The sequence below is a fragment of the Cannabis sativa genome, chromosome 2 (assembly GCF_029168945.1).
Source record: "Cannabis sativa cultivar Pink pepper isolate KNU-18-1 chromosome 2, ASM2916894v1, whole genome shotgun sequence".
Lineage (NCBI taxonomy): Eukaryota > Viridiplantae > Streptophyta > Magnoliopsida > Rosales > Cannabaceae > Cannabis > Cannabis sativa.
This window is the reverse complement of record NC_083602.1, coordinates 21164159-21225106: the sequence shown is the minus strand read 5'-3', so window position 1 is coordinate 21225106 and position 60948 is coordinate 21164159. Positions and strand designations below refer to the sequence as shown.

General features: G+C 32.7%; 5 protein-coding genes across 6 annotated transcripts; 2 read left to right on the top strand and 3 right to left on the bottom strand.

The window, feature by feature from the left end:
* Positions 1-15224: 15224 nt before the first annotated feature.
* On the bottom strand, positions 15225-18180 carry LOC133034836 (uncharacterized). Its single transcript, XM_061110271.1, has 5 exons — positions 17665-18180; positions 16798-17549; positions 16561-16676; positions 16389-16445; positions 15225-15623 (listed from the first exon to the last, which is right to left on the bottom strand). Exons 2-5 carry the CDS (start codon positions 17546-17548, stop codon positions 15405-15407), a joined length of 1143 nt encoding a protein of 380 aa, XP_060966254.1. The 5' UTR covers position 17549; positions 17665-18180; the 3' UTR covers positions 15225-15404.
* A 5216-nt stretch (positions 18181-23396) lies between these two features.
* Positions 23397-24500, bottom strand: LOC115714865 (oxysterol-binding protein-related protein 2A-like). The gene is made up of 3 exons (XM_030643629.2): positions 24189-24500; positions 23950-24063; positions 23397-23798 (listed from the first exon to the last, which is right to left on the bottom strand). Exons 1-3 carry the CDS (start codon positions 24498-24500, stop codon positions 23532-23534), a joined length of 693 nt encoding a protein of 230 aa, XP_030499489.2. The 3' UTR covers positions 23397-23531.
* A 1134-nt stretch (positions 24501-25634) lies between these two features.
* LOC133029071 (protein PELOTA 1-like) lies at positions 25635-30058 on the top strand. 2 transcript variants are annotated; one of them, XM_061110266.1, is made up of 16 exons: positions 25635-25798; positions 25885-25967; positions 26544-26622; positions 26863-26937; positions 27025-27081; positions 27263-27308; positions 27515-27590; positions 27761-27836; positions 27942-27974; positions 28075-28143; positions 28301-28407; positions 28644-28716; positions 28910-28948; positions 29231-29325; positions 29499-29605; positions 29707-30058. In XM_061110266.1, the coding sequence occupies exons 1-16, from the start codon at positions 25748-25750 to the stop codon at positions 29778-29780; spliced, it is 1140 nt and encodes a 379-aa protein (XP_060966249.1). In that variant the 5' UTR covers positions 25635-25747; the 3' UTR covers positions 29781-30058. The 2 variants fall into 2 exon arrangements, with proteins under 2 accessions (XP_060966249.1, XP_060966248.1); XM_061110265.1 differs by having other exon boundaries at positions 27191-27308.
* An 18058-nt stretch (positions 30059-48116) lies between these two features.
* LOC133034195 (uncharacterized) lies at positions 48117-49373 on the bottom strand. The gene is made up of 2 exons (XM_061109235.1): positions 49295-49373; positions 48117-48808 (listed from the first exon to the last, which is right to left on the bottom strand). Exons 1-2 carry the CDS (start codon positions 49371-49373, stop codon positions 48117-48119), a joined length of 771 nt encoding a protein of 256 aa, XP_060965218.1.
* Positions 49374-52569: 3196 nt separating this feature from the next.
* Positions 52570-55009, top strand: LOC115718856 (sugar transport protein 10-like). Its single transcript, XM_030647665.2, has 4 exons — positions 52570-52879; positions 52980-53305; positions 53526-54155; positions 54344-55009. The coding sequence occupies exons 1-4, from the start codon at positions 52744-52746 to the stop codon at positions 54845-54847; spliced, it is 1596 nt and encodes a 531-aa protein (XP_030503525.2). The 5' UTR covers positions 52570-52743; the 3' UTR covers positions 54848-55009.
* Positions 55010-60948: the final 5939 nt, after the last annotated feature.

Genomic DNA, 60948 nt, shown 5'->3' with positions numbered 1-60948 from the left:
AATGGTTACTGTTTTTATTCTGTAATTATTTTTTTTTTTTGATAGTTTGGAAAATTCTAAGCAATTTACCTTTTTACAGAACTCGATTTCGATTTAATTTGAATTAGTTATGAATTTTTGAAAATTGGAAAAATCGGGGTGACAAGCAACATGATCACGCGCGCGGAAGGGCTGCTTGCAGCCTCCCTGCGCCGTGATCTCTCGGTCATGCACCCAGATCCGCGCGCGGATGGCCATGCACAGCATGCCATCCGTACAGTTCATCCAATTTTCCAATTTTTTCGATTTTTCATGCTATTTCATGGAATTAAATTCTGATTTTTTGTGTAGTTTTGTATGTTGATTTTTGTTTTTCAAATTTCAAATCTAATTATCAGAAATAAATTAATTTTATTTTTTAAAATTAATTTTAGATATTAGTGTAATTTGATTTTGAAAATAGGAAAAAATCAAGTTTTGCTTACCTTTTTCTTATTTCCTTTAAAATTTGATTATTTTATTTTTTTAAGGTCAGATATTAATTTTTTTTGGTAACTTGACCTTAATTATAATAAGATCACAATAATCATGATAATTTTAAAAGAGGAAATAAGGTAATTTTGTTAACTTTTAAATTTTGTTATTTTTTAATTAAATTAAATTGTAAAACAAGAAAAGGGTATGTATTTACTTTTTTTTCTATTTTATTATTTAATTTATTAAATAACATGAAATTTAAAAGGAAAGTTAGCAATTTATTTTGAAATGACATTTAGGTTACCCAAAACCTAATTTTTCAAAATGGTAGGTTTAATTTTATTTTTATTTTTCGAAATAAATGATTAAAATTAAATAAATCCTACATCCAACTATCCAAATCTAACCTTGTTGCAGGAGTATGTGTTTTAGATTGTTTGTAAGTTTTCTAAAACCTATTATTGCTTGATCTAAATTGCCTTGGTTAACTTGATAATAGATCAGATGATCTAGTTTTAACCAAAGGTTCAATTGACGATAGATCAAGTAAATAATTTGTAACAGGTAATTTTTACAAACTTCTTTCATCTGTGTATGACTTAGCAACATGATAGGATCCATCCAAATGTGTATGCCTGTGTGAGCCTATATGTTTAATTTCTATTATAGATACATATAGGTGGTTGTTGCTAAATAAAATATCATAACTGATAGATTTTATTTAGGCTCATTTAGTTGTGAGCCTATTCAATTAATAACAGTTATTCATTGTAAGGTTAAATTCCTCTCTTTTGGGCCTTGTGTGAGAGTTGGGAGCCTTAGAAGTGGGTGCGACATACTGGACCCAGCTCCCCCTCACATGAACAACCCCAATTGTGAAGGCCCATTTGCCTGATTTGGATAACTGTGATAGGTTAATTATATTAGTTTGACCTAATAAAAGATTGATTAGCAACATAATTAATTTCATTGTTCCTTGAAATTAATTTAAGAAAAACATAGTTTGAATAGTCATATTCTGGAAAGCTATATGTATTTTTCTTGTTTTAATTAAATATGGAATTATAACCATATAAATTCTTTCTGAATCTTAATTTTATAATTTCATTAAATATTCCTATTTAAGTTGAGATTTAGTTAAATCTATCAAATCAACTTAGATTTGAATATTTTTGAATTTCCTATTATAAATTAAGTTGAGGAATTTCGGAAATTGGTTATTAAGATTCTTTAGATATTTTTTAAGTTGATATTTTCTAAATATGGGAACTTAAAATGGAATATCTTCTAAATTAAGTGGTTACTACTTAATTGGTAATATTTAATTAAGTCATTGTTTGAGGAATATTTTTAAGTTGGGTATTTAGATTTTCTAAACAACTTAAATAAGATATTTTTCAAAATTATTCCATTTTTTAAATTTAATTAAAGTTTTTACTTTAATTTGTAATATTTCATTATTGAGATATGGAATATAAATGATTAGACAAAATACATGTTTAAATAATGAGCTTTAATCAAAGAGAAATTCGATCTCCATTGTTGGTTTTACATAGCTATTGTTTTAGTGAGTAATCCTCCCTAATGGAGGAACGTTCATTAGCAAGTTAGCGCCGTTTAATCTCGAAAGATAAGTATTCTTATAGGTTTATTTATATGGTTCATGACCACCCTAATGGTGGCGACTATGTAAGACTTATAAGAATGCGAAACAATGGTAGAAGCTCATAAGATAGAATTGCCTTGACTCTCGCCTAAACGGGACAACGCTGAATTCCAATCTTGATCGAATAAAAGGTTGCTAGAATGTTTGACATTTTAGATGAATTGACAACTCTATTCAATGGATGATGCTTTGACTCTCGCCTAAACGGGACACTGTATCAGTTCGTTGGAAACCTTGGAAAATAAACTATGTTAGATTTAGTATTTTTATAACATAAGTGATTGTTTGTTTTCTGAACCTGTGTATGAATTTATAGAACCGAAACCTTACTTCTGTTTATTGATATGTTGTAGTGCCAATATGAATAACCCTCATCCCGATCCACTCCTAGTTAGTATCTTTGCAAAAGAACTCAATAGTGTGAAAATGCATCCTGGTAGTTGCATTAACTCGCACCTATTGTTGATGAATCTGAAATTCCAAAAGGCAAATCTACTAGGAATTGATTTATCAAAGGAACAATGGGTGAAACTCATACTTTATAGTCTTCCTCAGGAGTATAATAGTTTTGTTCTATATTACTTATTGAACAATCCTAACTCCTCCGACATGGACAAACTCGAGTCTGAGTTGAGGGCCCATGAGCGGGATCTGATTGCAATGAGACCTGCTAGCATTGCAAGTTTTAATCAGAGGAAGAAGATTAAGCATGAGGGCTCCAACAAAGCTGCTTCTTCAAGTACAAATGTCAGACATCATGTTCTATGTGTGAATTATAATGGAAAGGGACATAAAGAAGAACAATGTCCCAGGCTTCTAGACAATTCAAACGAAGGTGATGCTTTTGTATTTGAATCATGTGTTTTAGAGAACGACAAATCCTCGTGGATTGTTGATTCTGGATCTACTAACCATGTATGTTCTTCATTACAGCTGCTTGAAACTTGGGATAATCTTCACCCAGATGAGTTAAAGCTTAAAGTTGGAAATGGCGAGTTGGTATCAGTTAAAGCAAGAGGAACAGCCCGAATCAAGTTTAATTCTAAGAAGTTTTTACTTTTAGAGAATGTTTTATATATTCCTAATTTTAGTAGAAACTTGATTAGTGTTTCAACACAGGATTGGCCGCCAAGTGTGTAGCGCTAGCATTATAACAGTGCTTGTTTACAGACACAATTTTATATATTGAATTTTTCGAGTTCAAATTGTTCAATTTCTCGTAATGGATTTCATATATGTGTTGCAAACATGGAACGAGGGCTTTATGTTTTAAGACCTGATACTCAAATCTCACTAAATACTGAACTTTTCAATGTAGCTAGACCTAGAAGCCTTAAGAGAAAAGAGATTGATAATGATGATCAAACTTATCTATGGCATTTACGTTTAGGTCATATAGGCTTTGATAGACTCAATAGGCTAACCAAAGACGGTCCATTGAAAAATGTCGTCTTAGGAGAGCCGCCATCTGCCGAGTCTTGCCTAGAAGGAAAAATGACCAAACGTTCTTTCTCCGCAAAGGGAGAGCGTGCCAAAGAACCCCTAGGGTTAGTACATTCAGATGTTTGCGGACCACTGAATGTAAAAGCCAGAGGAGGTTATGAGTATTTCGTCACTTTCATTGACGATTTCTCTAGATATAGTTTTCTTTACCTAATGCAAAAGAAATCTGAAACGTTTGAAAAGTTTCAGGAATTTCATGCTTTGGCTCAAAACCAATTAGGTAAAATATTAAAGATCTTGCGAACTGATAGGGGTGGAGAATATATGGATATGCAGTTCAAAGATCATTTAATTGAACTTAGAATTGAATCCCAATATACTGCCCCTAGCACTCCACAGCAGAATGGAGTTGCAGAAAGAAGAAATCGCACTCTCTTAGAAATGGTTAGGTCTATGCTGAGTTACTGAACTCTGTCTACGTCCTTCTGGGGATATGCTATTCAAATGGCAAACGACATTTTAAATGTTGTTCCATCTAAAGCAGTCCCTAAGACACCCATCGAACTATGGAATGGTCGCACACCTAGTTTGCGCCATTATAGGATTTGGGGGTGCCCTGCTCACGTCTTAAGAAAGAAAGAAAGCAAACTGGAATCGCGAACTGAGGTTTGCATGTTTGTCGGAAATTCTAAAGAGACTAGGGGTGGACTATTCTATAGTCACAAGGATAACAAAGTCTTTGTTTCTACAAATGCTACTTTCCTTGAAGACAACTATATGAAAGACAACAAACCGAAAAGTGAAATTGTATTAGAGGAAATGCTCACAGATATTGTTCCTTCAAATGTACCATCTTCTTCTACTCAAGAAGAGGAACATCCCACTCCCTCGCCAGAGCAACCGAGAAAACTACTACTAAAGCTCCTGTTCAGAAAGTCACCGCTCCTCGTCGTAGTGGGAGGGTTTCAACGAAACCATCTCGTTATGGCTTGGATGGTGAAATCAATATGGTCGTTGGTGACGGTATTGATGACGACCCATTGACCTATAAACAGGCAATGGCAAGTCCGCAACGGAAGCGATGGTCGGCGGTATGGATTCGTAAATGGATTCCATGAAGAAGAACAAAGTCTGGGAATATGTAGAACCACCTGAAGATTTACGTCCAATTGGATGTAAATGGGTCTACAAGAAGAAAAGAGGTCTTGGAGGCGAAGTCGAAACTTTCAAAGCTAGACTGGTCGCCAAGGGTTATACCCAAAGAGAAGGTGTGGACTATGAGGAAACTTTTAGTCCTGTTGCCATGCTCAAATCCATCAGAATTCTTCTCTCCATAGCTGCCGCTTTAGATTATGAAATCTGGCAAATGGATGTCAAGACAGCCTTTCTTAATGGGCTTCTTGAAGAAACCATCTATATGGAGCAACCAGAAGGTTATGTTCTTCCTGGGCAGGAGAATAAAGTTTGCAAATTAAATAGGTCCATATATGGGCTTAAGCAAGCTTCTCGCTCATGGAACAAAGGTTTGATGAGATCATCAAGACCTACGGCTTTCATCAGAATGAAGATGAACCTTGTGTTTACCAACTCAAGGAAAACCAAGTAGTAGTATTCCTGGTCCTTTATGTTGATGACATTTTGATCATTGGAAACAATGTCAAGAAAATGACTCACATCAAGGAATGGCTTGACACTCAATTCGACATGAAAGACTTGGGTGAGGCAGCCTATGTTCTTGGTATTCAGATTGTCGTAAACCGAAGAACGGATCCCTTGCTCTCTCTCAAAACGGCTTACATTGACAAAGTTCTTGAGAGATTTTCCATGACCAATACCAAAGGGGCAAACATGCCCTCTAGACATGGTATCCGTATATCTAAGGAACAGTGTCCTACTGATCCTCAAGAGATAGAAGACATGGCAAAAATTCCTTATGCTTCTGCAGTTGGGAGTCTGATGTATGCTATGCTATGTACTAGACCTGACATCTGCTATGCAGTTGGAATCGTGAGCAGGTATCAGTCAAATCCAGGAAGGGTACATTGGAACGCGGTTAAGTATATTTTGAAATACTTAAAGAGTACAAGAGATTATGTATTAGTCTACAAGGGTGGTGCTTTGAATCCCTTAGGCTATACAGACTCAGATTTCCAGGGATGTCAATCTACATCTGGGATGGTGTTTACTCTTGGGGGTGGAGCAGTGGTTTGGAGAAGTGCTAAACAAACCGCGATTTCGGATTCTACCATGGAGGCAGAATACATAGCTGCGGCTGAAGCAGCTAAAGAGGTTGTCTGGCTTGGGAAGTTCTTCACCAGTCTTGGTGTAGTTCCTGGAATGGAAAGGCCTCTAGTCCTGCTTTGTGATAACACTGGAGCTATAGCCAACAGTAAGGAACCTCGGAGCCACAAGAGAAGTAAGCACATAGAAAGAAAGTATCATATTATCAGAGAATATGTGGCAAGAGGGGATGTACTGGTGGAGAAAGTGGATACGCAGGATAACTTGGCTGATCCATTCACCAAAGTCTTGGCAGTAACTTCATTCGAAAAGCACCGTCAGAATTTAGGATTAATTGAAATGTACTGATTTGTTTTATATTAGTGCAAGTGGGAGTTTGTTGGGTTTTATGCCCTAAATAAAACTCTGTTTCAATGTAATCCAGATTATTCTATATCAATAAAGTAACAGAAGTAATTTTTCATTCACTTGTGTATGTTTTTGTTCACTTAATCAATTGCTTGTCTATTTGATTTATAAATTCATCCAAACCCCTTTCACATACTTGAACATGTTTATTGTGTTGTCAACACAGTGGAAAATAAACATGACTATGTGAATAAAGTATTCCTAGATTTATCAGAACACTGGGTTTCACTGATATGACAATCTACAACAGAGTTTACTTACATTTGGAGAAATGTTATGTTCTTTCCAGAACATAGGTTAAAGTAAAGCTCAGGTTGGATGCATGGAGTATGCATTGGAATGGACCGATATTGAACTTTGAATTAGATTTTGAAACTTACCGTAAACATCTATTCAATTCAATATCAGAAGTTGATCCTAGATCACATGATCTAAATCATGATATGGTTAGGCTTAATTTCAAGAGTGTTATTCGTGTTCTTTGATTTGTTAGTTAAGCCTAAAACTTTAGTCTGGGCAATACATACATTTTGGGAACACGGTAGTGCGATTGAGTGGGAGCGCTAACATAAATATGGAGTCTATAGCTTCTATCTGGCGAATAGTAAGCAAAGGGTGATTTCCTTCGAGCTTAACCAAACTAGATAAATGATTGAGTACTCATTTCACTTAGTTGAAATATCATTTATACAGGGTTAAGTGTTTTAAGGATAAAATACATTGTAGGGTGTTACGGTAATCTAAGTCCCTTTACAGTGTAGATCATCCATATAGAGGATCATTGATCACATTAGGATTATAACAATGGATAACTAATAATGTGTCTATATGGTGGAACATATAGAGCATTCTATATACTGAGAGTGCAATTCTGAGTTCTATGTGTGGATTCAACGAAGAATTAATAAGTCAGTGAATTTAAGTGGTAAATTCAAGATCTGCTTATTGGAAGCTCGGATATATAGACCCATGGTCCCCTCACTAGTTGAGATGATATTACTTGTAGGACTCATTTAATTGATTTTAATTAATCAATTAAAAATTCTCAAGATAGACTTGTCAGTTTGAGAATTTAGCACTCATTAAGGGCAAAACAGTAAATAGAGATTTTGAAGGGCATATTTATTAATTAGGAAACTTTAATTAGTTTCATTATTAATAAAATAAATGATAATATATTATTTGATAATTATTTTTAATTATTAAGTAATTAGATTTATCATTAATATGGTTGAACAATGGAATTGGCAATATTTCACAAAAAGGGAAACTATCAAGTGTAGGAAAAGGAAAGTTGGAAAAGAGGCAAGCCTTGTTTCCACATTGCCTAGGCCGGCCCCTTTACCTTCCTTTTCCCCTTGATTTTCTCAGTTCAAAATGTCAATCATAGCCCTTGGTGGTCTTCTATAAATAGAAGGCAAAGGCTTCAGATTTTAACATCTCTGTACAAGCTTTTCACAGCATTATTCTGAAAGAATTTTCTCTCAGAAAATTCTCTCTGAGCCGCCACCCTCTCTCTCTCTATACCTTCACTGTTTCGAAATGTATGAGTGCTAGAGTAGTGCCCACACACATCAAGTAATACCTCAATCATAGTGAGGAAGGCTGTGTAGATTTCAGAGACAACAAAGAAGGACTTTCGGGCTCAGATCTTGATTATACTCTGCTACAGAAAGGAATCAAGGGTTAGAGATCTGAGTGGGAGGAGACATATATATTCCGCTGCAATCACTGTAAGATTTCTGATACTCTTATGTGTTTAATTTCATATCGTTTTAGAAGTTCATATTTAGGTTGTTAAATCAACATACTTGTGAGTAGATCTAAGTTCCTGGTAAAATAACTTCCAACAGGCCATGATGGTGGTCTGCCTTGGGGTAGTTCCAGCTGTGAGGGATAGTTTGATCTTACCAAATGGAGCTATGCATGCTCTGCTGAAGCCATACATTAGTTGTTCGCATGTCTCTAAGTCTTTAGGTGACAAACCCATCCATATCAAGGTTTGCTTGAATAAGATGTTTGAGGTTGCTCTATCATCAATCATCACTCTTGCCACCATCATGTTGGCTATTTTCACCTCAACAACTAAGGGATCGTTGTGAGGGTAGTTGACATGATATGAGTGAGAGTCTCCAAATGTGATTGGATCACACTCGTAGTACTGAGATTTCAGAGGATGTTCTACAACTTCCAATACTTTTGCTTTATTTTGGATCATGTTGTAAAGACCTTTCATATCTTTCTAAGTCCTTTCTTGAATTCCTAACTAGGTGTGGACCTCTAATCACAATCTCAAGCCTGCCTACAACAAGAGTAGGCTGGAAAGGTGCATTACCCCCAGCTGGAGCTTCGGGTCGTACATACCGCTGAAGAGCAGCATGCTTTTGTCTGATTAGGAATTATGTCTCGTCTCACAACTGATTACACTCATTTTTTTTCATGACCGTAATTGTTGTGATAACGACATAATTTATTCATATCTCTCTTCTCTGACTCTTTGAAGGGAAGATATTTGTAGCACGACACCGTTGACTTGGTGGCCATATGTTGGAATTTTATGTCCTAAATAAAATTCATTTTAATATAATTAAATTTACTAATTAATAAAAGATCAAAGATCATTTTATGTTTCATGTGAAGCTTCCATGATTATATGTTTAATGTATAAATTCTATTAAATTTAGAACATATAGTTATTAATGATTATAATGTTGTAAACACAGTAGAATATAATCATGATTATATGTTTCAAAGTTTATGTCCCATGATTTGTCAGTACACTAAATTTACACTGACATGACAATCAATGATAAAATTTACTTACACCTTGGATAAGTGTTATGTCCTTTCTAGGGTATTAGTAAAGTATGCTAGGATCGGATGTATGGAGTATACATCGAACTGGACCTATATTTACATTTGATAAGATATCATAAACTTACTGTTATATCTATCTAAGTCAATATCACTTAGTTGATCTTAGGTCAATAGATCTTAATTTTGAAATGGTTAGGTTATTGCTTAAATGTGTTATTTGTGTTCTTTGAGTTTTTTGCTAAAGCTAACCAATTGGATCAGCACAATACTTACATCTTAAGAACATGGTAGTACAATTGAATGGGAGTGTTAATCATAAATATAGAATCTATAGCTTTTATAAATTTTAGAAGTGAAACGGCGATTTCCTTTGAGCTTGGCTTAACGCGATAAATGATTGAGACCTCATTTCAGTAAAATACATTTACACTTAGTTAAGTATTTTAAGAATAAAATACATTGAAGGGTAGAACAATAAATTTGTCCCTACTTGATGTAGATCATCTATAGAGGATTATTGTTTATTTAGTTATAACAATGGATAATTAATAACATATTTATATCTTGAAACATATAGAGTATTCTATATAATTAAGAGTGCAATTCCGAATATATAGTGGAGTCAGAAAGAATTAATAAGTTAGAGAATTTACTTGGTAAATTCTTGATCTACTTATTGGAAACTTGATTATATAAGTCATGGTCCCCACACTAGTTGAGATAATACTGCTTCTAGACTCAGTTGATTGGTTTTAATTAATCAATTATAACTTTAAATTAGACTATGTCTAAATTATGAATTTTTACTAAGCAAGAGCTTAATTGTGAAAAAAGAGGTTTTAGAATTTATTTGTTAATTAAGAGACTTTATAAGGTCTAATTAATAAATAAGTTAAATGACAATTTTATTTGATAATTAATTATAATTATTAAATAAATAGTTGACATTTATATGATTGAAATTGAAAAATATGGCATTAGTGAAAGAAAAGATAAATTGTTGAATAAAATGGCAAAATTGTAACTAGTGAGGCCCACTATGTATGGTCGGCCACTTAAGTTATTTTAAGCCATTATTTTATCTTTTTATTCCATATAATTTAAATCATAAACCCTAGTTGAAATACTATAAAAAGAATAAGATGACTCTCATTCTCATTTAACTCTAATAACCTAATTTTTATTTTTTGTCAGACAACTAAAAATTGAGAGCCTCCTTCTATAGCAATTTTGAATTCCCCTCTTCTTCTTCTTCATCAATTTCGAGCCATTAGTGATAGAGTACATGCCAACTCATATTAAGTCAAGTACTTAATCATAATGTGGAAGATTGTGAAGGATCCAACACCTGAAGGAGAGAAAATCCAGGTTCAGATCTTGTTATTACTCTACGGCAGAAAGGAATAAGGGTTAAAGATCTAAATGAAAGGAGCCATAACATTCCACTGCCATCAATGTAAGGATTTCTTAATCTCTTATGTGTTTATTTCATTGTATTATGAAATTCATATTTAGGGTGTTAGATTATAGAATTATAATCAACATACATGTTAGTAAATCTAGATCCTAGTCAAATAACTTCGAAAGCTGTACATATCTCTTCACTCAAGGCCAAGAGAGTAGAATGTGTGGCGAAACGAGGTTTGTACTCCCGCATGGGCTTGCCCCCAATTTCCGCCTTCTTTCTGCCATGGGAGTTACCTTGTGTTCCCTCCAATGTTTGGCTCTTTTGCCTCTGTTTGAACCTCCTTTTCCCCCATTACTCTACGCTCCCGTGTTAGGGGTTGGAGAGTCTAACGACTTATTCTTTTTGTTTTTTGAGCCCTTAGCTTGAGTGATAGCTTCTTCTAGCTTGATAAAGTCGTTTGCTCTATTAAGAAAGTCATTCATAGTGTATACTGACTTGAGACGAAGGTTAGACCATAGAGGACTCATCTCCTTGAGTCTGGTTGCAAGTGTCATTACTCGTGATTCCATGCTAAGTATTTTTGTCTTAGCGACTGTCTATAAGAACCGTTGAATATAGTCCTTGAGGGATTCATCTTCTTGTTGTTTCACATCTACCAAATAATTGAGTTCGATTTGGCACTATCGAGAAGGAGCAAATTGATTTCTAAAAGCATCCACTAGTTCCTTCCATGAATCGATAGATCCAGGAGGAAGCTTGAGATACCATCGCCGAGCTAGGCCTGTCAGTGTGGTGGGGAAAATTCTGCATTGGACGTCGTCTCTTACTCCTTGCAGATCGGTCTGCACTTTAAAGTAATGAATGTGAGACAACATATCTTCTTTCTCGGTGTACTAATGCCAGGAAGGATTCTTGAACTTGGGAGGAATTGGCAGAGCTTTGATTTGGTCCAAGAGCAGTGAGCGTCGCTCTCTGTTCAGTTCGAACTTTGACAGCTTTGAGGTCGTGATTCCTTTCACCAAGGCCGCTAGGTTTTTGAACTCTGTCCTTTTGACACCATGGGTGGTGGTCTGCATCCCAGTTGAAACTTCTATTACCCGATTATGGTCCCCTCTAGAAGCTCCCGCTTCCACCAACCATCTTCTGGTTAGAGTATCACCCTGGTCTTTTGGTCTTCCAAGTCGATCATGAACTCCTCTCAACTTATGTCTAGTTGATGTCTCCTAATCACGAGGTTGTGAAGGCAACATTGGTGATTTTTTCAGAATGAAGTCTAGATTGTCTTGGGATGATGCGATGCGGGAGCTGTCATTCGGAACATTGTAGTGACTATTTCCCTCGAAATAGTCTTCAGTAGGATCACAAGTGCGAAGAGAGTTGAACTGGTTGCTCAAGTTCAACCCTTCTCCATGTACTCGAGGGAAGTACTCATATTGCTGGTCATCGGGGCAGTGGGCAAAGTAATGACACAATTCACCTCTCTCATCTCGGAAATACTTCTGAGTATGAAGTAATTCGTTAGTCCTTACTTGTCAGATCTCATAACCTCCGGTTTCAAAGTAGAGTCTATGACTTCCCCCTTCAATGTGAGTAGTAGGTCCCTTTCCTTTTGCAGGATCTCGAGGCCTGGTGCCATTAGAACGACGGAAAAAACCTGGTGGAGGAGTTCTGTTGGTTCTCTCAGTAGTTCGTGATTGTTCCACATTAGGTGGAGGGCCCATTGGTTGGCGCGCTCGAGTGTGAGCCCTTCTGGACCCTTGTTCAAAGTTTGCTTCCCTCCGGGGAGTCTCAACACCTGTTGTTTGCTTAGTACTTGCACGGTTACCAGACATGGCAGTGCATTAAGGGTTTCCCCTTGTGTACTTGTTCCCACGTGGCCAGTTGGCCGATGGGGCATCTCTTCAGCCAACTCAAAAAGACCCCTTCGAGGGGTAGTCCCGCGATTGGAGTGATAAGTTTCTCTGATTCGTTGAGACAGGTTGGCCCTTCGTTGTTCCTGCTCAACTCTTTGATTCTCAATATTCCGTCAGTTCTCCATGAACCGACTTTAAAACTGTTCGTGTTGTTTGTCGAGAGAATCTCATAGTTGTTGTTGTAGGTCAGCTACAGTTTCGCTAAGATGTTCAACTCGAGGATTAGCGTTCTCGGGGTCTTCTAGTTCCACATGAGCATTTGGTGGCCTTATGAGACAAGCTTTGCTAGTTCTGAAGCTTCCATCTGGCATTTGAGATGCTAATATAGTCCCATTACCAGTTCCAGTGACCGACGTACCTTTAGTTTGTTGGCCAATTGTTGTGAATCTTCTCTTGTAACTAATTTTTTGAGTTGTGATTATCAATAAAAGCACTAAAATATAAACACAAAAATAACAACAATCTATATCTTTATATAAATATAAAGGAAAGCATAAAGGAGTGTAGGTGGCATCTTACATTTTTTATATTGTATTTTTAAAATTTTGTGACATTTTCAAATTTTGTTAAGAAATAAACTACTACACATATCCACTTAAAGTCCCACATGGTTTAGAAACACCTAAGGTGTTATCCATGTAGGTTATAAATAACACTTTTATTATGCAACTTTTCATATCTAATAAATATTTTTCTTTATTGATTTATGTTTTGCCCAATAAGTTTTAAATTTTTATTTAATATAGAAAATCTACATCTATATATAAATATTAAAAAAAAAAAAGCGCAAAATAGTCTTAGTGGTATCTTAAATTTTTTTCATTGTATTTTTAAAATTTTGGTAACATTTTTATATTTTGTTTAGAAATAAACTATTATAAAATTTAGGTTATAAATAATATTTTTATTATGTTACTTTCATGTCCAATAAATATTTTTTTAATGGTATTTATGTATTACCCAACAAATTTTAAATTTTTATTTAATATATAAAATTAAATAATTTATCATTGATAAATGATTATATATCTTTAGTAATTAAGTAATTTACAAATTATATATAGGTTTTTCTTTGTTTATAATTTTTCTTTAACATAAAAATACACATATATATAATAACATATTTTTTATAATATAATAGGAACTATAATTAATTCAATATTTTTAATACATATAAATATGTTACTATTTTTAATATATTATTTACACGATTTTTTAAATTTATATATATTTAAATTTATAAATAAAAATATTTTTATATACAAAAAAAAGTGTCATATTGTTTAAATACTCTTTTAGGCATATAAATATTATTTTTTTTTTAAAAATTACTACACATACAAACTTAGAGTCCCACATGGTTTAGAAATACTTAAGGTGTTATCCATGTAGGTTATAAATAACACTTATTTGTTTGACACAAAAAATAAAACTTTTATTATGCTACTTTTCATGTCTAATAAATATTTTTCTAAGGGCGTTGATTTATGTATTACCCAATAAGTTTTTAATTTTTATTTAATATATAAAGTATATTATTTGTATTTCTAAATTTATATATATATATATATATATATATAAAAATATAACGAAAAGCACAAAAGAGTCTAGGTGGCACGTAGGTTATTTATGTAGGTGTTATTTAATGTTTTTATTATGTCATTTTGATCTTTCAAAAAAATAGCATTTTCTTATGGGTAATTGATTAATGTTTTATTTGATAAGGATTTTTTTTCTTAAAAAAAAATATATACAACATATTTCTTATATTTTTAGAAGTAATATTTTTTCTAAAATAATATCTACTTAGACTAAATTTATTTATAAATAAATATTATAATTTTTATTATTATTTATATATTTATAGATTAAATTCATTTTGAGATTATTTTTTCTATTTTACATCTATATCTTTTTAATTTATAAAATTAAAAACGATTTTTAAAAACTAAATTTTTTTAAGTAAATCTATATAAGTATTTTTCTCTAAATTTTATTTGTCCAAAAGTTGAAAATATTTTTTTATTTTTTTTATAAAAAGTAATCAGATAAAAAAATAATTGAATGAATATATGCATATGTACGAAGGTATAAGCTTATAGGTTATTATATGACATTCTAATAATTGAACATTCTTTAATTTTTTTTTAATTTTTCAATCTTCGTTGTTTTTTTTCTTCATTATTTGAATTTTATGGAATATAATGTCACTATTTTTGTAAATTTTTTTAACTATTTAAATATTTTGTTATTATTTTAGTTTTTCATGAATTTAGTTTCAATTTTTCAAATAGTCAAAATTGGAGAATGAATTAAGTGTTTTTTGTACTTTAGAGATAAATTTTTTGTATTTTCATGTAATAAATTTATGATAAAAATATGAAATTTAAAATTACTAATAAAATTATTAAATCCTACCAAACTAATCATTGTTAGTTACTACTTTAAATTTAACACAAAAGTTAATACATTTTTTATAATACAATGAAAATATATTTGTAGCATAACATAATATAATAACCGTAAATTATAAAAAAAATCAAAAAAATATTTAGCGATGTTGTCTAGTATAAAATATAAAGGAGAATATGAGAATATCAACAAAGAAATCACATATATATTTTGCCAGTAGCATCTACCACATTAAAAAGAAAAAAATTGAGTGTTGCTATAAAACACCATTATACCTAACACTATCGTGGGTAACCCCTTGCAATTTGCTAAACACCACTAATGCCTTTAATGCCTTTGAGCATATTCCTCAAAAAAAAAAAAAAATACATCAAAACACCCCAAGTTACTTATGACGACAACAATAACAATAGGTGAAATGACAATATAAACAACATACAACATTATAAACAAAATATTAGGATAACTTTTGTCATAAGATAGCACATTATGGATATAAATACTACAGTCTAGAAGTTTACAAAGCAAAATATTTTAAAATCCCATTTGCCAAAGAAAAAATTCTAAATTTACAGTACACATGGAAAATGATATCTTTGCATTAAAACTAAAACAGAAGTAGACAGAGAAACTACTATTCCTATTTAACTCCAATTATGGACATAAGAAACTGGAGTTTGCTGTCAACTTGAGCCATATCAGTGTTTTCCTCAAAGGATGCAGGGGGCTCTACGCCGGTGAAGATGTAGAGAGCTCTAACTTCTTCTATACTTGACTTTTGGGGTGTGCCTTTGTATCCAACTATACCTCTTACAGCTTCAATCTGTTCCCACACCTTCTCCTCATCAATATTAGAAACCTGCATCACCAATCACAAGAACCAAAATGATAAGTACAACCCTGTAACTTGTTTGGATGACCCCATTTGATGAAAAAGAAAGAAAAATGATTTTTTCTTAGTGACATTTGATAAAAGTAAAATTACTGGTTTATGTTTTAAGAAATTTGTATGATCACCGATTGATTTAGCCGTTCAATTGCTTATGGACCATAAGTTTGTGGTGTAGTCCAGCATGATGATTTGAGTTGACATCTCAAAATCTTCATAATTCAACTCACCATGATGTGGATAGTAAAAGGAGTTTTTTGCTCCATAGGAGTAGACAAAGCCACAAGGGCATTGGCATAAACAGTGGCATTCCAGTACTTGAATTATAAGGGGAGTCTATCCAAGTGTAGATGCTGAGCATAAAATGCAGCATCATTGTTGGGTTTTTGATATGGATGATATGGAACACAGTCCATGATGGAATTCATCTTCATGTTTTGTGAACTTAACATTGGTCTATTTTTGTGTCTATTCGTATTCCACTTTTCTTGGAAGAGTTATCTTACTCTCAAACAAGCATGTTTTCAACCTCATTATTATTTTTAATCTTTTGTAGATGACCGAGCTGGCTAGCTGAACTTAATCCATAAATATCACACATATGAACATACTTATTAACTATACATATAGGTGATAAATGTGCATCAACAAGATTATTAAGACAAAAGCTAGCATCATATAAAAGAGCTAGGATTATAATAATAAAATTTTCAGTTAAGTCCGTCTAGGAGGAACCTTCTGCTGCTGCTGCTGCTCTTGTGGCTTCTTTTTCACATTCTTCTTCTTCTTTGCCTAAACATAATATGAGATGAAAGTAGTAGTCAAGTAATGACCATTCAATTAATGTAAGTAGATTCATCTTAGAATCATAGTAAACAAAAAAAGAAAAAAAAAATCAAGTCCTGACCTCACTGGAGGGGACACTTTTGACTCCTTTTTCAGAAGTGCTTCCAGCATCTTTAACCTCAGCCCCACTTGAAACAGGAAGCTCACCAGTTTTAACCCCCTTGGAAGTTGAAGAATCTTCATATTTACATAAAAGGAAAAAGAAAAGAAAACAAAAATTGCTAATTAAATAACCAAAAAGAAACAAATTAAGTGTCAAATAATTCCCATCATCACCATTTTATTTATGAGGCTTTACCTTGAGAAGATTTTTGGTCATCAGCTTTTCCTTCATCCCTGATTTGTTCCAGCAAAGTCCTTGTCTCTTTTGTCAAATCCTCTTCTCTTTCTTCACTCTCTTTTTCTTCAATCACAGCTGTAAATACATCATCAACAGTTGAAATTCCACTCCCATCATCAGCCTCAGTCAAATTCAAAACCACAACTTCCTCCACTTTGACTGGCTCTTCCTTCCTCTGATTTTTACTTTCTACCACCAACTTTTCCTCTGCTTTTTCCTTCCCCAAATTTTTCTCATAGCCATTTTCTTCTATAGGAATCTCTACTGCATTTCCTTTAACTCCTTCCCCATAATCAGCCCCTTCAATTTCATCATTACTACTAGCCCTCTCATCTTCCAATTCAATTCTCGATTTAACCCCTCTTTGTATATCCTTTCTTTCCTCATCTTCCTCTTTTTGCATGTCAATATAGTAATCTTCTTCTCCATTTCTATAAGGCATAGGGAGAAGCTTATTCATGAACTTTTCAGTACAAGCATAGCTAGCCAAGAAAATCCCAGATGGGACTGAAACAACAAACCCAATTGCAGAAATCACCACAAGTGGTGGAAGAACCAAAGGTGCAGAAGACATTACAAATCCAGTGATAAGTATTTTCTTCCCAATTCCCAAACCCTTGCTCAAAATCCAACTCATTTTCCACTCATTACTATCTTCATCATTGGATGGATAATCCACAATTTCCCACTCCTCATTGTGATTCTCCATCCTATAAATATAATGGAAAAAAAAAATCAAAATTACTTTTTTATAACTTTTTTTTTTTAAAAAAAAAAATCAACAAAGGTTGAAGCTTGATCAAAATCAAAATTAAAAACACTTACCTTGTATGTGGTAGTCTAATCTAATACTAGTATTAATTTATTTTGGAGTAGATAGAGCTAGCTAGCCAAAGCAAACCTCAAGCTGAAGTAAAAAACCCATGATGGGTTTTGTTTGAGCTCACAAAAGGATGAAGAAAATTATTAAGAAGGAATCTTATTTGACACGTGTTGGGACGAGGGCATGACAGTTGCAGAACAAGCAGCATACAAAGCTATAAACTATCATTTTTAATGAAAAAAATGGCTTTTGCTAAGGGAAAAAAACAATTGTTGTGCATGCAAATGGATACGGTTTTGGTTTGATCAGTCACGCATTTCAACGTGGCTGCAACACATAACACCACCTCTTGTGAGCTTCTGCTACGGTGCATTGTGAGGATGACACCCGGATATTCTTTGTATTGCTACAAATTCATATTACTGCCGTGTATTTTGCCTATAATTGTAGTGTTATATTGTGGTTTTACTGAACTTGTGCTGTGGCTAATGATACCCACTGGGTAATACCCAGCTCTTCTTGTACGGTTATAATTAAAAATATTGTATATTTATTATCCTTTTGTCCTATAATTGGCTTTTTTTTTTTTTTTTTTTTTTTTTTGTGAAATGATAATGGGATAATTACTTAGTTGTATTATTTTTTTTTTTTGTAAATTTTTATATTTTCATGTTTACTAGTGTATCGTGGAGCCGGCTCCGCTTGAGTGGAGTGGATCACATCAGATGTATCGTGCGACCCAATTGGCTTCTCTTTTTAATCCACACTTAACGTGCCTCTCAATCTTCAATTCATGATAAAAAAAAAATATTCATGGATCATTAATCTACTAAGAAATTATTAAAAATAACAAAATTAGTGAAAAGTAAATGAACAACATAAAATTAGTGATAGTTGATCCCTAATTTTAGTCATGGAGTAATGGCATATTATTTTAATGAGGTGTTCAAAATAATTTGATTATAGGAAATGTTATGAAAGAGAATATAATTATAGTGAAATGTGTAAACTGTGTTTGATTGTTTAGGATAATATGTAATCATATTCCTATTAATTAAATTAAACTGTTTGGTTGAGTACAAGAATTTTATATATTATTTTAAAAAATAAAAATAAAAATATTTTTTTATATATTTATTTAATATTAATTATATATAAAAATAAAATAATTATTTATTAAAGAAATTTATTTAATAATTAGTTAATATTAAATTGGAGAATTACCCATATACTGTTTTTTAACTTTTTTTTTCACATTTACGGTTTGGGTTTCTAAAGTGGTTGAAACGCTAGTTGCAATATGGGTTTTATACGATTTTTTGTTACAATTTAGGTTGCAGCGTTAGTTGCAATAGAGATTTCAATGTAGAATTTCGTAAAAATACAAAAAAAAAAAAACTATTTTGAAGTGTAAAAATGAAAAAGCCCCTGTTAAATTTTATTGTATTTTTTATTAATTAAAATGAATATTTCTATATATTTTATCACTATATTATTTATTTTTATTTGCTATGTCATTTATGTGTATACCATCCGCATAAAAATTTATGTATAATGAATATACATATGTTATTGCTAATAATATAAAAATAACTCAGTTAAAAAAAACTGATCTCACAAACTAAATATATACCGTAATATTTTGTTTATAATAAATGATAATATTATTGGTATTTAAATTTATTTATTAATTCAAAAATTCTATTCAAATTAATATAATAGAAGGTAATGATTTAATCCTACCATTTTTTAAAGTATCAACATTACCCTCCTCAAGGATAGTTATAATACTAAGGGAATAACATTCCAAGGCTAAAGACTCAAAACAAACAAGGTAATGTTTCACATTACCATTCCCTTATTAGCATTAACCCATTCTAAACACCCTTATAAGTGGTAAAATAAGAGCACTCACTTTTTTACTCAATTCTAGGGGTGTTCATAAAAACCGAAAAACCGAAACCGACCAGACCGTAACCGAATTTTCGGTTCCACGTCATCACCGAATTTGGCGGTCGGTTTCGGTTTCGGTTTTTTTGACACGGCGGTCGGTTTCGGTTCTTGAAATAAAAAAATAGTTTAACCAAAAAACCGTCAAAACCGCCAAAAACCGCACAAAACCGCCTAAAACTGCCAAAAACCGCCCAAACCGCCAAAAACCGCCAAACCGAAAACCGCCAAAAACCGTACGGTCGGTTTTATGCGGTTATAATTTCTAAACGGTCGGTTACGGTTTTCGTAAAATAAAAACCGTAACCGTCCGGTCGGTTATAAAATTTTAAAAACCGACCATAACCGACCGATTTTCACCCCTACTCAATTCTATTCTTCAAAATACACCAAAATCTTAGTTTTTATTCTATTTTTTTCTTACTTTTACATTACACTATTTATCAATTTTTTTTATGTCTTTTTTAACATTATTTAGATATTATATTTTTAATATATTTCATTCATTTATAAAAAAAAAAAATATAATAATACAACATACACATATGTAAAAAAGTTAAATAAAAATAATAAAATATTTTTAGTTTAATGAATAATAATCTTTACATTTAGTTAAACTAAGTACTATTTATTCAGCTAAAAAATATATATAATAATTAAGTTTTAATTCACTTGATGAAAGCTCAAAATTATTATTTTTTCTTTAAAATTGGTAAAATTTGCTATGAACATTATATATGAATTATATGCTGTTATTAAATTAAATTTACTCTTAAATATTTTAATAATTTTAAAAGAACATCTTTTAAAAAACTTAAAATATCCACAATATACATAATTCTCATTCAAACTTAGTTTATTACTTAATTATTTTTTTCTCTTGCATAGATTAAAAATCTATATTATTCCTGTAAAAAAGAAAAATTATATCATTATATCATATTAATTTTGACATAATATTTTATATAGCTCCATTTACATTTATTAGAATATAATTTTTTAGTGTCATATTCTTTTTTTTTTTTTTGACATAATTTTATCTTTTATTCTCTTATTTTTTTTAATAACGAATTTATTCTTTAATTAACATATGCATATATTATTACAATTATTTTTAATAATTTCATAATTGATTGATTATTTTAAAAAATTTGTACTTCATCTATTATTATTATATTATTATTGTTTTTTTTTGAAATTCTTTGGTAATAGAATTTGATATGTAAAATTATTTATTTAATATAATATACCTGGTTTCAAATATTTGAATATATAATATTAGTAAATCTATAATGTGATGTATTTTTTTGGCTATCATTATTATAATAATATTTATCAAATATTAAAATTACAAATTCATTCTTAAAGTTTACTTAGTTTTTAATATCTATTTGATTTCAATTACTGATTTTGAATTATATAACAATATTTAAATATGATGGAAAAAAATATTGGAATATAAACTTGCATCTATAACTTCAATATAATATATGTGTAGTTCAACGAGAGAAAAAACCAAAATATTTTGTAATTTGTTTGTATTGTTATATGTATCTTTAAAAAGGATATAGGTGTAATTTAATAAGAAGAAACCCAAAATATTGTGGCTTTTATTTAAGTTATAAAAGATTATAGAAATATTTTTTTTTTATATATTTTTAAGGTGTTTTATAAAAATAATAAGAATACTTCATAAAAATAATAAAAAAAAAATAACATCAAAACAACAACAAAAAATAATATACAAATAACAAAAAATAAACAGTAAATTAACAAGAGTACAACATAAAAATATATTAAAAAAATTATATTTTCTGTAAATAAAATCACAAAAATTATAAAAATATTTAAAATTTCGTATAATTGTCTTTATACTTTTTTGTTATTTTGTGTATTTGTGAAATAATCCTAATTAAAATTGGCATTTTTACTCCATATGGATATGGATGTTTGATTTCATTTATGTTGTCATTTCCACCTAATTGTTTGTTTTTCGTATCAATAAAATTATGAGGAAATTAGACTCTATACCTTTTTTATATTGTACTTTTTTATTTATACCATCTTTTTTAAAGTCTATTACTTTTACCTCTTTTTTTAAATATTGTACCAATTTTACCCCTTTAACTTCAAGATACTCTCCATGTGACTCTCTTATGTCAATGCATTTTAAGTACAATACATATAAAAAAAAAAGTATGTTTCATTTTAAAAAAAAAAATTAGAGGTCAATTTGGTTAATAGATTAATAAAAGAGGCATTTTTCAACTTACCCCTAAAATTATTTAAAAGTTGTTGAGGAATTACCCCATATACTATTTTTATAATTTTTTTTTTTCAAATTTACGGTTTGGGTTTCTAAAGTGGTTGCAGTGCTAGTTACAATAGGAAATCTATAGGATTTTTTGTTGCAATTTAAGTTGCAGAGCTAGTTGTAATAGGAGTTTTTATGTAGAATTTCGTAAAAATACAAAATATATATATATATATACTAGGTAGAAATTACGTGCCTTTTATTTAAAGTTTGGTTATTTATTTCTTATCTTTTTCTTTGTTTGTGTGTGGTTTTCAGATCAAAGCAAAGTTTGGATTTTAGAGACAATATTAAAATTTCACAATAGTGTATTTCTTATCTTTTCTTTGTTTGTGTGTGGTTTTCAGATAAAATTAAAGTTTGAATTTTAGAGACAACATTAAAATTTCACAATGTAATGAAAATGAGAAGGAAATAATGGCTGACTAAAAATATTTATTGTATATAAACATCCTCATCCATTTAGGTATTAGAGCACTCACAAGAAAAGATGTAAATTGTCAAAAATGAAGACAATTTAGCTAATTGTAAAAAATGAATTCCAATAGATAATGTATAATTTATCTATGACAGCTAAGCTGGTCTAAGAAAAATTGTAACTACATTTAACTAAGAAAAGTGAGAGAGTGAGCTAAACACTATTTAATTATTTTTTTTATATATTTATTTATTTGTTTTTCTCTTCTTTTTTACTTGATATAAATTTTTTTTGTATTCTTTATCACCATTTTATTATTATTTAATTAATAAAAATATTTTTAAAAAATTATTATTTAATGATGTAGAAGACCTATAGAGAAGTTAATAAATAAAGTAGTATTTTGGTAATCTACTTTAGATGATAAGAAGAGAGCAATGCACTATTTACATCAACCTTTCCAAGTTTGAGCATTGTAGAAAAACGAATACTATTAAAAAATTACAAGAATTACAATAATAATTTAATTTGTTCAATAAAGAAAAACAACAATAATTATATGAATACACAATTCTTCTTTTATTCCAATAGAGAGAGAGAGAGAAAGTACAAATAAATGTGAAACTAAAATCAATGTTTTCTGAACCTACAAGGGTCAGCAGTACAGATCAAGAAAAAATATATATTGGGAAGAAAATAAAGAAAAAAAAAACGGGGGTAGGGGAACAAGAGAATTACATTACATGGTGATAAGCTAGCTGATAACACTCATACATTAGACACTGATATAGGGTGTTATTACATGGATAATTATGTTAAACTATAATCTAATAATCTTTGAAGTTGTTACAAAGGATATATTAGACTATAATCTAACTTCATCAACTTGTAGTAGTTAGAGGAAGAAGATGAATCCTTGTTTACATTCCCACTTTAAGGTCAGTTTTTTCTTTTTCTTCTTTTTCCTCTTTTCAGTCAACTGCATTCATTCGCATTCTCATTCTCATTTCAAATTCTCCGATCAGAAGGACCGATTCAAGAAATAATTTTTTTTTTAAAAAAACAACCGGAATAGGTTTTAATCTGTAGAGCTTTTCTTTACTAAATACAAATTGTGAAAGGCAATGCAGCCCCCATTTGATATGATTTTATGTTATATAATGAAGTGTTGAATAAAAATAAGTAGTCTAAGTCAAGGAAAGAGAAAAGAAGAATGAGATAGATATTACCTGAATGATCATGAGTGTCATGATATGCCTTCTTGTTCTAGTTAAGTACGTTTTTTTAAGGGCTCTCAGCAAGAGCTTCTTCAAATTCACCAAATATGTTGGGACATTCATCCTATTTTCCTCGCTCGCGTGACTCCCAATAGCCACCCATGTAGCGGAAGGTCCATCTTTACCTTCTCTTTTGAACCATTGTGGTTTCCATCCACTTTCTTGTAATTTCCTTGACTGCATTTCCTATACACCAGATCATACCATTAGAGATAAGAAGAACAGAAGAAAACAAACGTGAATATAGACATTTTCCTTACAGAGGAAATGTCAAGTATGTGAGAAAGGCTATTTACAATGCCATTTTGCAAAAATGTCCCATGCATACCATTCTTTGCCTTTTCTCTAAATGTTGTTTCTCAGCATTTGTCTTCTCATATTCTCCATTCTCCAAATGTCGTTGGTCTGGTCTAAGCCTGGAATCCGTAGGTGGGAGCTTCTCCTTCATTCCGTGATCAAATACCCAGGATCAGACAAAGCTATAAAAAAAGATTAGAGAGGCATAAGAGGAAGATGAAAATGCATGTCAAATAATCTCTTTGTTTTTCTCTAATACATCATGTCTACCTGCAAACCTTCCGTTAGCTCGTTCAAAGTGATTGCAAATGAAGTTAAGTTGTACCGAGTGAGATTAACCGGTGGCTTAGTCCTTTTCCAAAATAATGATGTATCAGAGGAGGAACTACAATCTTTCATATTGTTGCCCCTGTCACCATTAATATAATACATGCTTTCATCCCACTTTCCAAATATTGTAGCAACATTTTTCCCCATAACATCTTCAACAAATCCATGAACCTGTATTTGTATTACATCATCAGATAAGAACGAATCTGTTAAATATACATGGTAGAGAATTGAAGAGCTAGACTGAAACATATATACTAATAAGAAAATTGAAATCTAAACGTGAAACTAACCTCAGAAATAGAATGGGGCAGAGAAAATAAAGCTGGGGAAATTGTTCAAATCAATTCATACAGACACAAGTTCAACCACAACTCCAAAGATGATAGTCTGAGAGATAGCTGTTAAGGTAACGTGATCTGAAGTTTGGCTTGAACTAAAAGGTGAACTTTGTGAAGAAATCAATTTCTCAGCATCAGAAGCCATAATCAGAGGAAAGTTTTGAAACAGGGCAATCAAAAAATCCCTAGAAATACCCAAATCTCCTCTTCCTCCATTACCGATAGCCAACACCGCAATCTCGCCCGTTAACTCAGCTACCCCAGTTGCAAAATCCAACGACGATTCACAGCAGTACCAAATGCTTGCAGCCAAAACGATTTACAGAATGAAGTTCGAATAGAATGAAAGAACTCCAAAACCACTACTTTAGGACGGAGATCAGCGCAATCTAGACATTTCGACAGGCATAGAGCCACGACAAGGATAACATTGAGTTGAGATTCAGTGACGAGAGACTCTGGACCATTGGACCATTAGGGCTTCAATGATTGAAATCGTAGAAGCCAATGGTGATAGGTAGCAGTCGTGAGGAACGACAGATGTGGAGGCAAGTGATATAATCCATTAATTCTGATTCAGAATCGGTCTTCTAGCGGGCAGTGGTGGTGCGATTTGGGATTTCGAATTTAGTTAGTCGGTCGAGACTGGAGAAAGAGGAAGGTAATGGAGATAGGACTTCACCATTCAGAAAAAGACTATAAATGGGGATGATGAATCGCAGATACAGCTGTAGGATGGAGAATTATTGGGATTGAAAATAGCAATATAGTTTTGTTAGAGAAAAAAGAGAATCGCAATATAGTTTTGTTAGAGAAAAAAGAGAATCGCAATATAGTTTGAATGTCATTTATTAAAGGATGGTCTCCGTTAAAGTTAACGGAATAAAAGATAAAAAAACGTTAAACTAAGAATTGCCGTTAGATAGACACTTTTAATATATAAAGATATATTTTAAAGTGTATAAATGAAAAAATTCATAATAATAATAATAATAATAATAATAATAATAATAATAATTAAAATTATCAATTTTAGCTTAATCTTCAACTCCACATCTGACCAAAAAAAAAAAAAGAAAAGAGAGAAAAAAATTCTTAACTCCACATCGCTTGCTCAAAAAAGAAAAAGAAAGTCTTCATCAAATCTCCGAAACAACCATGAAAATCGTCCGCAAGGACTTTGTCCGAAACGGACCCGGAAGCGTCAAGGTTCGTTGTTTTTCATTATTGTTATTGAGAATATTATTTATATTTATAAATTTCTTCTGTAAATCCTTATATTGGTGATGTTGCAGATGGTAGCTGTTGATTCCGACGATTTGTGGTATGCCTATAACTTGATTGCTCCTGGGGACAGTGTTATGGCTGTAACTGTCAGGTATTTTCTTATTATTGTCTTGTTTAACTGGAGACTTTTTATTCACTTAAATTATTTTCCTACTAAAAAACATGAATTCTTGGTGTAGACAACCCTCCTGTCTATGCTAGTTGGTAAAATCATGATCAGTTTTGGTTTTATATATTGATATATATTGAGTCAGGTCTAGATAGTAAACGATTGTAAGTTGAAAAAAGTCACTCAATCAACAGTTTTCACTTGAATCACTTGCCTGATTTGAAGTTGTAAATTTTGGTATAGAAAACCTTTTGAAACTTATTGGTGAAAATGGAGGCATTGGTTACTTAAAAAAAAAAGAGGCATTGGTCATTGCTTTCTCCTTTTTGGGTTACAATGTTTGCTTGGTCAAATTATTTATAACGGTAATAAGGAAGTGATTTTGGAAAGTATGGATCAGGTCAAGAAATAAAAAAGAATGAGTCCAAGAATTAAAAGTCACTCAATTCAACATTTCCGTAGAATTCCTTCTGGGTTTATGAAAATTAATATTGTGTGTAGTAAGTGTATTTAGTGGCAGTTTCCATGACAAGCTCATTCATTTGTTCCTTGCTATAGGAAAGTACTTAGAGAAGCTGCTTCTGGTGGAAGAGATGCAGAGCGTGTGAAGCTGAAGTTGGAAGTTAAAGTTGAAGAGGTATTCAGAATTTTACTTTGATGTTTATGATTGTAAGCCGAATCTATGTTACCTATATTAACTTTTGGTGTCATTTTGTATTGGTAAACAATAAATTTACAAAGGACGCACATGGAGAGAAAATGATTCGAAACTAGATTATTCCTTGTTGGAACTTTTTGTATGCGAGTAGTTATTAACTCTCTCTCTCTCTCTCTCTCTCTCTCTCTCTCTCTCTAACATATATTCTTTTTTGTGTAGATTGCAGATTATGACAAGGTTGGTTCTGTCTTGCGGATACGTGGTAAAAATATTTTGGAGAATGAACATGTAAAGGTTAGTATCAAACTGAACTAAATGTCATATGTTTGGTCTCATGGTTTTCTGCTTTGAACTTATCGTTAATCGACTGTGTCATGGCAGATAGGAGCTTTCCATACGTTAGAACTTGAGCTGAATCGACCTTTTGTATTAAGAAAGGTATTGCTTTTGTTGTTAAGTATCTTTTATCTTGTAATTGTGTTTTGGTCCTGTTGAATTACAGATTGGTGTTGGTTACATTTTGTATGTCTGTGATTATTTTTTGTAGGCTCTTGGATGGTTAATGATACTTACTGACTTTTGTTACTGCCTTCCGGTATACTGTGTCGTTATTTTTCAGGACAATTGGGATTCATTGGCATTACATGTACTTCAACAAGCCTCTGGTATGCATTTTGGATCCTTTAGTTATTTGAATTTATCAAAATCTTGAAAACTACAACATCAGCAACTAAGTTCTTTTGATCAATTTCTTCTTGAAAATTCTGGTGCTATTCTTTGTTGTGTGGATGCTTGAACATTTAAGTATCCCTTATCAAGCCTAAAGAATTAAGTCAAGTATTGACTCTTATAAGTTTCATATAAATATCAGATCCCACTGCAAGCGCAGATCTAGCTGTTGTTTTAATGCAAGAAGGATTAGCACATATTATGCTCATTGGTAAAAGGTACATCTGAAATCTCCTTAGAGTTGATGGTTGTAACAGTTCAAAATTTATATTGGCGAGTTTGCTACTTTAATATCAATATTTATTTTCATCTTTCATGGTCATTCTTATCATTTGCTTACTCTGATGTTACTACAATTTTTACTCTAACTTTAGTGTTGTGAATACAGTATGACAACTATTCGTGCAAGAATAGAAACATCAATTCCACGCAAGCATGGACCTGGTATTGCTGGTTATGAATCTGTATGTCGCTGTTTTTATATTGGATGAACAAATTTTAGAAAAAAACTATATTGTAGCATAAAGTATAGATTTCAGATTCAATAATTTCATCTTGTCATTTTGCAGGCATTGAATAAATTCTTCGAGAATGTTTTACAGGTTAGTTCATTTTCAATTATAAAAGTATATTTTGGTATTCTTTAGAATATAATACAAACTACAAAGGGTCTTCTGTCTGAGATCCGGCTTTCTTTTTCAGGCTTTCCTGAAGAATGTTGATTTTAATGTTGTTCGATGTGCTGTGATTGCTAGCCCAGGTTTTACTAAGGTATGAGATAAGCCTAACATAGTCTCTTTCCAATTGATTTAGAATGAGTGTTGGTTACTAATCTCTCTATTAGTAAAACTTAGCTTTAAAACTAATTATATTTAGAAATCTGACTACCAGAACTTTTTGTTTCTTTATTTCTCTTAATGCATTTTAGGATCAGTTCCATCGACATTTACTGTTGGAGGCAGAAAGAAAGCAACTGAGGACTATTATTGAGAATAAGTCTCGCATAATTCTTGTGCATACAACCTCAGGCTACAAGTATGCTCATTTAACATTTTATTTCTTTTGGGGCCCCGTGTTCTTGTAATCTGTCTTCTCTAGGTTCTCATTTTGTGAATTTCTTGTTCACGCCATTATAAATTTTAAACCTCTGTTTATTTATTCTCGGTTTGGCAATGTCACAAAATCAGTTTTAGGGCATTTGTTAGTCATAATGTTTTCTTAATATAATCACTTTGCTTCTAAAGATAATTTTATCACCTTTCCATACACAGGCATAGTATGAAAGAGGTTTTGGAAGCTCCAAATGTTATGAATATGATCAAGGATACTAAAGCAGCACAAGAGGTATTTTTGTTTATCAGTGGGGTTTACATTTTTTGCCTTGTTTTCTTTTGTAAACAAATAGTAGTGGCCGTTTTCTATTCTTGTCCTGGTGTGTTATGTATGCACTTCAAAAACAAAAAGAAGCAAAAGTCTTTATCATGTTCATGTGTTTTTTAGCTTACTACAGAACTATATTTTACTTTCTTATCTTCAGGTCCGAGCTCTTGAGGAATTCTTCAGCATGCTTTCAAATGTCAGGTTCTTTTTTATTGTATTTTCTTTCAGTTTTTTTTAACCTAAAAATAAATCATTTTAAATTAAGAATTGCTTTGCTCTAGTAGTAACATGTGTACCACAATTGAGAACTTAATTTAGTTAAATGTATTGACAAAGTCACCCATCACTTCAGTTTTGATTTCCCTTTTCACTATTGAAACTGTACAGCACAGTTAGATTTCTAATGAAAGGAATTTCTAGTAAGGAAATTCATTACATAGGAAGATTATACACTAAATCAATATTTGCGATTCGACAGGATTCAGCTCGAGCATGCTATGGACCCAAACATGTTGAGGTAGCCCATGAGCGCATGGCTGTTCAAACGCTGCTCATCACAGACGATCTCTTCAGGTTAGTAATGTTGGACATGGCCGGTCAAATGGCATAGTTCTCTTTGTAATCTTGAATAAAGTTCTATACATTTTTTTTTATGCTGGTTTGGTGCTACTGTCAAGCATTTTTTCCCCCTTTGTTTATGAAACCCCATTTTTTTACTGAACAAATAGTCTCTTTTGGGTGGACAGAAATGCCGATTTAGTTGCCAGGCGGAGGTATGTCAATTTGGTCGAGTCAGTGAAGGATTCAGGCGGTAATGTTCATATATTTTCATCTTTGCACGTCTCCGGAGAACGTGAGTATTATCTTTTGCCCCTTGTTACTTTCTTACTGATAATTTCATGAATTCATGATGGATATATTATAAACTTTTACAATTTCAATATTTATGAACAGAACTGGCACAGATAAGTGGCATTGCAGCAATTCTTCGTTTCCCTTTACCAGACCTTGAAGACTTAGAAATGTGAAGAAGCATCCATCCTTGAAGACTTAGAAATGTGAAGAAGCATCCATCTTGCTCTTGTATTTTCTATATTTTTCTTTTTATATATAAAAACCTGTAATAAGGTTGATGTTCACTTTCATACATAGGTTTTTTTACTATTTCTTGGCTTGTTATCAATATAGAAGTTAGGTTAAATTCTTGAATAGCCAGGTGAAGCTACTACATACATGTGTATTATTCAATTGTTTGGCTGTTGTGCCTCTGATATAAATTTAGTCTTCATATGGCCTTATATTGTTATTTTTTTGTTCTACTTTTAATAGTAAGGGGTGTTTGTCCAATTCAATCTGTATAGTTTTGTTCATAGTGCATTCGATTCAAATTAAGGTAGCGTTTGGTTAGGAAGAATGAAAACATAAGAATGAGAATTGGAGTGGAATTAAATAAAATTTATAATGCATAAAAAATTAATAAAAAAATTATTAATTTTTTTTTTATGTTAATACAAAATGGTCTTTCTTTCTATTTTATAAAATGAAATAGTCATTCTACCAAAATGATGGGAAGAATATTCCATTAGAATGATATTTCAATACTTTAAAATGCAACCAAATATGAGAATGAAATGAAAATTGTTTCTTTTCCTTTCTATTCCATTTCATTACCTTCAACCAAACGACACCGCGTTTGGTTGGGAGGAATAAAAACATAAGAATAGGAATGAAAATATGAATAAAATGAAATAAAATTTAAAATGCATAAAAAAAATTAAAAAAAAAATTATTAAATTTTTTCTCATTATGCATTAAAATGATTTTTTTTTTTTTTTTTTTCCATTTCAAAACGAAATAGTCATTCTACCAAAATGGTGGAAAGGTTGGAATGACATTCCAATACTTTAATATGCAACCAAAAAAATAAATGGAAAGAATATTTTTTTTCTTTCCATTCCATTCCCTTTCATTACCTTCAACCAAACGCCACCTAAGTGTGGATTCATATTTTGGATCAAATTCAATTTGCACTAGAGCTAAAATCAAATCCGTAATAGCACGGATTGAATCAATTTTTTTTAGAATGATAACTTTTTTAATATTTATGAAAATATAAATTATTTTCACATAATCAACAACACAATAAAATAAATTATTATTGTTGTCTAGCAACAAATTAAAACAAACAAATAAAAAATAACAAAATCCAAAAAAGAAAGAAATTGTATGTAAAAAAAGTTTAGTTTATTTTAAATTATATATCCTTTATACATAAATTACTATTTTTTTTTCTTTAAAATATGAAATATATATTTATAACTTTTGAAATATATATAAATAGATGTGAATTGTATTGGAATAATTACATTTGTATGTAAATCAACATTTATTTTGTATAAGTGCAGATTTTAGATTTCTCAATCCAATTTGTAAAGTCCTTTTTTGGCAAGTTAGTTGACAAAATAATTTTTCCTTTTATGGTAAGATTGTTGTGCATTCATATTTGATTTCTTGCCTTATAAATTCGGATTGTAGTTGCTCTTTTCCTTGTTTGGAAAGTTGCACTTTCAGCTGAACTTTCCTTTGTTGAAAACTTCTCAAAAGAGAAGGAATTCTCTTTTGGAAAGTTGTCTTTTTTAGGGAAACTTTGATTATTGCCTTTTCCTTATTAATTTCGATTGTATCTTGATACAATCATAATATCTAATCTGTTTTTGGCAGGAATCAAGCATTGATAGAGGATCGGACCCGATTTTAGCAAGTTTCCCATTTACAGTTCGGAATCTATTTGCGTCGACATCCGAATCTGATGTAGCAGATCGTGTTTTCTTAGGAAAGTTTTTGTACAGCTGCCAATTCGAACTTGTGGTTGCCTCTTTGGTTTCTATGCTCTATAAATAGAGCCTAGAGAGCAACCATTCGAATTACCTCTTCCATTATTCATTTTTTGCATTTATCTTTTGAGAGAAGAGAGTGTTTCTTTGTTTTGTGAGAGCCTAGTTGTTCATCTAGGTTCTAGTTGTTCTATTTCTGTTCTTACTCTATCCTAGAGGTTGTGAAGAACTACTTGACTGAACAAGAGATTGGTCTTCGGGAGAAGACTTGATAAAGCCTTACTTCGGGAGGAAGTAAGCACTTGGTCTTCGGGAGAAGACTTGTTGAAGCCTTACTTCGGGAGGAAGTAAGCACTCACACTTCAAAGACAAAGGGAGTTCGGGCTTGAAGGTGTTTCAAGAAGTCAGATTCATAAAGTGGATTACAAAGGATTGCGGCAATACTTTAGAGGGAGTCTAAACTTGTTTAAGTCAATTGTCTTTGTAATTTTGATACTTTATTAATTGATTTCATTCTCTGGGCGTGGCCCCGTGGACTAGGAGTGTTCGAGAGAACACTGATACCACGTATAAATCTCTTGTGTCAAGTTATTTATTTTTCTGCAAAGATTTTATATTCTGCCTGTTCAGTTTTGCTGTAGCAGAATTACTTTCTGCTGCTGCAAACGCTTACAGTTTTTATATTTTCTTGTATACAACTACATTTGCAAAAACACGGTTTTTCATTTGGTATCAGAGCGGGACACTAAACTCATAGTGTGTTCCTATAACGTTTTTGTGTTAAAATGTCATTCTTTGCAGAAGGAAGTTCTATTTCTAGACCACCGTTGCTTAATGACTCTAACTATCCTTATTGGAAAGTTAGAATGAGGGCCTTCATCAAATCTCAAGATGAGAAGGCTTGGAGAATGGTTCTTTCAGGTTGGTCTCTTTCAGTTGAGACAGATTCTTCAGGTAATACTACAATAAAATCTGATCTGGAATGGTCTATTGAAGATGATAAACTTTCTGCCTACAATAGCAAAGCCTTGCATGCTATCTTTAACGATGTAGGTGAGGGTTACATTAAACTTATATCATCTTGTGTTTCTGCTAAGGAAGCTTGGGAGATCCTTCAAACTCAGTTTGAGGGAACTTCTGATGTGAAAAGATCTAGATTTATCATGCTTCAAACTAAATTTGATGAGCTTAGAATGTCTGATAATGAAACCTTAACTGAATTCTATGAAAAATTATCTGATATTGCTAATGAATATTTTGCTCTTGGTGAAAAGCTTGATGATTGTGTTCTTGTGAGAAAAATTGTTAGAGTACTTCCAGAAAGGGTCGATACTAAACTTTTGGCAATGGAGGAAGCTAAAGATTTTAGCACAATGAAAGTAGAAGAATTGATGGGTTCCTTACGTACTTTTGAATTAAATCAACAGATTAAACAAAAGGACAAACCCAAATCCATTGCTGATAAAGGTAAAAGTATTGCTTTGAAAGTTGCTGATAATGAAAATTCTGATAGTGAATGTGATGATGAGATTGCTTTATTAACTAAGGATTTTCAAAAATATATGAAAAAGATGGGAAATATAAAGAATATTTCGAAAGGTTCAAAAGGTAATACTTTTATTAAACCATCTGTCTCTAACAAAAAGGGAATTCAGTGCAGGGAATGTGAAGGTTTTGGGCATATTCAAGCTGAGTGTGCAAACACTTTGAAAAAGAATAAGAAAAGTTTCAATGTCACTTGGAGTGATGATGAAACCGAAAGTGATGAAGATAATTCTGAAAATGTTGCCCTAACCTCTGTTATGACTAATGTGTTGTGTGATTCACAGGTGAAAGCTAAATTGGTATGTCTCAATAATACCACTGAACAAGAGGAATCAAATTCAGATGAGTCTGAAATCTGTGAAGAGTCTCTTGCTGAATCATACAAAGTCATGTATGAAAAATGGATTCAGGTTGCTTCTGAAAATAGAGAGTTGAATAAATTGAATAAAAATTGTCTCATCAAATTGAAATGTGTGAATTGAAAATAAAAGAGTATGAGACAAGTGTTTGTGATAAAGATGAAAAAATTACTCTCTTAAAAAGGGATCTTGAAAATTTTAAGAAAAATGTTCAAATGCTTAACCCTGGATCTTCAATTTTTGAAAAAGCTCAGAATGCAGGTCAAAGTGGTTTCGCAGGCCTTGGTTCAAATGGAATGGAGAGTTCTGGAGTCACGAAGTTTGTAAAATCCAGCGTTCCAACAAACCACTCTAAGGCTACAAAGTCTGTTGTCACAGTTTCACAGCCTGTTGCAGCAAGAGCTGTTTCTGATGCTGCAAAATCTCCAGGATTTTTGAAAAGAGTAAGATCTCAGGTAAAAAGATTTGTTCTTACTTGTCATTTTTGTGGTAGAAAAGGACATATTAGACCTAAATGTTTCACGTTGAAAAATCTGTTTAAAACAAATTATTTTGATAATTTGGAAAAATCTTAACAGAAACATAAAGGTTTGAAACAAATATGGGTGAAAAAGAATTGTCTAGCTGGTTTTTCTGATAAAACTGCTGCATCTCAAATGTGGTATTTTGACAGTGGTTGTTCTAGACTTATGACAGGTGACAAGAACTTTTTGACTAACATTCGGCCCATGCAATGTGGAGAAGTCACCTTTGGTAATGGCTTATCTGGAAAAGTTGTTGGTATGGGAACTCTAAATTTTGAAGGGTTACCTAGACTGAAAAATGTGATGTTAATTGAAGGACTGAGGGCTAATTTACTTAGCATTAGTCAAATTTGTGACCAAGGGTTTACTGTTTCATTTGATAGTGATCATTGCTATGTTCTTAATGATGATAATGAATGTATATTGCAAGGATTTCGATCCAATGATAACTGTTACACTCTAACCCCTGTGTTTACTTGTCATTCAGCTATCAACAACACCACAGATCTATGGCATGCCAAGCTTGGGCATATTAATTTTAAAAAACTGAAAAAATTGTCAAATGCAGGTATTATTCGAGGACTTCCCAAGCTTGGTAAGGAAAGTGTAGGTAAGTGTGAACCGTGTCAACTTGGGAAGCAATTAAAAATCACTCACAAGCCTGCGTCTGATATCAATACCTCAAAAGTATTGGAATTGCTTCACATGGATCTTATGGGTCCAATCCAAGTTGAAAGTTTGAATGGTAAACGATATATCTTTGTTTGTGTTGATGATTTCTCTCGTTTTACTTGGGTAGATTTCTTAAGAGAAAAATCTGACACTTTTGATGCCTTTAAAACTCTTTGTTTGAGATTAAGAGTTGAGAAAGGTTGTAATATTGGGAAAATTGTTTGAATTCGAAGTGATCATGGTAAGGAGTTTGAAAATTCTGTGTATGATGATTTTTGCAAGTCTACAGGTATAACTCATGAATTTTCAGCTCCCAAAACTCCTCAACAAAATGGAGTTGTTGAGAGGAAGAATCGAACATTGCAGGAAATGGCAAGAGTGATGTTAAATAGCAAGAAATTGACAAGGCGCCTATGGGCTGAAGCTATTAACACAGCTTGCTACATAATAAACAGAGTGTTTATTCATCCAGGTACCTCAAAAACATCTTATGAAATCTGGAAAGGTAAGCGCCCCAATGTAAGTCATTTTCATGTTTTTGGATGTGTGTGTTATGTCTATAGAGATCGTGAGCATATTGGTAAATTTGATGCTAAAAGTGATGTTGGTGTGTTTATTGGATATTCCTTAAACACTAGAGCTTATCGTGTTTATAACATGAGAACTCAAACTGTTTTGGAATCAGCTAATGTGGTTGTTGATGATTTTAAAGATTTTTCAGAGTTTTCCACAGAAGCCAAGATAGATAGTCTCATGGATGCTCCTCCAGAAGCAGCAAAAGCAGATCCTGATGCAGCAGAACCCATTTCTGATGCTGGAAATGACGAATCTGCTGCTGCAACTGAGACTGGAGAACCAGAACCGTCTATCTTGACTCATCCAAACATCATCACTGATTCTATTCGGAAAGAACCAAGCACCAGAGTCAAATTGAATCATCCAAAAGATCTCATTCTTGGAAATCCTGAAGAAAGCATGGTAACTCGCAGAAGGTATGTTAATTTAATCAGCTTTCTTTGTTTTGTTTCTCAATATGAACCGAAAAATGTGAAGGAAGCCATGACCTTTGAGGAATGGCTCAATGCAATGCAAGAGGAACTCAACCAATTTGTTCGCAACAAGGTATGGATTTTGGTCCGAAGACCAAAAGGTATAAATGTAATTGGAACAAAGTGGTTATTTAAAAATAAAAGTGATGAGTTCGGTACAATTGTGAGAAACAAGGCTCGTTTGGTGGCACAAGGATACACACAGGTAGAAGGTATTGATTTTGATGAAACTTTTGCTCCTGTTGCAAGATTAGAATCAATTCGTTTACTTTTGTGTATTGCTTGTATTTTGAATATTAAATTGTTTCAAATGGATGTAAAATCTGCCTTCCTAAATAGAATTTTGAATGAGGAAGTTTATGTTGAGCAACCAAAAAGATTCGAAGACCGAGGCAATTGCAGCCGCATCTCTGCTGTTGCACAGGTCTTGAAGCAGCTCCAAATCCCACCTTTCGCCTCCAATCTCCATCAAGTTACCAACTACAGCTGAGGCTAATGCAGGATGCGTGGAAGTGATGCAAGGATTATCTTTAAACAATAACCACGACTCCCCTGTAACAGCCACTTTACTATCCAAACTGATCCGCCATCTTGCTCCCATTTGAACCACTTTTTGAGCTTCGAAAATACTACGCCAGATGAAGCTTGGATTTTTGCCAAGAGATGCCGTGAGATAAGTACCATTCAGGTAATATCGAGCTTTGAAAATCCTAGCAACAAGAGAGTCATTGTTTGTAAGTAATCTCCACCCTTGTTTCCCCAAAAGAGCGAGATTATGGTCCCTCAAATTTCTAAAACTCAAGCCTCCAATACTTTTATGTTGGCATAGTTTATCCCAAGACATCCAATGAATCCCTTTGTCCTTCGTATTTGACGTTTTCAACCAAAACTTTGCCATATGTTGCTCCATACCATGACTAATGTCCAAAGGAAGTAGAAACACGCTCATAGCATAACTGGGCAAGGCTTGAGCCACCGTTTTGATTAGGACTTCTTTTCCTGCTTTAGAAAGGAATTAGGAATCCCAATTTTGAACCCTTTTCCTAACCCGCTCCTTTAAATAACCCAAAACCGCGTTCTTATTTCTTCCCATAGTGCTAGGCAATCCCAGATACATGCTATTCTCATCTGCCACCACCATTTGGAGGAAAGAACAAATACTATTACGGACTGTCATGATGGTGTTGGTGCTATAAAAGATAGAGGATTTACCAAAGTTAACTTGTTGGCCCGAAGCTTGCTCAAAAAGAGTGAGAAGTTCCCGTACTTTGATGGCTTCTTCCATTGTAGCTTTACAATAGAGATAACTATCATCTACAAATAACATATGTGACACTCGAGGAGCACCATTCGCCACTTTGCAACCATGAAGCCACCCCCGCGATTCATATTTTCTTATCAAAGCCAAGAAGCCTTCCGCACATAATATGAAAATGTATGGCGATAGCGGATCACCTTGTCTTATTCCTCATTGTGGAGATATAGGACCCATCATCTTACTCCCATGGACAATAGAATAAGAGGCTGACCGAACACATTCCATCATCAAATTTATCCAACCAGTATCAAACCCCAGTTTCACAATTATTGCTTCTAAATAGCTCCATTCTATTCTATCGTAAGCCTTACTCATATCTAACTTTAGAGCCATGCAACCCTCTTTTTGTTAGGTTTTATGCCCTAAATAAAACTCCATTTCAATGTAATCTATTTTATTCAACATCAATAAAGAAACAGAAGTATTTTTCATTCATTTGTGTATGTTTTGGCTCACTTTATCAATTGCTTGTCTAATTGATTTATAAATTCATCTTAAACCCTTTTCACATACTTGATCATGTTTATTGTGCTGTCATCACATTGGAAAGTAAACATGACTATGTGAATAAAGTTTCCTAGATTTATCAGACACTGGGTTTTACTGATATGATAATCTACAACAAGAGTTTACTTGTATTTGGAGAAATACTATGTTCTTTCCAGAACATTGGTTAAAGTAAAGCTCAGGTTGGATGCATGGAGTATGCATCGGAAGGGACCGATATTGAACTTTGAATTAGATTTAATTAAAGTTACCGTAAAATCTATTCAAGTCAATATCGCCAAGTTGATCCTAGATCAAATGATCTTAATCCTGTTATGATTAGGCTCAATCTTGAAAGGCTATTCGTGTTCTTTGATTTGTTAGTTAAGCCTACTTTTAGGTCAGGGTGATACGTACATTTTGGGAACACGGTAGTGCAATTGAGTGGGAGCGCTAGCATAAACATGGAATCTATAGCTTCTATCTGGCAAATAGTAAGCAAAGGATGATTTCCTTCGAGCTTGACCAAACGAAAATAAATGGTGGAGATCTCATTTCACATAAGCTGAAATATCATTTATACGGGGTCAAGTGTTTTAAGGATAAAATACATAGTAGGGTGTTACGGTAATTTAATCCCTTTACTGTGTAGATCATTCATATAGAGGATCATTGATCAAATTAGGATTATAACAATGGATAACTAATGATGTGTCTATATGGTGGAACATATAGAGCATTCTATATACTGAGAGTGCAATTCTAAGTTCTATGCGTGGATTCAACGAAGAATTAATAAGTTAGTGAATTTTAGTGCTAAATTCTTGATCTACTTATTGGAAGCTCAGTTATATAGACCCATGGTCCCCCCACTAGTTGAGATAATATTGTTTGTAAGACTCATGTAATTGGTTTTGATTAATCAATTATAATTCACAAATTAGACTATGTCTATTTGTGAAATTTTCACTAAGTAAGGGCGAAATTGTAAAGAAAGAGTTAACAGGGGCATATTTGTTAATTATGATACTTTGTATGGTTCAATTAATAAATATGATAAATGACAATATTATTTAATAATTATTTATAGTTATTAAATAGTTAGAATTGGCATTTAAATGATTGAATTAGGAAATTGGCATTTTTGAGAAAATCAGATACAAAAAAGTGGTAAAATTGCAAAATTGCAAAAATCAAGGCCCAGTCCACCTAGCCTAGGGCCAGCCACTTATGTTATCTTTTTTAAATGATTTTTTCATTATTTTAATGCCATATAATTCAAATCAAACCCTAGAGGAATGCTATAAATAGATAGTGAAGGCTTCAGGAAAATTACACTTTCTGAATCAGAAAAACCTGAGCCTCCACTCTCTTCTCTAGCTGCCACTCTCTCTCTCTTTTCTTCCTCAAAATTTCGAACCTCTCTTAGTGATTAGAGTAGTGCCCACACACATCAAACAATACCTCAATCATAGTGAGGAAGATTGTGAAGAAAGATCAACAGCAAAGGAGATACAACATCAAGGATTCAGAGAAGAAGATCCAGGTTCAGATCTTGATAATACTCTGCTACAGAAAGGAATCAAGGGTTAGAGATCTGAACGGAAGGAGTCATTATAATTCCGCTGCACCCAATGTAAGGTTTCTTAAACTTTATATGTGTTTAATTTATCGTTTTAGAAAGTTCATATTTAGGATGTTAATAAACATACTTGTGAGTAGATCTAAGATCCTGGTAAAATAATATCCAATAACTGGCCTCAGAGCCATGGTAATTGATTTACTTACATGAAATTTGGACTTTAAAACGATTGTTTGTATGTTCTTTGGATGGTATCATGTTGTATTGAGTGTTATTTGATGAATGATTGATGTTTGTGAAATTTTCGTGATAAATAATTGTGATTTCGATTCTGTAATTATTTTTATTGGATAGTATGGAAAAAATTAAGCAAGTTAGCCTTTTACAGAACTCAATTTGGATTTTATTTGAATTAGTTATGATTTTTTGAAGATTTGACTAAATTCACTGTATTTGATATTTTCTCATCGCGATCCTTGAACTGTCCGTACAGTTTCGGTTTTTTTTCCCTTTTCTTCAATTTTTCATACCTTTTCATGGAATTAACTTCCAAATTTTTGTATAGTTTTGTATATATACTAATACTATTCCTAATTCAATTCTAATTATCATTTTGAATTAATTTATTTTTTTTTAAATTAATTCAAGATATTAGTGTAATTTGAATTTGAATAGAATTAGTAATTATCTTTTTGCTTAAAAACCTATCTTATTTTTAAATTTGATTATATTTTTTTTAAATTTAAGGTCAGATTTTTTAGATATTTATAATATCTTTTGAGATATTTATAATATCTTTTAAGATATTTATAATATCTTTTAAGATATTTTTAAAAATATCTTTTAAGATATTTATAAAATCTTTTAAGATATTTTAAAATATCTTATCTTTTAAGATATTTAAAAATATCTTATCTTTTAAGATTTTTTTTTAAATCTTTTTAGATATTTTGACCTTATTTAAAATAAGATATTTATAATCATGTAATTTTAAATAGATATAAGATAAAAAGTAGGTTTAATTTTTTAATTTTTTTTTAAATTTTCGAAATTTATTTTTTAATTCCGAAATTATTTTTTTCGAATATTAAATTTTTATTTAATTATTTATTTATTCGAAATTTATTATAAAAAAATAAAAAAAAAATAAAAAAAAATAAAAAATTAAATAAATCCTACTTCCAACTATCCAGCTAACCCTGTTGCAGGAGTATGTGTTTTAACTTATGTGTAAGTTTTCAAAACCTATTATTACTTGATTGCAAATAGCCATGGTTACCTTTTGCCAGATCTAATGATCTGATGGCTCCCTTGGTCAAGATAATAATTTGTAACAGGTATAATTTACAATCTTCTTTCATCTGTGTATGACCTAGCAACATGATAGGACCCATCCAAAGTGTGCCTGTGTGAGCCTATGTGTTTAATTTTATTATAGATGCATATAGGTTAATGTTGCTAAAATAAATTATCATAATTATTGATAGGATTTATTTAGGCCCATTTAGTTTTTGGGCCTATTCAATTAATAACAGTTGTTCTTATTAAGGTTAAATTCCTCTCTTTTGGGCCTTGTGTGAGAGTTGGGAGCCATAGAAGTGGGTACGACATACTGAACCCAGCACCCCCTCACACAAACTACCCCAATTGTGAAGGCCCATTTGCCTGATTTGAATGACTGTACTAGGGTTAATTACACTAGTTTAACCTAATTAAAATTGAATTAGCAACATAATTAATTTCATTTATTTTGAAATTAATTTAGAAAATCATAGTTTAAAGAATTTAATATTCTAAGCTAAACTATATGTATTTTCTTGTATTTAATTAAATATAGAATTATAACCATCTAGATTCTTTCTGGAACTTATTTTAAATTTTTCATTAAATATTCCTATTTAAGTTGATATTTAGTTATACATAACTAACCAACTTAAATACGAATATCTTTTGAATTCAAAATTTTAAATTAAGTTGAGGAATTTTAGGAATTGGTTATTAAGATTCTTTAGATATTTTTTAAGTTGATATTTTTCAAATATTAACTTAAAATGGAATATCTTAGATATTTTTAGGTTAATATCTTTTTTGAATATTTAACTTAAAATATCTACAAAATTAAGTGGTTACAACTTAATTTTGAATTTAATTAAATCTGATTTGAAAGATATTTAAGTTGATTTTTTTTAGATTCTTTCTAAAACAACTTAAACAAGATATTTTCAAATTTGTTCCATTTAAAATTCAAATTTTTGAATTTAATTAATAATTGAAAATTAATTAAAGTTGATTTTTTATTTAAATCAATTTTGATTTTTAATTTTTCATTATTATATTATGGAACTTATTCGATATTTATTTGAATTTATTTTTCAAATTTAAATAATAATTGAAAATTAATTAAAGTTGATTTTAATTAAACCAACTTTAATTTGTAATTTTTCATTATTATAATATCGAATATTATGATTATACAAAATACATATATATATTTTTTAAATAATGAGCTTTTAATCAAAAGATATTCGATCTCCATTGTTGGTCTTACAATAGTTAAACTTATTCAATATAACCTCGAGACGCTAGACTTCGTCCCCCTATGGATGGTTATTCGTTGAACACTTTTAACACCGTAAGATTTCATTTGATAAGTGTTTTGTGAGTTTTCGTCTCTATTTAGACTCTCCCCTACGGTGACTACTTAGAGATAAACTCATAGAACATGAAACAATGGTGGAAGCTCATAAAATGAGAATAACCTTGACTCTCGCCTACCGGGACAACGTTGGATTCTCATTTTGATCGAATAAAAGGTTGCTAAAATGTTTAATTTTAGATGAGCTGACAACTCTATTCAACTAATGTTATCTTTGACTCTCGCCTACCGGGACACTGCATTTCATTATGTTGGAAACCTTGGAAAATAAACTATGTTAGATTTAGTATTTCTATAACATATGTCATGACTGTTATTTTCTGAACTTGTGTATGAATTTTGAACCAAAATCTTACTTCTGTTTTATTGATGTGTTGTAGTGTCTATAATCCCCTTCTCATTCCACTCCTAGTTAATATCTTAGCAATTGAACTTGAAGTTATAAACTCCTTGTCAGAGTAATACTTCACATATGCTCATGATGGACTTTAAATTCCAGAAAGCAGGTAAGCTGGGAATTGTTCACTCTGAAGAGCAAATAGTTCATAACTCCATAAATCCTACTACTTCAAGCTTAGTTGAGAAGATAAGAGAAAGTGATTCCACTTCCTCAAGTTATACTTCACAACAAAATGAACAAGCAAGAACAACAATTAACAAACGAATAAGCAGTAATGCTTTAGTCTTCGAATCATGTGTGTTAGAGAATGATAAATCCATTTGGATTCTTGATTACGGGTCTACAAACCATGTAAGTTGTTCATTGCAATTGCTTCGAGAATTGGAATTATTTGAAATCCGGAGAGTTGAAACTTAAAGTTGGTAATGGCGAAATGGTTTCGGTTAGAGCTAGAGGAAAAGCCAAACTCAAGTTTCAAAACAGAATTTTGGAATTAGACAATGTCTTATACATTCCAAATTTCAGTAGAAACTTAGTTTCTGTTTCATGCTTACAATTGCAACAATACAAATTAGATTTTTCGGATTCTGGTTCTACCATTTCTCGAAATGACATTCAGATTTGTGTTGCATCCATGGAACAGGGGCTTTATGTTCTTAGACCAGAAACACCATTTGCCCTACATAACGAACTTTTTAAAGTAGCTAAACCTAGAAACCACAAAAAGCAAAAGATCGATGATGATAATGAAACATATCTATGGCATTTACGTTTAGGTCATATAGGCTTTGATAGACTCAATAGGCTAACCAAAGACGGTCCATTGAAAAATGTCGTCTTAGGTGAATTGCCAGTTTGCGAGTCCTGCCTGGAAGGAAAAATGACTAAACGTTCTTTCTCTGCAAAGGGAGAGCGTGCCAAAATCCCTCTAGGGTTAGTGCATTCCGATGTCTGCGGACCTTTGAATGTCAAAGCCCGAGGTGGTTATGAGTACTTCGTCACTTTCATTGACGATTACTCTAGATATGGACATATTTACCTTATGCATAAGAAATCTGAAACATTTGCAAAGTTTCAAGAATTTCATGCTTTGGCCCAAAACCAATTAGGTAAATCATTAAAGATCTTGCGAGCGATAGGGTGGAGAATATATGGATATGCGGTTCAAAGATCATTTAATTGAACTTAGAATTGAATCCCAATTAACCGCCCCTAGCACTCCACAGAAAAATGGAGTTGCAGAAAGACGGAATCGCACGCTTTTGGAAATGGTTAGGTCTATGCTTAGTTTTTCAACTCTACCTACGTCCTTCTGGGGATATGCAATTCAGATGGCAACTGACATTTTAAATGTTGTTCCATCTAAATCAATCCCCAAGACACCTTTAGAACTTTGGAATGGTCGTACACCTAGTTTACGCCATTACAGAATCTGGGGGTGCCCTGCTCATGTCTTAAGAAAGAAAGACGGCAAACTTGAGTCACGTACTGAAGTTTGCATGTTTGTCGGTAATTCTAAAGAGACTAGGGGTGGACTATTTTATAGTCGCAAGGATGATAAAGTGTTTGTTTCTACAAATGCCACTTTCCTTGAAGATGACTATATTAAGAATTTCAAATCACAAAGTAAAGTAGTGTTGGAGGAAATGCTTTCAGATATAAGTCCTTCCAATGTTCCGTTCTCTTCCACACGTGAAGAGGACAATCCCACTCCCTCAGTTGAACAAACTGAGCAATCTACTACTAAAGTTTCTGTTCAGAAGACAACCGTACCTCGTCGTAGTGGGAGGGTTTCAACAAAACCTGCTCGTTATGGCTTGGATGGTGAAATCAATATGGTCGTAGGTGACGGTATTGATGACGATCCATTAACCTATAAACAGGCAATGGCTAGTCCGCAACGGAAACGATGGTCAGCCGGAATGGATTCAGAAATGGATTCCATGAAAAAGAACAAAGTCTGGGAATATGTAGACGCACCTGACGACTATCATCCGATAGGATGCAAGTGGGTTTACAAGAAGAAAAGAGGAGCTGGAGGCGAAGTCGAAACTTTCAAAGCTAGACTTGTAGCCAAGGGTTATACCCAAAGAGAAGGCGTGGACTATGAGGAAACTTTTAGTCCTGTTGCCATGCTCAAATCCATCCGAATTCTTCTCTCCATAGCCGCTTTGCTTTCGATTATGAAATCTGGCAAATGGATGTCAAGACTGCCTTCCTTAATGGGGTACTTGAAGAAACCATCTATATGGAGCAACCAGAAGGTTATGTTCTTCCTGGGCAGGAAAAGAAAGTTTGCAAGTTAAACAGGTCTATCTATGGACTTAAGCAAGCTTCTCGCTCATGGAACAAGAGGTTTGATGAAATCATCAAGACCTACGGCTTTCTTCAGAATGAAGATGAACCTTGTGTTTACCAACTCAAGGAAGACCAAATAGTAGTATTCCCGGGTCCTTTATGTTGATGACATTTTGATCATTGGAAACAATGTCAAGAAAATGACTCACATTAAGGAATGGCTCAACACTCAATTCGATATGAAAGATTTGGGTGAAGCAGCCTATGTTCTTGGTATTCAGATTATAAGAAACCGGAAGAACAGATCTCTTGCTCTCTCTCAAACGACCTACATAGACAAAGTCTTAGAGAGATTCTCCATGAGCAACACCAATGGGGCAAACATGCCTTCTAGATATGGTATTCGTCTATCTAAGGAACAGTCACCGACTGATCCTCAAGCAGATAGAGGACATGGCGAAAATTCCCTATGCCTCTGCAGTTGGAAGTCTAATGTATGCAATGTTATGCACTAGACCTGACATCTGTTATGCTGTTGGAATCGTGAGCAGGTATCAGTCTAATCCAGGACAAGAACATTGGAATGCAGTTAAGTATATTCTGAAATACTTAAAGAGTACAAGGAATCTTGTGTTAGTCTACAAGGGTGGTGCTTTAAATCCCATAGGCTACACTGATTCAGATTTCCAGGCAAGTCTTGAAGACAGGAAATCAACATCTGGGATGGTGTTTACTCTTGGGGGTGGAGCAGTGGTTTGGAGAAGTGCTAAACAAACCGCAATATCGGACTCAACTATGGAAGCTGAATACATAGCGCGGCAGAAGGCCGCTAAAGAACTTGTCCGGCTAAGAAAGTTCTTCACCAAAGCATAGGAGTTGTTCTGGAATGGAAAAGCCTCGGTACTACTTCCGTGATAACAATGGAGCAATAGCAAACAAAGAAAGAACCTCGAAGCCACAAGAGAAGCAAACACATTGAAAGGAAGTATCACATTATCAGAGAATACGTGGCAAGAGGGGATGTACTAGTTGAGAAAGTTGACACAGAGGACAACCTAGCTGATCCATTTACCAAAGTCTTGGCCGTGACAGCCTTTGAAAAGCACCGTCAGAATATAGGATTAATTGATATGTACTAATTAGTTTTATATTAGTGCAAGTGGGAGTTTGTTAGGTTTTATGCCCTAAATAAAACTCCATTTCAATGTAATCTATTTTATTCAACATCAATAAAGAAACAGAAGTATTTTTCATTCATTTGTGTATGTTTTGGCTCACTTTATCAATTGCTTGTCTAATTGATTTATAAATTCATCTTAAACCCTTTTCACATACTTGATCATGTTTATTGTCTTTGTCATCACATTGGAAAGTAAACATGACTATGTGAATAAAGTTTCCTAGATTTATCAGACACAGGGTTTTACTGATATGATAATCTACAACAAGAGTTTACTTGTATTTGGAGAAATACTATGTTCTTTCCAGAACATTGGTTAAAGTAAAGCTCAGGTTGGATGCATGGAGTATGCATCGGAAGGGACCGATATTGAACTTTGAATTAGATTTAATTAAAGTTACCGTAAAATCTATTCAAGTCAATATCGCCAAGTTGATCCTAGATCAAATGATCTTAATCCTGTTATGATTAGGCTCAATCTTGAAAGGCTATTCGTGTTCTTTGATTTGTTAGTTAAGCCTACTTTTAGGTCAGGGTGATACGTACATTTTGGGAACACGGTAGTGCAATTGAGTGGGAGCGCTAGCATAAACATGGAATCTATAGCTTCTATCTGGCAAATAGTAAGCAAAGGATGATTTCCTTCGAGCTTGACCAAACGAAAATAAATGGTGGAGATCTCATTTCACATAAGCTGAAATATCATTTATACGGGGTCAAGTGTTTTAAGGATAAAATACATAGTAGGGTGTTACGGTAATTTAATCCCTTTACTGTGTAGATCATTCATATAGAGGATCATTGATCAAATTAGGATTATAACAATGGATAACTAATGATGTGTCTATATGGTGGAACATATAGAGCATTCTATATACTGAGAGTGCAATTCTAAGTTCTATGCGTGGATTCAACGAAGAATTAATAAGTTAGTGAATTTTAGTGCTAAATTCTTGATCTACTTATTGGAAGCTCAGTTATATAGACCCATGGTCCCCCCACTAGTTGAGATAATATTGTTTGTAAGACTCATGTAATTGGTTTTGATTAATCAATTATAATTCACAAATTAGACTATGTCTATTTGTGAAATTTTCACTAAGTAAGGGCGAAATTGTAAAGAAAGAGTTAACAGGGGCATATTTGTTAATTATGATACTTTGTATGGTTCAATTAATAAATATGATAAATGACAATATTATTTAATAATTATTTATAGTTATTAAATAGTTAGAATTGGCATTTAAATGATTGAATTAGGAAATTGGCATTTTTGAGAAAATCAAATACAAAAAAAGTGGTAAAATTGCAAAATTGCAAAAATCAAGGCCCAGTCCACCTAGCCTAGGGCCAGCCACTTATGTTATCTTTTTTAAATGATTTTTTCATTATTTTAATGCCATATAATTCAAATCAAACCCTAGAGGAATGCTATAAATAGATAGTGAAGGCTTCAGGAAAATTACACTTTCTGAATCAGAAAAACCTGAGCCTCCACTCTCTTCTCTAGCTGCCACTCTCTCTCTCTTTTCTTCCTCAAAATTTCGAACCTCTCTTAGTGATTAGAGTAGTGCCCACACACATCAAACAATACCTCAATCATAGTGAGGAAGATTGTGAAGAAAGATCAACAGCAAAGGAGATACAACATCAAGGATTCAGAGAAGAAGATCCAGGTTCAGATCTTGATAATACTCTGCTACAGAAAGGAATCAAGGGTTAGAGATCTGAACGGAAGGAGTCATTATAATTCCGCTGCACCCAATGTAAGGTTTCTTAAACTTTATATGTGTTTAATTTATCGTTTTAGAAAGTTCATATTTAGGATGTTAATAAACATACTTGTGAGTAGATCTAAGATCCTGGTAAAATAATATCCAACACTTTTCCCCTCCTCTTTCTTTTCAAGTAGTGAAGAACTTCAAATGACACCATAATGTTATCCGTGATGAGCCTCCTGGGTATGAAAGCACTTTGATAGTGTGAAACAATCCTATCCATAACCGGTTTCAACCAGTTAGCAATTGCTTTTGTAATTGTTTTGTATAAAACATTACACAAAGCAATAGGACGTAAGTCCGTCATGCGCTCTGGATTTCTTGTCTTTGGTATAAGCACCACGTTAGCCTTATTAACATCATTTTCAAATTTACCACTTGTGAAATAACGCTGTACTAACCTCACAACATCCGAACCAAGAGCAGCCCAATTCTTTTGATAAAAAGCCGGTGTCAAGCCGTTGGGACCAGGGCTCTTGTCAGGATGCATTCCGAATACAGCACTTCAAACCTCCTCATCCGATACAGTAAGAAGAAACGACTCATTAATTTCTGGGGTAAGCATTTTTTCCACACAATCAATAACGGGCTGGGTAGATGGTAAAGAAGAGCTGAATAAATTTGTGAAATAATCGGTTATCACCACTTCCAAACCAGAATTCTAAGTGACATCTAAACCTTGTTCATTCTTCAGATGGTGGATGACATTTGTTCTTCTTCTCGTATTGGCAGCCGCATGAAAAAACTTTGTGTTTTGGTCTCCTTCCTAATTGCTTCGCTCTTTGTTTCCAAAAAGTCTCTTTTTGATCAATAATTTTCAGCAGCTGCTTCTTCACTTCCTTGTATCTCTGTACCGAAGCATTATCCCTTCTATTCTTCAACAAATCAAGATCTCTCTTACAAGCATTAATTCTTTTTTTAAAATTGCCTGTAATAGTTTTTCCCCATTCTTCAAGCTTCTCGGCACAAAGTTTCTGTTTGAACCAGAAATCTTCATCATTATTCTCCTCCCAACAGCCTTGGATGATTTCATAACACATTGGTTCTTTGAGCCAAGCATTCTCGAATTTGAAACTACGGATGCCTCCCATTTGAACCAGAGCTTCAGGTTCCAAAAAGATGGGACTATGGTCTGAAGTTGAGTGATGCCGATTATACAGCTTTGCATTTGAGAATTTTCGAAACCAACGTGAATTTATCAACACCCTATTAAGCCGCACCTCAATCCAGTTACTGCCTCCCCTATTCTTCTCCCAGGTATATGGATGACCAATAATTTCCATATCGATTAAATCACAATCACTCAAAGCTTGTAAAAAACCCTCAATAAGACCCCTTGGATACCTATTTCCACCATGTTTATCTTCTTGACTCACTATATTGTTCAAGTCACCAATGATACACCAAGGATGGTTCAATCGAGTGTTGAGTTCTCAAATCAAATTCCAAGTTTTCCAACGGAGGTGCCTACGGGGTTCTCCTTACAAACCAGTAATTCTCCAACTGTCTTGGTTCCCAACAAAGTCAATATGATTTTGAGAAAAACCATATATGTAACCATCAGATTGATTTTTCCAAAAGAAAGCTAAGCCGCCACCTCTTCCTTAGGCCTCAACACAAAACGCCCCATCAAAGCCCAAATAACGACCAACCCAATCCACCCTACTCTTGGCACACTTAGTCTCACACAGAAAAATAAAATCGGGCCTCTTTTGAGAAACAATCTCTTTTAGGAATTGAACGGTCCACGTGTTCCCAAATCCACGGCAATTCCAACTAAAAAGATTCATAATCCTTGGCGGGCCTTCAATCCAGAGCCCGCCCCAATTGAGTTTTTTTTGTTGCAGTGGGGCATTATTACTGTCCACCACGTGATCATCTAAGTCAATATTCTCTTCCATGACCATATCAACTTGTGATATTGCTCCATTAATGCCCATTGTTACTCTCCTTCTTTCTGTTCAAAAACAAGCTGACTATCCTCCCCATTATCTTCAATATGTATCATTGTTGACTTTCCATTTTTATCTCCCTTAATTCCTTCCCCATCAATATCACCTTGAAAGCCAATATTCTTATCCCCCCATCAATTGTTGCATAATTTTCTCCCATAATTCCCGCCCCTAACGTCACTGAATTACTGATCATCACAGGAGTGCAGTTCATCGGCATAGTCGATGATTCCCCAGCCAGTTTCACCGCCATTTCTGGTCTCAACCACCTTGAACCAATGGAATGTGATCGTCTTCTTGGAGCCGCTTTCATTTCCAGATTATACACCTTAGTTAACAGGTGTAGAGGTGTATCAAAAGCTTTCTCACAGAACCTCTCTGAGTGGCCAAGCGAACCACAAACAAAACAGAAAGTAGTCAAGTCTTCATATCTAAAACTCGCATTACATTCAGGCCCGTTCTTCAGCTGCAATTTCCGTCCTTTTTTCAGCAGTTTATCCACCCGAATCTGCACTCTCACCCTTAAAAAGTCCCTCCAACCACCTGAGAAGTTGTTCGGATCCATCTTTACATATGAGCCAATATAATTTCCCAAGTCTTTCAACACTCTCTCAGACCGAAACCCAGAGATCAAACCATGAATTTGCACCCAAAATTCCAATGTAACCGGAGTAACACTTCTTGGATTTTCCCATGGTTTAAGCCTATCAAAGATTAGAGGAATTCTATCAAACGTCTAAGGACTTCCTTCTATGACTCGATCAATGCCCATGTCGTGATAAAACTGGAAAAGAAAAAGATTGGACTCTAACTCTTTGACAAACAAGCCACGGACAGGACGCCACAAAGATGCCTTTTTATGTTGCATTGCTTCAACATCTATATTCCAATCCGTCAAGAAACGTCCTACCAGACACCAACGATCATCAAATTCAATAGAATCCACTGTATCATTTTCATACATCAAGAAACCATCATCATCCTCCCTTTAATTCATTGCAGCGTATTGTTCATCCATCACAGAAAAGAACAGAGTTTCAAGTCACCACAGCAAGAAAGAAATCACCAACTTCAAACAAAACAATACAACCAATTAAAACCATAAGAACATCATACACATGTCATAAGACAAGACTGAGATATCATGTGGTGTTGGGTTTGAATTTTGTAATTAGTATAATAACTTATGAATTCAATGCACACAGATACATATAAACATTTATTTCTTTAATATGAAGAGAAAACTTATATGAATATATCATATATATATAAGAAAATTTAATTTTTTATGCATACATTCATGCTTCGTAGATTTACTACTAGGGTAAAAGAGTTAATTATTGAGCGCTTCTCCTTGATTACATACCATGAGGAGATTGGAATAATTAACTGTTTCAGTTTTATCTGCGAGATTAATAATTTGATTGGAAACTGAAAATTATATTCTTCAATAAGAATAAAAAATGATTGTTGAGGGTGGCGGATAACCTTTAACTAGTCTCTCATATCGTAGTCTCAATTTTAATTTACTTATTGTTTTATTTTTACCCCTGCTATTTTAATCTTAATCTCGAAACCCCCCTCTTCTCTAATTCTAGTTACTAATTTGTGAATAACTGAATAAACATAGTTCTCGTGGGCTCGACCCTTACTTAAAATTATACTAAAATAATTGGAGGTAGTATTAGAATTAAAAAAAAAATAGTAATCTCGATACAGCATACGACACGCATCATAACACATTTATAGAACTGGTTCTATTTTAATTATAACTGATTTGAGTTATTTTGTGTTATTTATTTTTATTTATTATATTACAGAACTGGTTATATTTCAATTATAACCGGTTTGAGTTATTTTTTTTATTCATTATGTTATAGAACCGATTCTATTTTTAGTTATATCTGAGACATCAACTTTTGGTGACTTTTCCATTAACTTTTCCGGTGATGGTGACTTTTCTGGCGACACTAACTTTTTCGGTACTGGTGAATTTTTCGGCGAAACTTATTATTACAAATTTATTAAATTTATTTATTGTATTTTTTTCTCATATTTGAAACTTTAATTATTTTTAATTCTATATTTTTTTTGCATCATTTAATTATGCTATATAAAAGTGAATTCTCGTACATTTTCCCATATATATGGAAAAAAACCCATCTAAATACCTAATTGGCTAATTAGGAATTTTGTCCCCTAAACTTTGACATGTACCAAATTATGTCCCGTGAATTTTTTTGACCGTTAAATTTTTTTCCTGAACTATTGATATTTTTGAATTTAAGGACTTTTGTCCAATTCATTCAATTTACTAATTTAGTGATTGTTTACGTAATAAGTTATGCTTCTCAGACTTTAATATCTACCAAATCACGCCTCTCATACTTTGACATGTGCCAAATCATGCCCCCTGAACTTTCATCCATGTTAGACTTACTAAAATTGGACAAAATTCCTTAAATCTAACAATCTCAATAGTTCACGGGAAATTTTTAACGACCAAAAAAGTTCAGAGAACATGAATTGATACATGTCAAAGTTCGAGAACAAAAATCCTAATTAGACTACCTAATTTAGTCGGCACGTTATGATGCATAGACATGTTCAACCTTTCTCTATTAGGCCAAGACTAGAGGGCTCTTCTATTAAATCATTTTTTAAGGTTTATTATTATTATTATTATTATTATAATTATTATTATTATTAAACTTGGAGAGGCAAGAAAAATGGATCTTTGGCAAAAATCACCAGAGGGCCTACTTCATTGGACATCCAATCACTGCTCTAAATGTTGTATGCGAAATCTTTTGACTCCATCCGTGGCAAGATTAAAATAAATTAAGCTAAGCTAAGCTAAGCCAACTTTTAAGCATGGTGGCAGAAAGCCTTAGAGAGGAAATTAATGACAATTTATCCAATTATTTGTTTTTTCTTTGGCCAAGACTTTATTATAGATAAGAAAACTGAGACCAATTCCACTAATTTCCACGGCTCTCAAAAGTTAATCTCAATGAAAAAACACTAGTTATTAGTAGTATACTTGGTTTATTACAAAGATGATGTAATGGTCAATATGATCAATCGGGTCAAAACGCCAAACACGTAAAAGTTGTTAACACATTCTCACTATTCTTGGTTTATTGCAAGCTCTTTATAAAGTAAAGAAAAACAGTCATTTAATAAGCAAATTATTTTTAGGATCTGAAGTGAGAATTAATACATTTACTATACAATACTTAAGCAAAGCTTATTACAGATAGTAAAAGCAAAAACAGAAAGTGTGAAGTATATACTACTTGTTTATTTTATTATATATAAGAAAAAGAAAAACAGAAAACATAACAGCTTAATTGCTATGGCGATAGGAGGAATGGTGGTTTCAAATGTAGGAAGGAACTACGAAGGCAGTGGCCTCAATGCCTTTGTTGTGGTCACTTGTTTGGTTGCTGCCATGGGAGGTCTCATCTTCGGATATGACCTTGGAATCTCAGGTTTGATAAAATTAATCTCGATTAACACATGACATTATTATAAATATATATATATATATATATATATATACTGATGCATAAACGCGTTTGTTTTTGGCAGGAGGAGTTACTTCAATGGAACCTTTTCTGGAGAGATTTTTCCCATCTGTGTACAGAAAAATGAACGATGAAACGATTCATCAAAACGAGTACTGCAAATTCGATAGCGAGTTACTGACATTGTTCACTTCTTCTCTATACCTAGCAGCATTGGCAGCCTCATTCGTTGCTTCAGTTATAACCAGGTCTTTTGGTAGAAAAATCTCCATGCTTATTGGAGGAGTGGTCTTCTTTGTAGGCTCTATACTAAATGGTGCTGCTGCAAACATTGAAATGCTCATTATTGGTCGCCTATTGCTCGGTGTAGGTGTCGGTTTTGCCAATCAGGTACACACACAACCATCAATACCATTTATAACATCATCACATGGGATAAAACCTTGTACTTCTTCCCATCACTTATCCTAAATATTTTAATTTGAAATATAACACATGAGATTAGAAACAAGTAAAAGTTGGGCAATACAAATACATAAAGAAATGTGTTTCTGAGTTATATAATGTATTAATGTGATGATCATAACATGAATAATTGTTATGTATACAGTCAGTCCCACTTTATCTATCAGAAATGGCACCAGCAAAGATGAGAGGAGCTCTCAACATAGGATTTCAAATGGCCATAACCATTGGTATCTTGGTAGCCAACTTTGTCAACTATGGCACTGCTCAAATTAAGGGAGGTTGGGGATGGAGAGTCTCTCTAGGACTCGCCGCAGTCCCGGCAGTGATGTTAACCGTTGGAGCAATGTTCTTACCTGACACTCCCAACTCCATCCTCGAACGAGGCAACCACGAAGAGGCCAAGAGAATGCTGCAAAGAGTCCGTGATGCGGTCAATGTGGACGATGAGTTCCAAGACCTTGTAGACGCATGCGAAGCCTCCAAGAAGATCCAAAATCCATGGAAGAACATCTTGTTGCCTCAGTACAGGCCCCAACTCACCATTTGTATCTTGGTTCCCTTTTTCCAGCAACTCACTGGTATCAATGTCATCATGTTCTATGCACCAGTGCTTTTCAAGACTCTTGGGTTTGGTGACAATGCTTCTCTTATATCTTCTGCCATAACTGGTGTTGTTAATGTTCTTGCCACCATTGTCTCCATTGTTTCGGTTGACCGATTTGGAAGGAGAGTTTTGTTCCTTGAAGGTGGCACACAAATGATTATTTCCCAGGTATTACATACATGATCATTACTAGTACCTATAAAAGTGCCAGTTTTTCACTCTGTTTTTTCCCTCTCAAACAAACAATGAGTAATATAGAATTACTAAATATTTGGCTCAAAGTTGTTCCTTAATCATTAATTTTGAGTTAAATTAAAGATATCCTTAACACTTTCTTCATGTTTTTGTATGTATAGATTGCAGTAGCAGTCCTAATAGCATTGAACTTTGGTGTATCGGGAGAAGGAGTGCTGACAAAACCAGAAGCTGATCTACTACTAGTGTTGATATGTGCATACGTAGCAGCATTTGCATGGTCATGGGGTCCATTGGGTTGGCTAGTACCAAGTGAGATATGTCCATTAGAGATTAGATCAGCAGCTCAAGCCATAAATGTCTCAGTCAACATGTTCTTCACCTTCATAATTGCTCAAGTCTTCTTATCCATGCTTTGCCACATGAAGTTTGGTCTTTTCTTCTTCTTTGCTGGGTTTGTGATCATCATGACTGTGTTCATCTACTTCTTCTTGCCAGAGACCAAAAATATCCCCATTGAAGAGATGAATCGAGTTTGGAAAGCTCACTGGTTTTGGGGTAAGTACATACCTGATGAGGCAGTAATAGGAGGCCCTACTACTAAGTCAACAACAACAACAGATCATGGTGATGATTATAATAAGCCAGCCAACAATGTTGTGTGAAGACCATAGTTGAAAATTATTCATTTTGGTGTTTTGTTATTATCCATAGCAAAAGTTTATTGCACTTTTTTTTAAAGAAAAAAGAAAAAAAATGCTTATGCACAAAAAAAATGTAATAAATATTGCACTGATTTATAATAATACTCAATTTGAATTTTCCTCTTTCATGGAGTTGATTCTTTGAACTTCAATGTCATATCTTATTTGAGTTTGTTTACACTATAACAAAAATGTGATACATGATCTCATTTTATTTAATAACATTTATTTCAAATTGTTACAAAAAATAAATTTTAGTGGCATTTAGTTAAATATGCAATTAGATTAACTTTATTTTTTTTCTTAAATGTGAACTTTTGAGTGTTAGCACATTCCTTTAGCGCTAGTTAGTTGGATGGGCCAAGCCTCCAAGGTAACACACCCCATGGTAGGTAAGAGCGATCCGTTGAGTAGGATCTGTCTTTGAAGAAGGTAAAGATCTTTTGAAACAGGTGCTAGTTAATGATCTGGTCATATTATTTTTAATTAAATCTGTGGATTCCCTGAGACTGCTGTTTATTTGCTTGTTCTCTATATATTTGGCTGTCACATATAACATTAAACTGGTATTTGACTATTTTGGTAGGCTGCTTAATTAGTTATAGGAGTTTTGTCTCGATGGCTTGCTTTGTACTTTGTGTTGGAGCTGATAAAATTGTGGAATTGAGAAATAGAAAAAAAAAAGAAATAATCTGGTCATCTGAGTGTGCATATATTTTCTTAGTACCCTTTCTATGTTTTTAAGTAAAATCCTACTAGTTTGAACTTTCAAGACACATCCATGAACCCACCATCCAAACATTTCAACCAGACTAGTTTGAGCAGTGTTATGAGTTATTAGCCCTGTTTTGATAATGTTAAGGTGGTTGTCGATGAAGATGTTATAGAAAAAATAATTAGTTTCCATTTAACTACAATTTCATTTTAATTTCGTATTGTAAAGTGGTTCTCTTTTAATCTATTTTTTTTTTCTAGCCCCTATTTGAGAAGTGTTATGAGCCTTATTTTTCTAAGTGTATAATTTTTTTGTTTGAATTTTGATATTTTGTTATATTTTTTTCTTTCATCCTAGAGAGGATAACATTGTAATGTAAAACTAATAACCGTTAAAAGAGAATAGGGTTAGATAGTTACTTTTTGGTCAATCTAAAAGTGGTTATTCACTCTAGAAATAATGTTAATGAGTAATAGGCAAATAAAACTTTATTTATAATTTTATTTTGAAAGTTATAGACATATAAATTTGGCCTGTCATTTGAAAAATCTTAATATGAGATTTCAAATTGTTTATCTAGTTTGTTTAGACTGAGTCATTTTTTGCCCAAATATTTTTATAATTGTCTTAATTATAGGTAGTCAAAGTGATTCAAGAATTAATTTCGGCCCCAAAACCAAGCTCCAACGACCCAAGAAAAAAAGAGCTTGAAGAGTTGGAGAATCAAAAAGTCGAGATTGACGAGAGGGTCGAGTCCATGATCTGAAAGGAGTTGTGGTGCGGTCTGCCTTACCTAATGTTTCGTCTTCCTTGTTTTATTTTCTCTAAATTTGTTTCCTTCTTATATATAATTATTTATAATTCATATTTATTTTTTTCTCTATTTTCTAGTTTTGTAAAATTATGATTATGATATGAGAGGTCTTAGAAAGCTTTTAATTTGATACTAATTTTTTTAGTGTTCTGTTATGTTGTGGTTCTTTTTGGTTTGTGTTAGAGCAAGTTTGTACTATAATATATGTTAAGTGTAAGAGATTTCTTGTTAGTGCATAAAAATGTTGTTATACAAAGTGATATTATGTTATTTAAACATTTGTTGACAACAGTCGCATGGAATATATTGTATTTACTGTTATATAAAATTATTATGTATTTAATTTATTTTGTTTTATATATTTACTGTTATATAAAATTATTTTAAAATTTAAAAATATAGGTAGGAAAAATTGTATGAAAATCTGTAATTTTCTTTATCTTATATTTATACTTTATTTTATAACCGACGCAATAGGTAAAAAAAAAATATTTGAGCAACTTATACGTCATTTAAAAACTGACGGTATAAGTTTTTAGTGACGATTTTTAAATGGCACAAATGATTTTGCGTCATTTCTAAACTGACGCAGAATATTAAAAAGAACATTGTATATTTTGTGTCAGTTTCAAAATGAAGAGAATTGTTATTTGCATCACTTAAGAAACGACGCAAATAAAATCTATTTGCGACTACGACATATATGTCAGTTTTATAGACCGACGCAAAAACTATATATGTCACTTAGAAACCGACGAAAATACATCTTTTTGTAGTAGTGAGAGTAACACGAAAAATGAATGAAAGCATTACTCAATAGAGTAGCTTAGCCCTTTGTTTATACACAGAGATTATACAAGAGGATCCAAAGCAAAACAGAAATGTAACAGCATTAACAGAAGTAGTTAATATCCCAACTAACTTAACCACTAACTAATAAACCCGTGTTAGCTAACAGAGCCTAAAACATGCTTAACATTTCCCTCAAATGAAAAGGTGTCTCAGACATCTTGAGTTTGGATCGAAGGTACAGAAATCTCTTTGTTGACAAGGGCTTTGTGAGTACATATGCAACTTGATCTATGGCTGGTACTTATCGAACAGACAGTTGCTTGGACAGTATGTGCTCCCTAACAAAATGCATGTCAATCTCAATATATTTTGACGTGGCATGAAACACGGGATTTGTTACAATGCACACTTTGATTATCCACCCATAGGACAGGGCAAGAGGGAGCGGTGATTTGAAGTTCTGAAAGTAAGGACATAAGCCATTTGATTTTTATTTCAGCAGCATTCGCAAGAGATCTGAATTAACTTTTAGAGCTTGATCTGGCCACTACATTCTATTTCTTGGCTGAAACCAACTTTTTGTAGGCCTTCTAGTGGGTGTTATTTGGAGCACGAATGAACTGACTTAGCTTGTTTATGATAAAAGCTACATCAGGTCTGATCAAGGTAAGATATTGAAGGGCCCCCAATGTGTTTTTGTACAATGTCTTATCAATAAATTGTTCTAGCTCCTTCCTTAAGGGAGAGTTTGATATTGGCACTAGTAGGCCAATATTCAATTATCAATATCCATGGGGAGCTTCACAAGTAGGCTAGATATATATTTGGTTTGTGAGAGATACATCCCAGTAGAATCTCTGTAGATTTCCACACCCAGGAAATAGTGAACAAGGCCTAAGTCCTTTAAAGAAAATGACTTATTTAAGTTAAGAACAAATTTGTTGATCAGCTTTATGTTGGGACCTATAATTACAAAGTCATCAACATAAATTAGTAAAATTATTCGGTTTGCACCAGCTCCATAAATGAATAATGAAGTATCTGATTTGAAGAGTGTGAATCCCCATTGTAATAGGGTGTTCTTTAGTGTTTTGTTCCAATCATTTAGAGCTTGTTTGAGCCCATAAAGAGCCTTGTGTAGTTTACAGACATGAGTAGGTCTAGGACTCATCCACAAAACCTTCTGGTTGATTCATATACACAATCTTCTGTAAGTTGCCATTCAGAAAGGCATTTCTTATTGTTGGATTTTTGTGCCATAACTAAAACTCTATTTCAATGTAATCTTGAATATTCAATTATCAATAAAGGAACAAAATTATTTTATTACTTATTTAATATATTGCTTGGTTCACATGTTTATTTCATGATCATTTATTTGATTTATAAATTCATATAAATCCTTATCACATTGTTATTCATGATTGATGTGATGTCTACACAGTGGAAAGTAATCAAGATTATGTGATTAAATATAGTCCCACGATTTATCAGTACATAGGATTTCCACTGATATGATAATCAACAATATAGTTTACTTACACTTGGGTAGTGTTATGTCTTTTCTAAGGCATTGGTAAAGTAAGCTTGGATTGGATGTATTCTTATACATCGGACTAGACTAATATTGAACTTGGATAAGATATCATAAACTTACCATTATATCTTTTAATATCACTTAGTTTATCTTAGATCAATGATCCCAATCCTAAGATGGTTAGGTTCTTCTTTGACTTGTTCGTTAAAATTGACTAATTGAATCTTTCAGATACTTACATCTTGAGAACATGGTAGTACAATTGAGTGGGAGTGCTAATCATAGATACAAAATCTATAGCTTCTATAATTGAATAGAAGTGAAATAATTATTTCCTTCAAGCTTGGCTAAACGATATTAAATAGTGGAGTACTCATTTTAGTAGAATATTTTTTTACTGCCGTTATAATATCCATTTTTGGTGTTTTATTTTAGTTAAATTTTTATTATCATCGTAGTTTTTAATAATTAATTAGTATATTAGTATTAAACTAGTTTATAAAATCACACACGTGGCGTTCCTCTGGACTAGGGCGTTACATAAAGCTCTAATATTGGGGGATTTGATAATAAATTGACATGATATGGACCTAGATATCGGGATGCCCACTAATTACTTATTCAAAACACCTATTCGATGCCATTCGGATACACACTGTATCAGAGGTGTACCTTGTCTAGGCGAGTCATTTGTCCAGCATTTGGAAGGCTTGACTTCACTAATGGATCTAGTCCATTATCTTAATTGAGCCTGGAGCAATTGAGTTGAAACCATCTTGAAATTATACATGTCCTCCATCTAGAAACATGGGTAACACATACCAATAACCAATTTTCACAGTATAATAAACACTCATATTATAGTGCCAAATAAGATTATCATGAATTTGTAAAGGCCTGGGTGTTGGGGATTATTTACCAGGATCTAGATTTACTACCATGTATGTTATTTAACATCCTAAATATGAATTTCTAAAATAATGTAATTTAAACATATATAAAGTTTAAGAAACCTTACATTGGTTGAAGCGGAATTAAATGACTCCTTCCGCTCAGATCTCTAACCCTTTTATCCTTTATGTAGCAGAGTATCACTAAGATCTGAGCCTGATTCTCCTTCACTTGAATGGATTCTTCAAAGTCTTACCCACTATGATTGAGGATTTACTTGTTATGTGTGGGCATGCACTCAATCACTATAGGGTTCGAAAATTGAAGAGAGAAAGAGAGAGAGATAGAAGGCTCAAAAGATTTAGAGCATGTTTGGTATTGTTTTCTATTTTTTGTTTTAAAAAATTGTTTTTAGAAATGAGAACAAAAAATAGTTTTTGAAGTTTTTAAAACACAAGTCATGTTTGGTTAGTGATTTTTAAAAACAATATTGACCAAAGGTGAATTGGTTTTTAAAACAGAAAACAACATTTTGTTGTTTTCAAAATTCTTGTTTTTTGTAACTTTGTTTTCTGAAAAACTGTTTTTAAAAAACAAGGCCAAACAAGTCAAATTGTTTTTAAAAACAATTTTCTGTTTTTAAAAACAAAAAACAGTTTTTTAATTATAATGCCAAACATTCACTTAGGTTTTCATCATTTTTTTAATTTGAGACCATTACTATCTATTTATAGGAATCCAGCTAGGTGTAGGTTTGAATTATTTGGCATTAAAAGATTGATAAAATAAATGGTAAAATAGAGCATTAGTGGCCGGCCTTGGATGTGGGCCCATCACTTTGCAATTTCGCTATTTTTCAACTATTTATCTTATTTTTCTCAAAAATGTCCTATTTTCCAATTCAACCATTTAAATGCCAAAACTATTTATTTAATAATTAAAATTTATTATTAAATAAAATTGCCATTTAATATATTTATTAATTAGACTTAACAAAGTCTCTCAATTAACAAATAAATCCTAGAATCTCTTTTCTTCACAATTAAGCCCTACCTTAGTGAAAATTCATAAACTAGACATAGTGTAATTTTAGAATTATAATTGATTAACTAAAATTAATGAATTGAGTCTTACAAGCAGTTTGTCTCAACTAGTGTGGGGAACATGAGCCTATATAACCGAGCTTCCAATAGGCAGATCTAGAATTTACCAAGTAAATTTCCTAACTTATTACTTCCTCATTGAACCACTATAGAACTTGGATTTACACTCTCAGTTATATAGAACACTCTATATGTTCCACGATATAGATA

Excerpts from the sequence above, each read along its gene's own strand:
- LOC133034195 (XM_061109235.1), bottom strand. The coding sequence starts at position 49,373 with ATGGGCATTAATGGAGCAATATCACAAGTTGATATGGTCATGGAAGAG. Across the intron at positions 48,809-49,294 it reads AGATGATCACGTGGTGGACA|TGAGTCAAGAAGATAAACAT; the intron begins GTAATAATGCCC and ends TGAACAATATAG.
- LOC133034836 (XM_061110271.1), bottom strand. The coding sequence starts at position 17,548 with ATGGAGAATCACAATGAGGAGTGGGAAATTGTGGATTATCCATCCAAT. Across the intron at positions 16,677-16,797 it reads TGACCAAAAATCTTCTCAAG|ATTCTTCAACTTCCAAGGGG; the intron begins GTAAAGCCTCAT and ends GTAAATATGAAG. Across the intron at positions 16,446-16,560 it reads AAAGTGTCCCCTCCAGTGAG|GCAAAGAAGAAGAAGAATGT; the intron begins GTCAGGACTTGA and ends TATTATGTTTAG.
- LOC115714865 (XM_030643629.2), bottom strand. The coding sequence starts at position 24,500 with ATGTTTCAGTCTAGCTCTTCAATTCTCTACCATGTATATTTAACAGAT. Across the intron at positions 24,064-24,188 it reads AGCTAACGGAAGGTTTGCAG|GAGAAGCTCCCACCTACGGA; the intron begins GTAGACATGATG and ends CACGGAATGAAG. Across the intron at positions 23,799-23,949 it reads TAGAGAAAAGGCAAAGAATG|TCAAGGAAATTACAAGAAAG; the intron begins GTATGCATGGGA and ends TAGGAAATGCAG.
- LOC115718856 (XM_030647665.2), top strand. The coding sequence starts at position 52,744 with ATGGCGATAGGAGGAATGGTGGTTTCAAATGTAGGAAGGAACTACGAA. Across the intron at positions 52,880-52,979 it reads ATATGACCTTGGAATCTCAG|GAGGAGTTACTTCAATGGAA; the intron begins GTTTGATAAAAT and ends TGTTTTTGGCAG. Across the intron at positions 53,306-53,525 it reads GTGTCGGTTTTGCCAATCAG|TCAGTCCCACTTTATCTATC; the intron begins GTACACACACAA and ends TTATGTATACAG.
- LOC133029071 (XM_061110265.1), top strand. The coding sequence starts at position 25,748 with ATGAAAATCGTCCGCAAGGACTTTGTCCGAAACGGACCCGGAAGCGTC. Across the intron at positions 27,082-27,190 it reads GACCTTTTGTATTAAGAAAG|GCTCTTGGATGGTTAATGAT; the intron begins GTATTGCTTTTG and ends TATTTTTTGTAG. Across the intron at positions 27,975-28,074 it reads TCTTCGAGAATGTTTTACAG|GCTTTCCTGAAGAATGTTGA; the intron begins GTTAGTTCATTT and ends TTTCTTTTTCAG.